At 41.8% G+C, this 60,948-nt stretch overlaps 3 protein-coding genes and 1 non-coding gene across 4 annotated transcripts; 2 read left to right on the forward strand and 2 right to left on the reverse strand.

Annotated features, from left to right (window-relative positions):
• The first annotated feature begins 7,515 nt into the window (after positions 1-7,515).
• Positions 7,516-24,311, forward strand: Rnf122 (ring finger protein 122). Its single transcript, XM_020161662.2, has 6 exons — positions 7,516-7,956; positions 14,285-14,441; positions 20,580-20,625; positions 20,925-20,966; positions 22,885-22,967; positions 23,190-24,311. Exons 1-6 carry the CDS (start codon positions 7,617-7,619, stop codon positions 23,302-23,304), a joined length of 783 nt encoding a protein of 260 aa, XP_020017251.2. The 5' UTR covers positions 7,516-7,616; the 3' UTR covers positions 23,305-24,311.
• A 16,339-nt stretch (positions 24,312-40,650) lies between these two features.
• Positions 40,651-40,754, reverse strand: LOC141417155 (small nucleolar RNA U13). The gene has a single exon (XR_012441758.1). It is a non-coding gene; the product is annotated as a small nucleolar RNA U13 (small nucleolar RNA).
• A 349-nt stretch (positions 40,755-41,103) lies between these two features.
• Tti2 (TELO2 interacting protein 2) lies at positions 41,104-50,164 on the forward strand. Its single transcript, XM_020161663.2, has 7 exons — positions 41,104-41,964; positions 43,035-43,221; positions 43,855-43,947; positions 45,885-46,072; positions 46,151-46,294; positions 48,333-48,495; positions 49,754-50,164. Exons 1-7 carry the CDS (start codon positions 41,330-41,332, stop codon positions 49,856-49,858), a joined length of 1,515 nt encoding a protein of 504 aa, XP_020017252.1. The 5' UTR covers positions 41,104-41,329; the 3' UTR covers positions 49,859-50,164.
• Positions 47,741-59,433, reverse strand: Mak16 (MAK16 homolog). Its single transcript, XM_020161664.2, has 10 exons — positions 59,335-59,433; positions 57,173-57,222; positions 56,972-57,081; positions 56,801-56,865; positions 56,467-56,618; positions 55,676-55,730; positions 52,436-52,510; positions 51,492-51,605; positions 50,718-50,783; positions 47,741-50,575 (listed from the first exon to the last, which is right to left on the reverse strand). Exons 1-10 carry the CDS (start codon positions 59,347-59,349, stop codon positions 50,378-50,380), a joined length of 900 nt encoding a protein of 299 aa, XP_020017253.1. The 5' UTR covers positions 59,350-59,433; the 3' UTR covers positions 47,741-50,377.
• Positions 59,434-60,948: the final 1,515 nt, after the last annotated feature.

The raw sequence follows: 60,948 nt of genomic DNA on the forward strand, positions 1-60,948 counted from the left end.
GAATCCAAAACAATATATGACCCCTAAACCAGCATTTCAGAAGACCTTCCAAGGAATCCTACACACAGAAGATAAAAATAAACATAGCCATGAAAATGGGAATTATTAAATTTCAAGAGAAGAGCAGACAATTAGAGAGTGGCATAGAATTATGAACAGACTGAGAACAAACACAGGAAATAATTCCATTTACAACAGCCTCAGAAAAAATCAAATACCTAGGAATAAATTTAACAAAGGAAGTGAAAGACCTCTACAATGAAAACTATAAACCACTGAAGAAAGAAATTGAAGAAGACTACAGAAGATAGACCAATCTTCCATGCTCATGGATTGGCAGAATCAATATTGCGAAAATGGCTATATTACCAAAACCGATTTACAAGTCCCATCAAAATTCCAATGACATTCATCACAGAGACTGAAATATCAACCCTAAAGTTCATATGGAAGCACAAAAGACCTCGAATAGCCAAGGCAATACTGAGCAAAAAGAGCAACAGCTGGAGGTATTACAATTCCTGACTTCAAACTATACTACAGAGCCAGAGCAATAAAAAGAGCATGGTACTGGCACAAAAACAGACATGAAGACCAATGGAACAGAAGACCCAGATATGAATCCACACAGCTAGGCCTACCTGATTTTTGACAAATGTGCCCAAAACATACAATGGAGAAAAGACAGCCTCTTCAACAAATGTTGCTGAGAAAAACTGGTTGTCTGCATGCAGAAAGCTCAAACTAGATCTATGTCTGTCACCCTGTACAAATATCAACTCAAAGTGGATAAAGGACTTTCCTTTAAACCTGAAACTTTGAAGTTAGTGCAGGAAAGAGCAGGAGAATACACTGGAACATATAGGCATAGGCAATGACTTCCTAAATAGAACTCCAATGACTCAGCAAACAAGAAAAAGGATGAACAAATGGAACTGCATCAAACTAAAAAGTTTCTGCACAGAAAAAGAAAGTCTCTAGACTTAAGAGACTGTCCACAGAATGGGAGAAAATATTTGCCAGACATTCATCTGATAATATCCAGAATATATAGGGAGCTCAAAAAACTCAACCCCCAAAGAATTAACAACCCAATGAAGAAATGGATACATGAGTTAAGTAGGGAAATTTCAAAAGAAGAGACATAAATGGCTAATAAATACATGAAGAAGTGCTCAGATCTCCTGCCCATAAAAGAAATGCAAATCACAACTACACTAAAATTTCATCTCACCCAAGTTAGAATGGCTATCATGAAGAATACAAACAACAACAAATATTGGTGAGGATGCAACAGAACGTGGTTGGTGGGAATGTAAATTAGTACCATTATGGAAAGTAGTATGAGGATTTCTTTAAAGACTAAAAATAGAATTGCCATATGATCCAGTGAAACTTCTCCTGGGCATATACATGAAGGGATGTAAGTCTGTATACAATAGAGACACTTGCACACCAATGTTTATTGCAGCATTGCTCACAATGGCCAAGATTTGGAACAGCCCAGAGGCCCTACAACTAATGAATGGATTAAGAAAAGGTGATTACATATATATATATATATATATATATATATAGTTCATGGGCTTCAAATATATATATATTTTTTTGCGGTATTGGGGCTTGAATTCAGAGTCTTCACCTTGAGCCACTCCACCAGCCCTTTTATGTAATGGGTTTTTTCCGAGGTAGGGCCTCGCGAACTATTTGCCCAGGCTGGCTTGGAACCGCGATACTTCTGATCTCTTCCTATTCAGTACCCAGCTTGATAAAACCTCTTGCTATTGCTTTAAGTGGAGGGTGGGGGGAGACGGTGGAGGAATCTAACCAATGTACAGCCATAAGGCTATTCAGAATTGGCACAATGAATCCCCCCATGCGCATGAACATATGGTAATAAAAAATGAAAAAAAATCGGTGGAAACAACCTTTTCAATGATGCTAAGATCAAAGCCTTACCTCCAGCCTACATCTCTCTATTCAAATCTTTAGCCATACTGGGCAAGGAAGGATGGGGAGAGGGGAGCTTGCATAGGGATACAACAGTTTTCCAAAGCGAACTTTTTTTTTTTCATTTTTCTTTTATTATTCATATGTGCATACAAGGCTTGGGTCATTTCTCCCCCCTGCCCCCACCCCCTCCCTTACCACCCACTCCGCCCCCTCCCTCCCCCCCCAATACCCAGCAGAAACTATTTTGCCCTTATTTCTAATTTTGTTGTAGAGAGAGTATAAGCAATAATAGGAAGGAACAAGGGGTTTTGCTGGTTGAGATAAGGATAGCTATACAGGGCATTGACTCACATTGATTTCCTGTGCGTGGGTGTTACCTTCTAGGTTAATTCTTTTTGATCTAACCTTTTCTCTAGTACCTGTTCCCCTTTTCCTATTGGCCTCAGTTGCTTTAAGGTATCTGCTTTAGTTTCTCTGCGTTAAGGGCAACAAATGCTAGCTAGTTTTTTAGGTGTCTTACCTATCCTCACCCCTCCCTTGTGTGCTCTTGCTTTTATCATGTGCTCATAGTCCAATCCCCTTGTTGTGTTTGCCCTTGATCTAATGTCCACATATGAGGGAGAACATACGATTTTTGGTCTTTTGGGCCAGGCTAACCTCACTCAGAATGATGTTCTCCAATTCCATCCATTTACCAGCGAATGATAACATTTCGTTCTTCTTCATGGCTGCATAAAATTCCATTGTATAGAGATACCACATTTTCTTAATCCATTCGTCAGTGCTGGGGCATCTTGGCTGTTTCCATAACTTGGCTATTGTGAATAGTGCCGCAATAAACATGGATGTGCAGGTGCCTCTGGAGTAACAGTCTTTTGGGTATATCCCCAAGAGTGGTATTGCTGGATCAAATGGTAGATCGATGTCCAGCTTTTTAAGTAGCCTCCAAATTTTTTTCCAGAGTGGTTGTACTAGTCTACATTCCCACCAACAGTGTAAGAGGGTTCCTTTTTCCCTGCATCCTCGCCAACACCTGTTGTTGGTGGTGTTGCTGATGATGGCTATTCTAACAGGGGTGAGGTGGAATCTTAGCGTGGTTTTAATTTGCATTTCCTTTATTGCTAGAGATGGTGAGCATTTTTTCATGTGTTTTCTGGCCATTTGAATTTCTTCTTTTGAGAAAGTTCTGTTTAGTTCACTTGCCCATTTCTTTATTGGTTCATTAGTTTTGGGAGAATTTAGTTTTTTAAGTTCCCTGTATATTCTGGTTATCAGTCCTTTGTCTGATGTATACTTGGCAAATATTTTCTCCCACTCTGTGGGTGTTCTCTTCAGTTTAGAGACCATTTCTTTTGATGAACAGAAGCTTTTTAGTTTTATGAAGTCCCATTTATCTATGCTATCTCTTAGTTGCTGTGCTGCTGGGGTTTCATTGAGAAAGTTCTTACCTATACCTACTAACTCCAGAGTATTTCCTACTCTTTCTTGTATCAACTTAAGAGTTTGGGGTCTGATATTAAGATCCTTGATCCATTTTGAGTTAATCTTGGTATAGGGTGATATACATGGATCTAGTTTCAGTTTTTTGCAGACTACTAACCAGTTTTCCCAGCAGTTTTTGTTGAAGAGGCTGCTATTTCTCCATCGTATATTTTTAGCTTCTTTGTCAAAGATAAGTTGCTTATAGTTGTGTGGCTTCATATCTGGATCCTCTATTCTGTTCCACTGGTCTTCATGTCTGTTTTTGTGCCAGTACCATGCTGTTTTTATTGTTATTGCTTTGTAATATAGTTTGAAGTCAGGTATTGTGATACTTCCTGCATTGTTCTTTTGACTGAGTATTGCCTTGGCTATTCGTGGCCTCTTGTGTTTCCATATAAATTTAACAGTAGATTTTTCAATCTCTTTAATGAATGTCATTGGAATTTTTATGGGAATTGCATTAAACATGTAGATTACTTTGGGGAGTATCGACATTTTTACTATGTTGATTCTACCAATCCATGAGCATGGGAGATCTCTCCACTTTCTATAGTCTTCCTCAATCTCTTTCTTCAGAAGTGTATAGTTTTCCTTGTAGAGGTCTTTCACATCTTTTGTTAGGTTTACACCTAGGTATTTGATTTTTTTTGAGGCTATTGTAAATGGAATTGTTTTCATACATTCTTTTTCCGTTTGCAAAGCGGACTTTTTAAGTGCCTCCGGAGGGTTTACTGGATGCTTGAAATGTCAGGCTTACAATATAACTTGTTATAGAGCATCCTGCCAGATCACTGTATTCATGGTTAATGTTCATGTGACCTGATGTGTTCACTGTGCAACTGACCAGCACTATCTCCATGAGATCTTCCAGTTTCTCCCTTCAAGGTGTTTTCCCACAGAAACTCTGTTTAGTTTGAGAGGAGGACTAGGGAGATCTTCCTCCCTTCCTGTCAATTTTCCTTCAAAGTCTTTTCCTCTTTCACTGTTTTGTGATGATGGCACCCAGCAAGAGAGTCTTAATGAAATTAGGATCACCCTCACACTTTAGCCAGAACATATGAATACAGAGAAGCATCCACATAGTAACCATCATGTACACACATGCTTTTTATAACATTTTTTAAAAGGTTTTTTTAGTGTAGTTTTAGGTTCACTGAAAAATTGAGAGGAAGCTATTACAGAGAATTTCCATACACTTCCTGCCCCCACACTTGCATAGCCTCTGCCATGATCGCCACAGTGGTGTAGTTGTTACAACTGATGAACCTTCACTGACACACCAATATCATCCAAAGTGCATAGTTAACGTTAGAGCTCATTCTTGGTGTTGTACATCTTATGGGTTTGGACAAATGTATAATGACTTATATCCTAGCTAGGAGTTGGTGGCTCACGCCTATAATCCTAGCTACTTGGGGGGCTGAGATTGGGAGGATTTCAGTCTGAGGCCCGGGCAAACAGTTCCTGAGACCCTCATCTCCAAAATAATCAGAGAAAAATGGACTGCAGGTGTGGCCCATGTGGTAGAGCACCTGCTTTGCAAGCTCAAAGTCCTGAGTTCAAATCCCAGTACTGAAAAAATTTTTTTATAAACTTAATTTTATCAAAGTAATTCTTTAATTTTAAAAATAAAATAATATTAGCAAGGCAAAGTGCTAGCTGCTTGGGAATGGAGATCTGGAGGATTGAAATTCAAGGGCAGTTCAAGAAAAAGTTCTCTACACCTCCAGTAGCTGGGCGATGGCATGCACCTGTCATCCCCAGCTTTGTGGGAAAGCAAATAGGAGGATCATAGGCCAGGCTGGCCCACACAGAGTGAGACCTTATCTCAAAAAAATGACCAAACCAAAAATGACTGAAAGAGTGGCTCAAGTGGTAGAGCACCTGCCTAGCTAGCATGAGGCCCTGAGGTCACCCTGCAGTATTGCCCCCCACCAAAAGTCAAATGATCTTTTTCTTTTCTTTGACAGGCAGGTGCTCTACCACTTGAGCCATGCCCTTAAATAATACTAATTCTTCAAATTAAAACATAAAAAACAGTTCTCCTGGGCATGATGGTATACACCTGTATCCAGCACTCAGGAGGCTAAGGCAGGAAAAATCTCAAGTTCTAGGCCAGCTCTGGGCTACATAATGAGACCCTTGTCAAAAAAAAAAAATCACAGTCAAGAAAGAATAAACAGCTGGGCACCAGAGGCTCACACCTTTAATCCTAGCTACTCAGGAGGCAGAGGTCAGGAGGATCGAGATGCAAAGCCAGCCTGGGCAAATAATTTGCAAGACCCTGTCTCAGAAATACCTACCACAAAAAGGGCTGCAGAGTGGCTCAAGTGGTAGAGCGCCTGCCCAATACTACCAAAAAACACAAACCAAAAAAAAGACTACAGTATGTACAAGGAACAAAAGGAACAAAACAGCAACAGAAAGCTTCATGGCTGATGAATAGCACATGGGAAGAGGAGTATCAGGAAGATAGGCAAAAGCTGGACTCAAATGCTTGGCATGCCACACTTTATTTTGTAAACATCAGAGATCAGCAAAGGAAATAAATGGTCAGATTTTTGCTTTAGAAAAATAACTCCAGGGCCAGCAATAAATCAGAGCATTATTTCTCTCAATAACTGCATGAGAATTTTGAGGAACAAAGCATATTAAAATGAAGATTTCTAGGGCCCATATTTTACTGAGTGAGAATATCTGGACTCAAGGCCTGAGAATCTACAGTTGTTACATGGCTACCAGACTGATTCTTGTGGACTCTAAAGTCAGTTCCAGGCCAAACTGGGCTACAGTGAGACCCTGTCTCAAAACAAAACAAGTTAGATCTGTATATGATGAAGCAATTGTTAAGCTACAGTAAAGTGACCCTACATAACTGTGAGTTATGCAAATACTTGCGGCGGGACGACGATTAAAAATACAAGGGAAGTTGTGTATAAATTAAGTAAATACTATAAGCATCTGAAGATTTCCTTGGAAAGTCCTGAACTAATCAGATAGATATGGAAGACTGTATTTATTCCAGCCTGCTCTGTGATGTTCATCAAGATATTCGATACCTTAACTATCATCCTGTAAAATGGCAAAGCACTCACAGGCATAAGCCCATTTTGGGTGTCAGGAATTCCTGAGTTAGATAAAGGATTCATCACCAATTAATGGATTGGATAAGGAGATAAGAGTTTCACAGGAAGTGCAAGACATTCTTATGTATTTGCTGCTTGTTTCTTGTCTATCTCCTCCTGCCATCTAAGTCCTAGGAGAGCAGAATCCTGCTGTCACCCACAGCGCTGATGGGGCTCCTGTGCCATGGATCTTGGCGAACAGTAGACTCGCGGCGAATACTTTAAAAGTGAAAAGTGCAAAGAGAGACAAAAACAGAAAAAAAACGATACAATGCTGTGTCAAAGAAAGACGAAGAATTAAGAGATCCAGTCTTTCTTTTAACCATTGTTCACGCAGTGCTAGAAGACGAAGATCCCTATCCTTACGGCACTGACAATGCCAGTGTCTGATTGTGACTCTGGAACTCGGGAGCGTGGAACCATGACAAGTCATCTGACTTCAGCTTCAGGCCTTAATTCCTTGTTTGTAAAATAAGGCGCTGGTCAGAAGTACGATGACAACGAAAGCCCTGTCCTGATCTCAGTTTTGTAATTCATCTGCTTTGCTCCCTTGCCTCAGTTTCTCCCTTTCGCAGTGAGCGTGAGAACGTGTGCCCAGCAAGTAGAGGCGGAACTATGGTCCAGGACTGGCTTCCTAAGGAGCTATAGAAATGCTAAACAGTAACCGATCTGGAGGCGGAACACAAATGTGGCACTGTTCCTTTTCCTCCCTGGCCGTGGCCCCTGCAGCCTCCGGGCGGCTCCCGGAGCCGCGCGCTCCTCTTTAGGCCGAGTCTCCCCAGGTCTGGGAAGGTGGAGGGGGGCTGGCACCCACTGTAGAAGATGCTCCCCCTTCCAGGGCAAGGGACAGTCCTGCAAATAATACCCGGGGGCAAGAGGAAGGCCCCTATTGGCCGGAAGGCAAGTGACGAACAGGGGGCGGGGCTTCCAGGGGGAGGGGCCGTGAAAAGGAGGGGGTGTGCGCCGCCGGGTGTCAGTTTTCCAAGTCCCAGGGCGCTCGCGTCTGCACTGTGGGATCTGAGCACAGTTTCCCGCTAAGGCTTCTCCCTCTGCTGGATGAGAGCTTCTGCGGGCCGGGCACCCTCGCGCCGCCCGGCATCTCCTCCAGCGCGGCCCTTCGTGCGTTTCCTCGGTGGTGCTCTGCTCCGGAAGACTTTCTGTTTGTTTGATTCCTCCTTCTCCCTCTTTGTTGCTCTGAAAACCGGCCTCGCCGCAGTCCCCCACTCCGGAGGGAGTTGGAATTCTCGAGAAAGGCGGCTGCCGCGCTCTGCACAGCCCCTCCTGCGGACCCGCCAGCCGGTGCGCCCACCCCGCCTGCCTTACCCGCCGCCTGCTTTCGTTCGTCGGAGGAAGCCAACCGAGACTTCATTGATGCACCCATTCCAGTGGTGTAACGGTGAGTCCCGGAGCGGGGAGGCGAGCGGGCTCTGGGATGGCCAGAGATGCCGAGGGGGGCGCACGGTTTGCCATCAGTCTGGGCTGGGTCTTTGCTCTTGAGCTAAGTTTTTCCTGCAGTGGGACGGCCGAGAAGGCGTCCTGGAGCCCAGCTCCGCTCTGCACAGCGCGGAATTTGAAACAATCCGGTTTAAGCTTGGGGACCTGGAAGGGTCTCCGAACGTGTGGCGGGCCAGGGGCGTGGGAGTCAAGGACTCCAGCCTTTGTGTGGCGGTTCGGCTCCTCTGCCTCCTTCCCCTGCCTTTGTGCGCTCAAACTCTTGTTCTTTGTTGTTGTGGTTGGAGGAGAATTAAATCCGCGCTCCGGCTAGGAGCTCCTAGAGGGAGCTCAAGTTCCCGGCCTGAAACTTTGCAGGCTATTTTAAATATGTATACAGTGCAGCGTGCGGGACGGGACGCGCGGGCGGCTTCCTCTCCCTTTGTTGCCTGCTAGGGGAACTTCGTGCCTCCGGAAGACGCTGGATTGAAGACTGTCGCTTTACCGAATTGATGAAGCCTCGCAGATACCTCGGCGTCCAGCTATCCCTAGGGTGCGGGCTGGCCTGGCAGGGTTTTTACTTTCTGGCCCCAAGGCCAGACCATGGAGTCTGCTCCCGATCCTAGGAGGAGTGACTGCACCTCCAGACCCAATCATCTCCATCCCGTGATGCTACTAACTGACTCCATCTCATTTTAGGCTTTGGGGCGGTTCAGGTGATACAGATTAGGCTTGGGTCTGGATTACTCGCCCATGGTACCGGAAGAAGGATCTTTCTGAGCGGGTCACCTCAAAACCTTAGATACGATACACACTCACCCCTCCCTCAGTGGTACTAGAGTCTGACCGCGTTTTTCTAAGATTTGGAGAGTTGCGGGGGAGGGCGGTGTGGGAAGCAGCTGGCCTTATTTTAAGTAAGGCAGGCTGGCTAGTTAGGGGGGAAAAAAATCCAGTCTTGAGAGTATACTTCTGCCAGATCTTGGATTAATTATTTCAAGAGGCTTTTGTTTTAAGGCAGGGTTTGGGCAGCATGTGTATGAGTGTCCCCCATCCCCCTTCTTCCTCCTTTTGCTAGTCGGATCTAATTCCCTGAAAATGAACCAAGCTGTGTAAGATAGGTGGGCCACGCGGGGTGGGGAGGCGCGGGAGGATGGGGGTTGAGGAAAGACCGTGCATCCCAGATGGGAGAGATTCCCGCTGGCTGGAAAAGAGAAGCAGTTTCCAGCTCCGCTGGTCTTTCTTGGCTTGTCCTTCTCTTACGTCATTCCTGCGCTCAGCCTGTCGGCTGAGATGAAACATTCTGATGAGAAGGCTTTCATAGGTTGGCCGAAACAATGGAACAGAGACTTAGGGAGAACTAAGGTCACTGTCACTTACACTAGTCTCTCTTCTGAGCAGCTCCCTTTCATATGAGACCTTAGACCTATGGAAGTCTTTCTCCCCAATTCTCCTGCTGCAGATTGAACCCAGAGCCTTGCTCAAGCTAAGTATATCTCTACCACTGAGCAACATCCCTACTTTCACTTCTTAAAGTGACTGACAGATCCTGGCCTTTAACTTTATTGACTTTTTTTTTTTTTTTTTTTTTAAACCCCTTTTGGAGCCCCTGTTTCCTGGGCCTGTTATTCTCTGACATTGTAAATTTTAGAGAAAAACTCCACTGTCTGCTTTTGGCCGGTGTATTACTTTCCATTTTTCTTTAATAGTACAAGTTGAGCATCCCTAATATGAAAATCTGAAATTCAAAATGCTGCAAAGTCCAAAGCTTTTTGAGTGCCGACATGATACCATGAGTGAAAATTCCACATCATGAAAGTTTCATGCACAAAATTATTTAAAACACTGTCAAAAATACCTTCAGCTGGTGGAGTGGTTCAAGTGGTAGAGTGCCTGCCTAGCAAGCATGAAGCCCTGAGTTCAAATCCTAGTACCACCACCAAAAAAAAAATACCTTCAGGCTATATGTATGTGATGTATATGAAATATAAATGAATTTTATGTTTAGACTTGGGTCCCATTCCCAAGACATCCCATTATGTACATGCAAATATTTGAAAGTCTGAAAGAAAAAAATCCAAAATCAAAAACACTTCTGGGGTCAAGCATTCAGGATGAGGGATACTGAAAACATAATACAAGCAAATGAACTGTCTCCTTGAAGCTCTTCCCACCTGCCTCCTTATTCATTCCATGATGTCCCCAGGGAAAGCCTCCAGGAGATGGAAAAGAGGAGATAAAGTGCTTCAGGATGCTGGGGCCAACACCTGCAGGGTACATGTGACCACTCTGCAATAGCTCTGCAAGTTCCTAGATGAGGAAACAAAGTGAGGTTCTTTAGACCCAGAACTTACCAGGATCCAACTAATGAAAGACACATGGAAGAGCACAGGCAAATGAGGTTGGGGGAGAAGCCCTCTTAAAGCAGCCACATTACTGTCGCATTGCAGCAGCAGTTGGTGTGGAGGCTGCTGGTGTCCGTGGTCCCATTGGCACTGAGTATGAAGTTTTCTGGAAGGGAAGTCCTGAGGCCCTTTACCAGTGTAGAATGAAGGTTGGCCCTCTCTAACATTTCCAAATGATGTCTTCCAGGAAAATTGATCTCTTTTGACCTGTGGAGAGCAAATATTTGAAAAGGACGGGGTAGTGAAAATGACTTTCTTTCTAACCCCTGCTGAAGCCTAGAAGCAAGAGGCTTCCTTTTGGGCAAAGCAAAGTTTAGTGGCTAATTATTTCTTTAATTTCCCCCTAATCAAAATATCCTTCAGAACAAGAACTTCTTTTGCTTTCTGTTTCCCCACAAGGTCTAGGTCAGAGCATAGAGCAGGCCTACAACAAGGCTTGTTGGCTGACTGATGATTTATTAGCTGAGGGCAGTTTCTGGGCAGTTTTCCCAAACATCAGTCTTCTTACTTTGAAGCAGAAGCTTTTGCCAAGAGGACCAGGTTGTTTTGAGAAAGTGGGGAGTTATTTATCTACTAACTAGTTATAGAGACAAGCCAAACACTAGTCTAGGCACTGGAGAATATATAGAAGTCCAAGTTGCTATCCTCAGAGCTTAGAGTATTCAGGCTTCTTAGGAGGACTGAACCTCCTTGGTGGTTCTCATTCTTATTCCCAAGATTATGCACAACCTCTACTACTTATATAGTGAATTTTTTTTTGTTTGTTTTTTTGGTGTGGTACTAAGGGTTGAACTTAACTGCTTATGGGAGTGTGCTAAGGTAGCAAAAACTGTTATATCTCTTCTTTCCTATATGGTAAGATCATCTAATCATTCTGTGCTCTTTTTGTTTGTTTTGTTTTGTCTTTGAGACAGGATCTCATTGTGAAGCCTAGGCTGGCCTCCAACTCGTGATCCCCCTGCCTCGGCTTCTCAGCTGGATCACAGGCTTGTGCCACCACCAGTTCTTCTATACTCTTTCATGCTTAATGTCAATCATAGTGCTTACTAATAATCAATGCATACTACATATTTGAGTCAAATTAAGTTGCTACTAGTGACAACTGGCCAATGTGAGACACTTACGAAGTGAACAAGAGCCAAAGCAAGTGATACAGGTCCCTGATGGTGTGGGAGTTCAACTATGATATATTGTAAGAACTTTTGTAAATGTCACGATGTGCCCCTAGTACAATAATAAAAATGATAATATTTTTAAAAAGGTTAAAAAGTGATACTGGTCCTGAGCACTATAGAATTTAGGCAGAAATGGATCATTGGAATATCACAAAGACCAGACCTGGTAGACTTCAGAGAGGGTGAGAGAGTTCTAGGCAGGGAAATCCCTGTAAACAAAGATATGGAGGAAGATGGGCAGGGTTGGACAAGAAGTATTAAGGAGATTGGCCTGCATGGGATTAATGTTGGAGAACGCTGAGTGGTACCTTGCAAAGATGCAGGGCACATTTTGGAAGGACTTGAATGCAACCAGGAGTTTGGAAAATGATAAATGGCGTGGGAGTAATGTGTAAGGTAATTAGAGAAGGAGTTAGAAATAGTGATGACATCAATTATGAGACAGTACAGGTAATGAGTGCGTGGAATAGGGTGTGGCAATTGAGTGGAACACAGTCAAGGAGATTTGGATGGAGGCTTATGGTCACCACTGTGACAGAATGCCTGATGTAAACAACTTAAGGCGGAAAGATTTATCTGAGCTCATAGTTTCAGTCTAACACATTGGGAAGGGCATGGCTTCACATCGTAGCAGACAGGAAGCAGAGAGCTAGAGAGGGGTCACCCCCAGTGACCTACTTCCTCCAGCTAGTCCCTACATCCCAGTTTCTAGAACCTTTCCAAAATAGCACCACCAAGCCAGGCACTGATGGCTCATGCCTGTAATCCTAGCTACTCAGGAGGCAGACATCAGAAGGATCACAGTTCAAAGTCAGCCCAGGCAAATAGCTTGTGAGACCCTTTCTTGAAAATACCCAACATAAAAAAAAACGGCTGATGGAGTGGCTCAAGTTGTAGAGCACCTGCCTAGTAAGTGTGAAGCCCAGAGTTCAAACCCCAGTCACCACCACCCCCTCCAAAAAAAAAAAAAAAACACCACCAGGGGACAAGTATTCAACACATTTGCCAGGGGCAGGGAAGTTCATATTCAAGCCGTGACACTGTGTCAGCATTGATTCCAGTCTTTTGAACCAGCCGTCTACTGAGTTGTGACAGCCCTGGTAATTACCAGGTTGAATTCTACTGTATAGTAACAGGTCCTGGCTTTTAACCAAGATGCCAGGAGAGTGCCTAGAACCTAAGACCTGAGTGCAGAGAGGCTTTTGGAGCATGACCTCCTTAGCTATTGGACTGTGGGTAGATTACTGAATTATTGAGTCTTTTCTCCATTGGTGTGGAAAGTGGCGCCTTACTGTGGCATGACAGAGATGAAACTGGAATCCTGGCGTGCCCCACAGTCTCAGCTACTCTGGAGGCTGAGGCAGGAAGATCACAGTTCCAGGCCAGCCTGAGCAACATAATGACACCATCTGTTAAATAAATAAATAACAAAAACCAAAGATAAAATTGAAAGCATGAAATGTGGTTGGAATGAGGCAGCAGGCCTCGTTAATCAGAGCCTCTTCCCTTTCTCACTGCCATGTTCAGCCTTTGCCTTTCTGTCAAGTCTGTTCTCTTTCCAGCTACAATATGGACCCTACTCATAGTTGGGGAGGCATAACAAGAAGAAAAATTTTCCTTAAAGGAATTTTTTTTTTTTTTTGATACAGGAGTAGCTCAGACTGGCTTCAAACTCAACACTCTCCTGCCTCTGTGCTGGGATTATAGGCGTGCACTACCAAACCCAGCTAAGAAAATCTTTCCTTATCTATCAGATTTTCTCTTTGTTTCTTGCCCAGAACCTGGTCACATGCCAGCTTCAACACCAAATCCTGGTAAGGGGGAGATGACTACAACAATTGGAGGCCACCAACATCTAGTCATGTGAGAAGGGAAGCCACCGGAGGCTAGCCATTGCCCTCAAACTATATGTGCAGAGGAATTCCTGAGTAGCTCATTGAAATGTCCATTCTGATTTATTTAGTTTGGGATAAGCCTGAGATTCTGCATTTCTCACAAGCTCCTGGTACTACCCACTGCCACTTTGGGACTGCATCTTGGGGCCTTGAGTAGAAAAGGACAGTTGACCCATAAGGGAGGCTGCAACTCCCGTCTCCTGCCCTCCTGTTCCCCTCCCCCATCACCACTTTCTGGAACACTGGCTGGGTCTTGGAGTGAACAATTTCTATTCTAGTCCTGGCACAGCTTGTCTTCTGAAGCAGGTGGTTTAATAATGACAAATGACCTTTGCAATTGCACTTTGCAATTTACAAAGCCTGTTTCTTAAGCCCTCATTTTCATTCCTCTCTATATTTTGCTAGTTTTTCTATGACAAAGTGAAGCCTAAAGAATTAAGATCTTAAAGGTCACAAGACTAGCTGGGGAGAGGTGGGCCAGAACCCAAATAATATGTCTACACACCTAAGGCTTTTCATTTTACTGCTGTACTCTGTGGGCTTCTTCTGCCAGAAGGAACTAAGGTTTACATTTTCTGCCCATTGCCTGAATCTTTGATCCCTTTAAGTACTTTGTATACCATTCCATTTCACAGATTGGTTAAATAATTTACCCAAGATCATGCAGCTGGGAAGGGTTAGACTGGAATATAAGCTCAAGCTACCTAATCAAAGGTGGAGGAGCCCCAGAGCCTGCCATTCCTGCAGGAATGTTAGTGTTCCGTCAGCCCCAGTGGTAAATGACTAACTCCAATAATATTATCTTTCCTCTTCCTTTGCAGGGTGTTTCTGTGGCCTGGGACTTGTTAGCACCAATAAGTCCTGTTCAATGCCACCCATCAGTTTCCAAGACCTTCCCCTCAACATCTATATGGTCATCTTTGGCACGGGCATCTTTGTCTTCATGCTCAGCCTCATCTTCTGCTGCTATTTCATCAGGTAGGTGGGTCCCTGCCTAATCTGGGGAGGGAAGCCAAGAGGGAGGAGGCCAGGGAGTAGAGGAGGCTGAGCAAGGGTCCTTCAGCAGAGCCTTGTGCTGGAGCTGCTGCTGGAAGGCCTTGGCTTAGCCTGCCCTTCTTTGGGCCCCTGAGGCTGGTGTTTCTATTTACATCAGCCTATCAAGTTGTCCCAGAGCAAATAAGGTCATAGAAGGTTGGACTACATCCCATGTCTTGGCCAGTTATTCTAAGCTTGCCTACTATGATTATCTGGCTGGGTAGTATACTTGGTGGTCCCTTAACTGATCTTGCTTCCCCACTCATGCCCCTCAGGTGGCCAGGAACAAGGGGCAACCAGTTACACCATCAGCAGGTTTCTTTGCCCTCTCAGAAAATCCTCTAGATGCTGATTAACAAGCTGATGACTAGAAAGATACTTATTGTTCTGCCTTGTAAGTTTTTATTTTTGAGAGTAGAAAAAGAAAATAGAAGAGAAGAATGATGGGGTAGCCATGCTCCAGGTACTGTTTACTGTCCTCCTGTTTAAGGACATGGGAACTGGTGGCTGTTTTCTACTAAAAATTTGGGTCATGATTGGTATTTAGAGTGGAAATCAAAGTAGTAGTTTTTCTGACAGGGCTGTGCTATTGGTATTGGGTGGGACTGCCTTGTACATTGGAGAGGGCTGACCATCCTTGGTCAGCAGAACATGTTAGTAATTTTTGGAGCTATTATGACAACTAGTCACCTGCCACACCACACACCTTATCAGATGCCAGGATATACATCAGCTGGGAGCTGATCAAATCATTTAAGAAAGTTAAGTGAAAGGAGTCCTTGTGCCCTACTGGGTAAGTGCTGCAGCTGGAATGCAGCTAGAGGGGAGGCAGACACTCATCTGCATTCTCTAAGGTTGGAAGATGAAGGAGATACCCACTCCTGCATTGCTCCCAAGTCCCAGTTGGCTATCGTGGGGCTCTTCTTCTTCAGAACCTTTCAAAACAGGTCCCTGGGACTTGAATTTTCCACTTAAGTCAACGCAGAGAAAATAGTGCTTTCTTTTCTTTCTTGCACAATTGTGTGTAAGATTCATATTTAACTGCTAAGTAGGAGTGAGGGTAAACTTGTGTATCTTTCCTTCCTTTCCTTTCCGCTTTCCTCTTTCTGTACCCTAAATTTACTCCCTCAAACTATTATGACTAGCAAGCTTTCCCCCACAAACCCCATATCAAGCAGTTCACTGACTTTCCCTGATAGCTGAAGGTAGACACATATCAAACAGCAGACTTTTAGGATGAGGCTGGGAGGAACCTGTAAAACCAACCCTGTTTGGTCCCTTTACACACACACACACACACACACACACACTCAAATAGCAAAGGTGGATAACAGAAGAAAATCCAGAGGCCACCACTCTGGCTAGGAAGTAGGTAAGTTAGGTGACCAGGATTCATTTCCTAAGGGTCAGTAATAGACGTGACCATAGATTTTCAGCTGGTCTTTGCCAAGGGCCTTCTTGTTTCCCAGGCATTATAGTCAGCATTTTGTAAATCATTTAACTGGCTTAATTCTCTGAACAGCCCTCAAGTTTAAGTATTTGTATAAATGAAGACATTCATGCTCAGACAGTTAAGGATTTGCCCAAGGTCATATATCCAGCAAGACGCTGAGGTGGGCTAATTTGGGAACAATTAGCTAGTCTTTCAGATTCCTTCCATATTTTTGCCTTTTGCCTAAAGTACTTCCCTTTACTTGCATGGAACTAAAGGAGCCACTGTGGCATCTGTGGCCACCCTCTTAGAGCTGGGCATCGGGATCCTGCAGAAGGCCAGGCTGGGGAGCTGAATATCACTGGTTCATTTCTCCTTGGCTGGAGCAAAATAACAGCAGTAATCACATGATACTAAAAGCTTTCCCCACTGTGGTTCTGTTCGGTGCCACCTGTCTCTTCTGCAGTAATCTGCTCCTTCATCACTCTGTCCTCTTCCTGTAGCTTGCCTGAAGCCCATTGACCCTGGAGTTTCATGGTTCCAGAAGCTCACTGGTATGTGATACGTGTGCCTATATATAGAAAGACACACAAGCACAGAAGCCACTTCCGCTCCCTGTTTCTCCGTTTCCTCCTCAGCCAAAATAGGCTCATGACCACTGCTCCTGACCCAGTGAGCTCATGGGCCAAGGCCAGCCTCCACTCCCAGCTGCCCCTTTCTCTTTCTCCCCCCAACCCTTAGAACTGACCTCTCCCCAACACAGGATGGAGGGGCCAGTGGAGTACAAATAGGCAGGAAAGGAACAATTATTTTCAGGACCTGGCTGCATTGTTTGTTCTAAAAGGGAAGAGAGGAAAGGGAGAGCCCGCTGGCAGTGGCTAGAAATGGTCTCATTGAAATTGGTATTTTTAGTTGCATTGCTCAGCCAACAGCTGAGAAGGCCACCTGTCCAAAGTTGGCTCTACATCCCCAGCTGGGATGGCCCAGGGTCTTTTTTTTCTGCTATGTTTTCCTTGCAACCTTTTCAGCCCATTTCATCATGATCTAATCCTTCCTGAGCTGAAATCTTTATGCAGGACAAAAGTACAGTTCTGAGGCCTTTCTCTATTCAGAGAATGCTGGAGGATTCCTGGGTAAGAGCAGACAGAAAAGACAGGGGAGGGTACCTTAGGCAACTAGAGCCTGGCAAGCAGAGAGGCCCTGCACATCTACACAGGTCTCGCCATGTTGCAGGCGAGGCAGTTGAGCCTCAGAAGCTGTGTGACATTCCCTCAGTCCCCCACACAGCATTCAAAATGGAGTGTAACTTAGTGGTAGAGGGCTTGTTTAGCATACATTCAATCCTCAGAACCAGAGAGAGGAGAGAGAGAGAAACCACACACAGGCCATTCACCACTTCCTTATTTACTCTAACTGTACCTCAGAATGAAGTAACAGTCTTTCTCCCTCAGAAGGCTGCTTTGAGCTTCCTGATAATAGGAACACAGCCTTCCTTCCTCAGCTTACTCAGTGTCACTCATGTAGCAGGTGGCTTGCTTAAGCGTTAGATGCATGCTTCTCTGCCCTCATTTGGAAGTTGAGAAAAAGACATGTGTGTTATATATGGAGATCTTTTCTGAGTCATGCGTAATGATGAACACCTGAAATCACAGTACTCAGGAGGATCTCAAGTTCAAGACCAGCCCAGGCTGCTCTATGAATAGCAAGACCCTATATCCAGAAACAAACAAACAAACAACAACAACAACAACAAAAAAACAACCTTTTCTGAATCAAGGAGTTCTCTACCAAGTTAAGAATGTGACAGTGTCATGCTAATGGGTGAATGCGTACAGGAGTAATGGGGAAAGGGAAGGAAACCCAAAACTTGAAAGTGTTTGATGTCCCCACTGTAGAGTAGCTAATACAGTAACCTTAAAGCACAGAGGTCAATATGGGAAAGTGATCAGGAACTAGTGAAAAGGTCAGGTAAAGATGAATCAATTCAGGTTGTAATACACTTGTGCATGGAAGCAATACAGATATATCTCTCGGTATAGCTATCCTTATCTCAACTAGCAAAAATGCTATGTCTTTCTTATTATTGCTTATGTCTGCGCTTCAACAAAACTGGAGAGAAGGGCCTAGAAGCGAGGGGTGTTGGGGGAGAAGGAGGGGCGGGAGCAGGGGGGAGAAATGGCCCCAACAATGTATGCATATATGAATAAATGAATAAACAATAAAAATTTTTAAAAATTTAAAAAAGAATGTGACAGTGGGAGCCCTACTTGGTCCTTTCACCCAACCCTGCAGTGAGCAGAAAGCACATGGTGCAGAGAAGGGGAAGGGGACAGTGACTGTGTGGCCCCAATTCCAAGTCCCTGGCAGGAATCCAGGTGGACTGGACTTTTCTCCCAGCTCCTGGAACTGAAGACCTTGCCAGGTCACATGACATCCTGTCAGGAAGGATGGAGGAGGCTGGTAGCCTGATCTCATCAGCTCTACACTGTGCCTCAGGCCTGGCCCACCTGCACCTTCTGTCTCTGCCACCACCCAGGGACAAGTTTCAGCCTCTCTTGATTTGAGGTTCTGTTTTTCTAACTCAGGCCAGCAATCGTTTTTTCTCTAGAGGCTTTTGGGGTCATGAGGTCGCTATCACAACCGCTCATCTCTTCTGTTAATGTGCCAAGGCAGCTGACAGAACACATAAACCGAGCACTGCTGTATACCAACATTTAATGGGCACTGAAATTTGATTATTTTTTTTTCCAGTGCTGGCAATGGAACCCAGGCTAAGCAAACACTCTAGCACTGAGATATTGCCCAGTCCTGGATATTTAAGTCATGAGATATAAATATTTTCTATTATTATTACTTTGTTTTTCTAAGACATTATTCTTTATTTGTATTTTTAACCATTGAGCGTGAAAGCCATTTTTAGCCTGAACCCTATAAAAACAGTTAGTGAGCTGGACTTGGCCCTCATTCAGCCCCTGCTCTAATTTAGTACGTTTATAATGGCTCCTTCCAATAACCCATGACTATGTTAGAAATAATTAGTGGGAGCTAGGGGTAGAGCTCAGTGGTACAGCCCATGCTTAGCATGCATGGGAACCTGGGTTCAATTCCTAAAGCTGAAAACAAAAAAAATGCTGAGAGAGAAAGCCCTATTAGGTTCCTTCTTAACTGCCATGTATAGGAGGCCATCTAAAGTTATCAGCAACTGAGCATTGTGGTATACATCTATAATCCCAGCATTCAGGTGGCTGAGGCAGATGGATTGTCAGTTCAAGGATAGCATGGGCTACAAAAAAACAAAAACAAAAGCAAACAACAACTACAAAAAACTGACTGCAGAATTCAGAGTGAAAGTTTCCTCCTAATGGAAATAGAAGGGCACAAAATCTCCACATAATTATGGTCTCAGCCATTTGTACAGTGAACCCATTCAGAGTCAAAATCTTAATGAAATGTAGGGTGTGTCCCAAGATAGATCACTCTTCCACTATGATGCGTACCACCTGATTGGGGGGCAGGTCACTTTCTGTGACGAAGAGGATGGGTTCTGTAATCACACGGAATTTGATTCAAATCCAGGCACTGCTACAATGAAGTTTGGGCAAATTGTTTAGCTTCTTGGGTTTCATTTTCCTCATTTATAAAAGGGCAATTGTCTTCCTCAACTTTCCTGAATTCAAGGAGAATGTATTTGACAGTGTCAGTATGTGAGCCACACAGCATGTACTTGGTGGGCCAGTATACATTGCTATTAGTAACAGCATACTGTGTTTTGGCTATTGAGACTTGAGCCACTGGCTTAAAATGAAAAGAGAAAACAAAGAAGGCGTCGTTTGTGCTGTTGGTCTGGCACTGAAGGCAACAGTGTGCTTTGGTTCCAGAACACTTGTATTCTCTGGGTGGAAAATTCCCCAGGGTCAACAGAAGCTTATTTATCTTGCTACCCTGACTTAATGGAAATACCCCTTTTAAGAATATATGAACCTGGCAACCGTGGATCACAACTGTAATCCTAGCTACTTGGGATGCTGAGATTGGGAGGATCACAGTTCAAGGCCAACCTAGGCAAATAGTTCAAGAGACGCCCCCCCCCCCCATCTCCAAAATCACCAGAGCAAAATGGACCAGAGGTGTGGCTCAAATTGTAGAGCACCTGCTTTGTAAACGTGAAGACCTCAGTTCAAACCGCAGTCTCATCAGGGAAAAAAAAAAAAAGAATATCTGTGTAATCTGGAGGCATGGCTCAAGTGGTAGAGTGCAAGCCCAAGTCCTGCGTTCAAACTCCAATACTGCCCTCTCACTAAGAGAGAATACCTGTATAACTCCCTGTGTATACTCTGTAAGCACATCATTGATATTTGGACACCTGAAGGAGTTTACCTACTTGGAAAGGGCAGCAAGAGTAAATTAACTCTTTGGGGTGCAGTGCTGGAGAATACTCCAGAATGTGTATGGGACCTGGCAGTAAATCAGTAAGAGTTTTAGTCCTTAATCCACTCTGGGTGGTTCCAACCACACCCATGGTATCTGTAGGACGAGCACCCTTCCTCACCTCCAGAAAAATGTCCAAGCATTCAGCCTGCCTGGCTGCTGTGGTCATCCTGTTTATGCAGAAGCAGAGTAACCAGCTTTCTCCCCTTTTTCTTCCTCAGCAAACTCCGGAACCAGGCACAAAGTGAACGATATGGCTACAAGGAGGTAAAATGCTGCCTCTTTCCCTGATCTTTCCTTGGCTACTGCCACTTGTCCTAAGGTGACAGGAAGGCAAGCCCAAGCTCCCCTGGCCTGAGCCCTTTTGGGCTCCCCACTGGGCCTCCCTGAGGCTAGACTACCTTCTGTCACTGTCCTCAAGTCAGGCTTGCCCCCAGGCCATCCAGAGCCCTCTGCCTTCAAGGGAGAGTGGAAGTATGAAGGCTGGGACTCCCTTCATTGGTTGATTCCTACCTGGCCCCTGTGGTTGGTGCTTTCAGACTTCATGCCTCCTTTTTCCTCCCCAGGTGGTGCTTAAAGGTGATGCCAAGAAGTTGCAGCTCTATGGGGTAAGTGTCCTGGGACAGTGTGCAGCAGCACGGCAGGTAAAGCAAACAGTGCTTTCTCCAGCTCTGGACCCTTTCCAGAATCTTTGTAGTCCCTGCTGTCATATCTCCTTTGGCCAAACAAAAGGGACTCATCCCAGCAGGTAATCATAAGGAATGTCTGGAGTTAGCTCAGGCAGCAAACAAAGGGATCACAAAAGGGTTTAGGTAGTGACACATGATCTCAGGAATCCTGCTGTGTTAGTCTCTAAGTGAAGGATGGTCACACCCACTCCATGCCATAGGCAGAGTTAAGCTAACTTCACGTGTTCAGCAACTTTCTCCTGGCTTTCACTGAAGAAAATAAAGTCATTTTGCCCATGTAGGCCCTGCCCTAACAGACTGAATCCACTGCAGTGGCTCTTGCCTTTTTCCTCTCCACCCCCCTCCCCAACACATACATCAATTCCTTGGGCCCTTAACTCTGACTTTTTTAATAGGCCATTTCCTGGTCCTGTCCCATCTATGCCTCTGAGGTCACCTAGCTCATTTCCCAAGTGTCCTGTCCAAAGCTCAGACATTCCTAAACAGAGAGTGTTTGTGGTTGTCTCGGTAGGTAGGATTCCAGCATCACCAAGCACCAGGCTGCCTAGACATGGTCTCGTTTCACTCTTAGTTTTGATGTCCACTATTATACCTCAAATTCATAAGCAAGTTCATGTGTCTCTTAAGCCTTCCTCTGTAAGAATAATTCTGCTAAAATCATGGAGGTTAACATATGGGGAAGTAAGTCTGGGTTTAAAGAATTTAACTGTGAGTGGGACTAAGAAAAAAAAAAAGAATGTAACTGACCACAACTGCCACACCCCCTTCATTACATCTAGCTATTACTGGATGCATTAAGCTAGAAAGGATTTTAAACTATTCCTAGAACGGCACTATTCACTGGAAACCTGTGTGATAATAGGGACGTTCTGTGTTCCAGTATGAAACCATTAGCCATGCATAGCTGATGAACTTGGGACATGTAGATAACTACCACTGGAGTGTGCGGGAGGAGGCCATGAATTCTATATTAAAGCAGCTCTGAGCCCATCAAGTGGGCATGAGCAAAAGTTTACTCTCCCAAACTGACAAAGTTTATAGATGAGAAGTTACCCTTGAAATTAAAAAGTGGCAGCCAAGGCCAAGGTGAACTGTGGGTTTGATCCCTTTATGAGTCTTGTGATAGATGAGTGTGTGAAGATGGCAACTCATGGACAGCAGAACAATATTGGAATAGAGTATCATGTTAGTGGCCTTGGCGTGATTAGAAATAATGGCTATTCACCTGGGTGCCAGTGGTTCATAGCTGTAATCCTAGCTACTCAGGAGGTAGAGATCAGGAGGATAGCGTTTCGAAACCAGCCTGGGCAAATAGTTCTAGAGACCCTATCGCCAAAATAACCACAGCAAAATGGACTGGAGATGTGGTTCAAGTAGTAGAGTGCCTGTTCCCTTACTAAATGGACTGGTTCACTATAATGTGAAACTTGGGTCTTGTACTTTAAAAAAAAAAAAATTGTGGTGCTGGGAATCAAACTCAGGGCTTTGTGGGTTCTAAGCCCACACTCTACCACTGATCTACACTCCTTGCCTGCATTTTTTATATTAAACTTTTTGTTAAATAAGCCTTGTAATAGTCCAAATAAATGAAGCTAGTGCAGCTGGGGAACTAATGTTCTTCTTATTTTTGGTTAATATAAATTTAAGCAGCCATGTGTGGTTAATGGCTAACATACTGTCAATGCAAATTTGTAAAACAAAGCTAAAGTTTCTCTGGCTGGTGGAGGAGCCTGGGCTGGAGCTTGGTTTTCTTGGCTGAGATGACATAATGGACACTTACGATGGTGAGGGAGCTGCTTCTCTGATCTCCTTTCACACACCCCCTTTCTCTCTGCAGCAGACCTGTGCAGTTTGTCTGGAAGACTTCAAGGGGAAGGATGAGCTAGGCGTGCTCCCCTGCCAGCATGCCTTTCACCGCAAGTATGTGGGCATGTGGAAGAGATTAATCAGCATCTTCTAGAACCTCCCAGTCCCCGCCACCTCCCATCGATGGCTTGCCAGTGATGCACTAGGTTCTATCCTGTCTGGACATTTAGCAATCGAGAGGGGTTAGGTTGAGGCAGGCCATAGGGATATTCTTGTTCTGAGAGGCAGCTGGAGCAGTCTGAGGTATCTTAAAGCTAACAGTTCTCTTTTTTTCAGGTGTCTGGTGAAATGGCTGGAAGTACGCTGCGTCTGCCCCATGTGCAACAAGCCCATTGCTGGTCCTACCGAGGCCACTCAGAGCATTGGAATCCTATTGGATGAGCTGGTGTGAATGAAGGCTGCCTCTACACAGAGGCTGGAGAAGACCTCTTGGTGTATGGATGCCTTGTCCCTCTGCACAGCTACAATGAACAAGACTGTTGGGTAGTGATGGTCATGTTCACCTGAAGGAGAGGGTGGTACAGGGCTAGGTTTCCACTAACAGGGAAAGACCCATTGCCAGACTTCCCCTGCCTTTTTGCCTCCCGAAGCCTCCTTCCCTGTTTCTCAGTACCCATTTCCTCACCCAGCCAGACCATTGCTCCCTGGTACTGGACTATCCACCTGCCTTGTTCCTGCTCTGGGAAAGAATCCATCCTTATCTAGCCATGAACATGGAACACCCCTTCAATGTTTCCTTCAAGAGGACAAGGTGCATTCACCTGGAAGGGAAGAGAAGATTCTCCCCCACCTACCAACCTCCCTCCCTGTCCCACTCTTTCCTTCCAGAGGAAGGTTAGAATGGAAAGAAGGAAAAACTAAGGAGCGAAGCACCTTCACAGGAGGCAAGGGAGACTCTGCATAAGTAGGGGAAAGCAGGGACCTACACAAGGAAAAAGTCAATGTTTACACGGGACCTACCAGAACAAAGGCTGGCCAGGGCTGGCTGACTACAGGGTGAGGGGCTGATCCCTTCCCCTGCTAGGATCTGAGGTGCTATCCACTCTCTCCCTCTCCCTCAGTTATTCTCAGTTAATCTCAGAGCTTCCTGTTCTATGTTGGGGCTTTGAGAGTCCCTCTAGAGGAAGGGCTTGTTCTACACGCAACTGATTCCTAGGAGCTTTTTCTAAAGGATCGAAAGGGGCCTGGGGACGGGTGTCTGGAGGTTACAGCAGCAACAGATATCTGCTTCCCCTTTGTAAATAGTATTTTTATACTTCATCCTCACCATCTCAGGCTTTTCACATGGGACCCCCAGAACAGAGCGGGTAGGAGTCTTCTCTTCCTCCCCAGAGTAGGTGAGGGTGGGAGAATGTTACTTATTTAAAGAAAATTAAATTTAATAACAAGTTTCTCTAACCAGATTTTGCCTGTGGTTGTGTCCTGTGCCTGTGAGCTTCTCTGCCAGGAGAGGGAACAAAGCTCACTAACTGCCTCTCCCTACTTCTACCCAAATGAGACATGTACACAGAGAGAAAGTCCTAAGCCTTATGAATAAAAAACAATAATAGATTATTACTTGTAGAACATACACTAGGTCTAACATTAATGTACAGTTAGATCTCATTAATCTTATTTCTAGAATGTTTTTAAAGAAAGTTGCCTCATGGAAGCTATGGGAAGTTTTCTAGATAACCCTGAGTGGAGTCATCAGTATCTGTCTTTATGGGGTCCTCTGCCCAAGGTACACCTGTTCTCACCACCTCATTCTTCACACTAAAGGGCAACCCTTGTTTCTCCTCAAAGTCCCCACCACTGCTTGCTGCTGCCAATGGTATAAAGCCTGATCTTCATCAGGGACACCACTTCCTCCTCTACCCCTGCTGGCTTGCTTTAGTGGGGGAATTAAAAGCATTTCCTAAGCAAAACAGCCTTCCCTCTAGCTCCCATTGCAGCCTTGTGGGTGCATTGCAGAGGTCCCATGGGAAAAAAGGTAACCTTCAGGTTGGCTTCTATTCTTCTCCCTCGCTAGTTCCCCTTAGGAAAACTCTCCAGTGTTGAATTCATCCGTATTTGCATAAACTCTGATGAATATATTTAGCACTAAGATGTGTGTTTCACACATTGTCAAATCAATACCCTGAGGTCAAAATGACAAGGGGAAAAAAGGCCTTGTATTTCTAGTGCTTTCAGTTAGGTAGACCAGTAGGTACTGCAGAGCACTGAGAAGGGAAAACTGGCAGCTACGAATTGGCAGCAGCTAAGCACAAGTTAGATAGTCAGGTTTCCAATTCACAGTCATTAGTGCCATCTTGTTACTTAGCGTTTCTAGAACACCTGCTACCTGGACAAGCACTGACAAATAGGAAAGCCCCTGCCTTCGGGGGAGTGGCATAAGTGCTATCCTTTAGGTGAGCAAGCTTTTATGGCAGAAAGACCCTTGGCTCAGCTGACAGGGAGACAATAGCAGGGGTGCCTGCCCCTATATGATACTGGAGTTTCAAAGGAGTACTGTGACCAAAGTCGCATAAGGATTAACCAGCTTGTTTGGGACCAGAAAGTGCAAACAGTTTTGCATGCATTTGAGGTAGGGGATGGATGGGGGTGAGACAAGTCCTGTGTGGGGCCAAGAACATGTGACTTGGAGTAGTAAGCACCCTAAAATTTATTTAGATACAACTTTTAAAAATCTAGGTACCATTTGGATGCAAAGTCAATTATTTTCTCTGTTCACTAAATATTCATAAGCACAGCTAGTACTATTGAATTGACAAAGAAAAAATTGCACCCTGAATACATTTCAAAGGGAAACAGACTCGGGAAGCTGAGTGATAATCATGTACAGCAGGAATCCAGGTTCAATGATTTCTGTGGCAAACAAATGCCGTTTGGTCAATTGAGAACTTTACCTACCAACCAAGTCTTCCCTGGATATTTCCCTCTGAGTTTTGGATTTGGGAAAAGAACATTGAGAAAAGTAAATGGTTCACCCATAATTACAAAATCAAAGAGATAATAGCATCAGGGTCAAGGCACAAACCCAGGTGGTGTAAATCTAAGTCCAGAGCTTTGTTCGCACAGAGCTTTGAAGCAGACAACTCTCCCATGGAGGCACTCAAGAAAGTGCCAGCTGCTGTTAATTCCTGGACTGGCAGCAGTCAAGGAAGACAAAAGCGCTAGACAATTATCCAATTATTTGTGCTTGCCATTATTTAAGGCTATGAGATGGCATTGGTTTTTCTTGTTTGTTTTCTTAACTCCATGATAGATGACTTCCTTTAGAGAGATCTTATGTGAAACTGTCATTTACAAAATGGGTAATTGGAGTGGGGATGAGAAATTCAAGCTTCTATTGGACGGAATTTGAAAACCACTGACTGCAATAGATTGGGACAATGGGTGCCTTGAAGAATTGTACTCTCCCTTTCCTCCTCCTGCCAGTTCTTACTCTTGACACCCACCCGTACCAGAGCTCATTTTCAGTAGGGCCTTTCATCCCTCCCCAATTTTGTCGTGTTTTCCCCTCTGTGTTAGCTACTTTGAGTAACTATGACCAAAATACTTGAAAGAACAACTTAAAAGAGGACAGATTATTTTGACTTATAGCTTCAGAAGTTTCAGTCCATGGTTACTTGGCCCTTGTAGCAGGGCATCATGGTAGCAGGAGTGTATAGCAGAATAGGTTCTTTACCTCATGGTGGACAGGACACAGGGGGAAGAAAGGACTGGGGACCAAGAGTAACCTTCAAAGGCATGTCCCCCAGTGATCTAGGGCCTACCTCCTAATGTTTCCACTACCTCCCAAAATAGCACCAGCAGCTGGGTACTAAGTATTCAATACCTGAGCCTATGAAGGACATTTCACATTCAAACTGTAGCATCCCCCAACAGCCATTCTCTGCCTTCTATTCTACCACCTTTTGTCTCTCTGTACGTCAGCCTAACATCTTTCATGTCCCTGACTGTACTACTCACAGGTTAATCTGTTGCAACCATATGTGCAGGTTTGGAGGGACAGATGTGATCAAATTGAAGACAAGGACAAATTGACCATTATGCAAGCTTGTATGAATTCATGAAAAACATTAAGCTGTTTGCCATACCAGGCAATAACATTGGATTCCTATTGCTCCTATTAAAAAATAAAAACCATGCTCATTTAAGTCCTTTTCTGATAAACTAGCAGACTATGCAGCCAAGGAGGTCTCCAAAGTCACTTGTGTGCTTTGGCATGACTTCTGATTCTTTCCATATGTGACGATCTCAACGGGAAACCTGGAAATGTGCTCTATAGAGGAAAGAGCAACAAAGAACCACATCAGAGCACCAAGGGCCATTGGAAGATGATGTGGGTGGCTACTGGGTGTTCCTCCCCATCTCCACCTCACCATTACCGCTGTACAGTAGCACATTTCTCTCACCCATTTTCTCTTCTCTCCCATTCCTTTTTTCTCCTCCTTCCTTTCTTCATTGCAGTCTATTCTCTAATATTACTGAGAGTACAAAGCTGTTGTAGACTCTTCTGGATGGGCTACTATTATCATGAATGGTTCAAATACACAAATTACTAAGGGTTTACACCCAAATGATGGTATAAGCCCCAACAAGGATCAGCTCTGAGTTTCTAGATGTTTAATATGATGTGTGTGTGTGTGCGTGTGTGTGTGTGTGTGTGTGTGTGTATGAAGAAAGTGTTACTTTTGGGGCTGGTGGTGTAGCTCAGTGGTAGAACACTTGCCTAGTATGTGCAAGGCACTGGGTTTAATCCCCAGTGCTGAATAATAATAATAATTATAACATAATGATGACAGGCATGGTGACACATACCTATAATCCAAGCATCAGGAGGCTGAGGCAGGAGGATGGTAATTTTGAGGCCAGCCCAAGCTACATAGTTCCAGGCCAGCCTGGGCTATATGGCAAGACCTTGTCTCAAAAAAAAAAAAAGAAAGTGGCTAATATCTTCAAAGACATGAATAGAACATGTGGTGCCTTTAATACTTTAAAGAAATGATGAAACCTGGCACCAGTAGCATCCTAGCTACTCAGGAGGCAGAGATCAGGAGGATCACAGTTTGAAGTCAACCAGTGCAAATAGTTCATGAGCCCTTATCTCGAAAAACCCATCACAAAAGACTGGTGAAGCGGCTCAAAGTGTGGGTCCTGAGTTCAAAACCCAGTACCAAAAAAAAAAATTACCCAACACAAAAGAAGGCTGGTGGAGTGGCCCAAGTGGTAGAATGCCTGCCTAGCAAGTGTGAGGTCCTGAGTTCAAGTCACAGTACCACCAAAAAGAAAAAGAAAGAAGGAAATGGAGAAAGATACACAGATTGACAGGTTGGGATAAGTCAGAAGAAATCAAAGCAAATCCAAAATATAGTAGCATAGTCACAATATACTGGGGAATCATTTTCTCTTCCTCCTTCAATATTTAATTCTCTATTGGATTATTTTACTTAGATTTTATGTCTGCAGAAAAACAGAGAAAGTACAACCCCCTGAGGGGTTGAGGGTGTATTCAGTTGTGTAGAGTGCTTGCTTACCTTTATTAGTGTAGGTGACCAGAAGCAGTCCATCTCCAGCACCATAAAAGAATTTTTTTTAAAGGAACAAGCATCTCTCTGGTGTTATCAGTACTATGTGTAAGTATGACTCTCATAAACCTAGACATTCTAGAAGTTATTTTTTCCTCTTTAAATTGCTTTAAACTCTGAGTTACCAACCTTCTTAGATACCATATCTGCACTGTTATATTTTCCTCCACAAATATTCTTGGGTCTCAATATTATACAGATCAACACTCCATCCTTTTGGGTTCACTGTTTAAACCTGAACTGTCTGTATTTTTGGTTCCAAAGACAACAACCCTCCTACTGCATCCTGATCATCTTTGATGCTGGGTAGATAGAAAGCTTTTGGAAGTATCCAGGGTCCAGAACATCCAGACCCACACAGCTGGTACCACTTCTGTGGCACAGCTTGAGAGCTAAGCTTCTGATCCCCACTAACACGGGATCTGTGACCTGTATCCTTTTCAAGCAGAAGGGCTGTAGAGTGAACCATCTGAATTCTACCAGAATTTTTCTGTATTTACTTTAGCACTATCTACAATCCTTTTGGGTTTTATTTTAATGCATTTCAAAGCAAGCTTCAGGTATCAGTACACGTCTCATATGAATTTCTAAGAAGCTTTTATTTGTTTTTGTTTGTTTGCAGTGCTGGAAATTGAACCCAGGCCTTTCACATGCTAAGTTGACCCCCTTGTTTAATATTTAAAATGCAGTTATGGTGGTAAAGAGTGCTTCACTGACTCTGTTAACTTTTTTTTTTTTGGTTAACTTTTAAACTTGCTAAATTATATGTTGGACATCAGGCAGAAATAAAGAGAGGGGATATATGGAGAGTGTAACACACCCTCCTCTTATTGCATATATTAGCATCTCTTGCACAATTACCCTTGGAATATTCTCATTTTGGACTTTTTCCATATCCTAAATTTAGTAAGCTAGAATTATCTTTTAAGCACCACTTTAAGCAACCTTTTCTAAAAGGAAGAATTCCGACATGGGGAAATCTGTGTTTCCTCATGGTTAGACTACAATGTCCCCTACTAATCATAGTCTTATTATGCTGACAGTACAGCAAAGACAGTCATCCAGCAAATTCGTTACAGGTTTGTTAAGAGTAAAAACTTACACCCTCAGCCTGAGAAACATGAGAAACACAGGCTCTGCTGCCGGGCAATGAATCACAGGCATCGCTGCTTTGTGTGTTTGGGAATTGTGCACACTGAATTGAACAATTGCCTCCAATGTGCCAGGGAGATTTCATTATTTAGAGGAATTCTGTGTTGAATCTTTTTATGGCTAAAAGCAAGCACACTACTTTTGAGCTACACACCCAGTCCTAAAAGCATTCTTTAAATGTGGGACTTACAGACTTTTCTACTTTTTAAGTTATACTCCTTGAAATACTAAAGTTTAGTGCATATAAATAATAAGGGTTTGTTGTTTGCTTTTTTTTTTTTTTTTTTTTGAGACATAGTCTTGTTTACTTTGTCCAGACTCTCCTCAAACTCGGGATCCTCCTGCCTCAGCCTTCAGAGTGCTGGGATTACAGGCATGAACACACACCCAGTTTAATAAGTTTATTTATTTATTTATTTATTTTGCTGTTCTAGGGTTTGAACTCAGGGCCTCATGTTTGCTAGGCAGGTGTTCTACCACTTGAATCACTCCAGTCATTTTTTGTATTGGGTATTTTTGAGATAGGGTCTCAAGAACTATTTTCCTGGGCTGGCTTTGAACCCTGATTCTCCTGGTCTCTTTCTCCGGAGTAGCTGGAATTACAGGAGTGAGCAACCAGTACACTACTAGTAATAAGTTTATTCTAATATGAAGCATGCCTATAGAATAAAACAATTAGAAGTAACTTCTTTAAGGTCATGTATTTACAAAGAGAAATGCATGAAGCTAGCACAGGTGAAGTAAGAACAGTTCTGAATGAATTAGTTTTGCTCGGTGATTAGTTTTAAAAGGGGAAGAGCTCCCAGCCATGTTGAGAAACCTCCCCAGAGGTGCTGCTCATCCCTTGCTCTCACAGCAAGGCTGACCCTTTGAGCTTACTCCTTAAACATGACAAGCCCTCTGATGCTCACAGCATGGGCATTGTCATCTTGTCCCCACCCTCCCCCCACCCCGCCCCCACAGATCCATTGCTGGCCATGAGCCGGTGAAATCCTCTCTCCAGCCCACTTCCTGTTCTGACTCCAACTCCCTGAGGGGAGAGGACCATCAGAAAGTAGTCCAACCTGTGCTGCCTGGTCTCTTCCTGACCATACTAGAAGTTGTAGGTAGAAATCAGCCTTTACTTGTTTGTTTGTTTGTTTGTTTATAGGCAGGGGCCCAGGCTGGCCTCAAACTCTTGAACCTCCTGCCTCAGCCTCCTAAGTACTGGGATTATAGGTATGTGCCACCAAGTCAGGTTTGTGTTTCTCTTTTTATAGATCATTAAAAAGATCCAACCAATACCAACAACTAAAAAAGGTAGAAAGTGCTCAGTATTTAACAAACAAAAAGTTCACTGCCAAGAATCAGTGATAACATATGGCTGTGTTTTAGGAAAATATGGGTACTTTCCCTTTTCCTCATTATGAGATTAATTGATGTAGTAGATGAAACAAAGCTAGTGTTGGAATCCAAAGAATGTGTTTTAAGCCCAGCTCTGCCTATAATTATCTGGGAGACCCAGGCCTAGTTCCTCAATCTCTCAGCCTCATTTTCCCCCTCTGTAAAATGAAGATTAGTGTAACTGCTTCAGAGGGTGGTGAAGGAGAGCACATAAAAGAAAGTATATGAAACAAAGTTATACTAATTATGAGCTATTCTTGCCTCTTAAGTTTAAGAAGTTATATCACCAAATGGAGGCTAAATGAAAAATCTATAACAAATACCATAGTCTGCACATTCCCCTAACCACCCCAATGACCACAGCTGTCCTTTACTGAGCATGTGCTAATGGCACAGGTACTGCATTCAGAATTTACTTCATGGGGCATAGATGACATCTATTGAATATGCTGTCTCTTGAGAAGTCTGAGGTAGGTAATCATACTTATCGAGTCAAACTTTTCAAGTTTATTCAACAGTCAACACATATTGAGTGCCTACTATGTGCCAATGAGCAAGACTAAAGTGGTTCCTACTCCCAAAAGATTTACGGGCTGCTGGGAGAGACAGATACTAAACATACAAATATACATGCACCAACATTGTAAGGTATATGGTGCCCACTTAAACTGAACTGACGGGTGAGAAGGGAAGGTCTTTCTGAGCAAGAGGCTGAGATCAGAAGAATGACAGGAGGTGAAGGGCCAGACAGAAAAGCAAACATAAGAACTTTGAGGCAGAATAGAGCTTGGCCCCGGGGGTTACAAATCTTGTGCAACTGGAGCCAGTGAGAGAGGGGGGATGGAGGTACAAGGAGAGATCTGAGGGACACAGGGGCAGATCATGTAGGGCCTAGTAGCTATAGTAGTATAGGAGTTTTAATTTATGAGACTTAAGATAATGAGATGTAACATTATCTTAGTTTTTAGCAGAAATGAAATTATGAACAGGAATGGAAGAGACCAATTAGAAGGTTATTGGGGGGTTCAGGTGAGTTGGGCTTGGAGTCAGATTGTGATAGCAGCAGTAGCAAAAAAAAAGTGGGGCTAGAGCTATAACTCAGTGGTAGGTAGAGCACTTGTCTACATGCATGAAACAATGGGTTCCATCCCCAGCTTTGCAAAAGAAAAAGAGGAGGAGAATGAGGAATTCCACAATATTTTGGAGCTATAATCAATAGGTAATATGCAAGGATGACAGCAGGTTTCTGGCTAAGGTGAATAGAAGGATTGGTGAATAGGTGTGAGAAGCTTAGAGAAGAAAAAGTTTCACAGGGAAGATTCAAATTCTAACTTAGAGATGTTGAATTTATCCCTGAGGTGTACAGGAGCTCCCAGGTAGGACCAAAATGTCTGAAGCTGAGGCTCAGCCATCAGCATGGTCTACAGGTCTGCAGTGGGGGCTAAACACACAGATGGCCTTTTTCCCAATCATTTTTATTAGTATATTAATTATACAAAATAATGGGTTTAATTATGACATTTCATATGTTTATATAATGTACTTTGATCATATTCACACACCATACCACACACACACACACACACACACACACACACACACACACACACTGCTTTGAAGGCTGTGGAAAGTGTATGATCACCTCAGGACAGAAGGCTGGCTGTGAGAACAGGAGCTGGGACAAGGTCCTGAGAAACTGCCCCATGAAGACCAGGAGAAAGCAGAGGACCTGGGAGAGCAGGAGTGACAGAGGGCACAGGATAACCAGGGGCCATCTACTCCCTATGAGCAGGAGAAGACAAGGTTAGAGGAAAGAGGGTCAAGAGTCAAATGTTCCTTGGTGGCTAGGGATATAGCCCAGTGGTAGAGCATACTTGCCTGGCAGACACAGGGAACAAGGTTCAATCCTAGAACTGCAAAAAATAAAACAAGCAAACAACAAAATGTTTCTTGGAGCTCAAATATGAGGGCTGTGAAAAGCCAGGCACCAGGCTAGCCTTGAACTCGCAATCCTCTGGCCTCCATCTCCCATGTAACCCTCACTACTTAGGGGACAGAAATCAGGAGGATTGAGATCCAAACTAGCCTGGGCAAGTAGTTTACGAGACTCTATCTCCAAAAAATCCTTCACATAAAAGGGCTGGTTGAGTGGCTCAAGGTGTAAGCTCTGTGTTCAAACCCCAGTACTGCAAACACACAAACAAAAAGGGCTGTGAAATTTTCAGCAGAGTTTGGCAATGATGAGGCTATTGGTAGCCAAAGTGAGTGGCCTGGTGGGTGCAAAGTGAGTTGCTGAAAATGAAATAGGGAGAAGCCATTCTTTAAAAATGAAAAGAAGCAAAAATAAGTGAATGTAAATGTATATCAAGATGGTCATACAACCATTGTATTAGGGCTCTCCAGAGAAAATGGAAGTAATAAGGTATATAGTGTTAAATAAAGTTATGGGAAGTCAGACACGGTAGCACATGTCACTAAGGTAAAGAAACTTTCTGTATGGTACCCAACAATTGTCAAAATGTTGACAGTCTTTTTCATCTATCTCTAGACTATGCCTTCACCAGCACCCCTTTAAAGTGAATCCCACATATTTTATTATTTGTTTGTTTATCTATCTCTGTCTCTCCTCTTTTTTTTTTCTGCCCCTCTATTTATGTTTTATTAAATAGGGTCTCACTTTGTATCCCAGGCTAGCCTTGAATTCGCAATCCTCTGGCCTCCATCTCCCATGTACTGGGATTACAGTTGTGCATGCAGTACTACATCTGGTTCCCTGCATGTATTTCTAAGGCACTTCACAAGGTATGGTCTGGAGGCCAGTAGGGATTACCAAGACCCTTTCAGAGGTCAAAGCTTTTCTTATAATAGTATTAACATATTGTTTGTCCTTTTCATTCTCATACTCTCATGAGTATGCAGCTACAGACCCGAGAGTCCTGCTGGCTCCTATTAAGACAGATGTGAAAAAGCGTTGCAAATTTTTACAAGTCTGTTTACAAAAATGTAAAATAATGCCAGTCATAATTATTTTGTTTGAAAAACCATTACCTTTACAAAATAAGTCCTTAACATGTAATGAGATTATTATTTCTATATTTAAAAAAAGTTATATTGATTTTCTTTTGCTTTGTTTTTTGGCAGTACTGGGGTTTGAACTCAGGGCCTTGTACTTTCTAGGTAAGTGCTCAAACACTTGAACCATGCCCCCTGGGCAAATGGATGTTTTAAAGCTTTGTCACTTTTAATTTCTAATCTAGAAAAAACCTAATTATCTAATTAGCATAAAGAAAAGTTCTTTGAAGTTCTCAATACTTTTTTTTTTTTTTTTTTTTGGTGGTACTGGAGTTGGAACTCAAGGCTTTGTGCTTGCGAAGCAGGTGTTCTACTGCTTGAGCCACACCTCCAGCCCACTTTCCTCTGGTTATTGTGGAGATGGGGGATCTCACAAACTATTTGCCCAGGCTAGCCTTGAACTGTGATTACAAGTACACAGATTACACGTACCTAGGATTACAGGTGTGAGCCACTGGTGCCCAACTTTACTTTTTCTTTTTTGAGACAGCGTCTTACCATGTAGCCCAGGCTGGCCCTGAACTCACAATTCTCCTGCCGCAGCCTTCCAAGTGCTGGATGGCAGGGTGTGCTACTGTGCCTGGCTCTCTACACATTTTTAAAATGATATTTTAGTTGAGATTTAATTCACAAACTGTAAGACCCCTCTCAGTAGACTTTAGTATGTTTGCAAGGCTGAGCAGTCACCTCCACTAGCTAATTCTAGAACATTTTAGCATCCTAAAGGGAAACCCCGAACCTGTTAGCAACCACTTCCCATTTTCCCTTCTCATCCCCTGACAACACTAATCTACCTTCTGATGATACTGATTTACCTATTCTGGACATTTCATATGAAAGGAATCATACAATATATGCCTTTGTCTCTGGCTTATTTCACTTGGTTTTATGTTTTAAAGGTTCATCCAGTTTGTAGCTTGTATCAGAATCTCACTCCTAGCTGAAGCCATAGCTCAGTGATAGAGCATGTACAAGGATCATAGATTCATCTCCCAAAACAAATAACAACATAAACCCTGACCACTCCTTTTTATGGCAAAATAATAGTCCATTGTATGCATATACTACATTTTATTTATTGTATTAGTCTGCTTTCTGTCCCTATAACAAAATATCTGAGATAATTAACTTACAAAGAAGAGGGATTATTTCAACTCATAGTTTTGGAAATTTTATTACATGATCCATTGTCCCTGTTGTTTTGGGCCCATGACAACACAGCACAACGTGGGGGCAGCTCATGTTAGAGAAAAAGTGCTCAACTCATGATCAGGAAGAAAAGAGAGGAAGAGAGAGAGTCTTGAGTCCTACAGTCCCCCTCAAGTTCATTCCCCCAATAACCTAAGGCCTTCCCATTAGGCCTGCTATAGTTTGGATATGAAATGTCCTCCAAAGGCCCATGTGTTAAAGACTTGGTCCCCAGCATTGCTGGAAAGTGGTGAAAAACTTTAAGTGGCAAGGCCTAGTAGAAGCAAAATATATCATCAGGGTGTCTCCCTTGAGGAGATTTTGGGAACTGGCCCCATTTTGTCTCTCTCTTTTGTTTCCCAGATGCCATGAGGTGAGCAGCTTCTTCTGCCACATGCTCCCCCATGATTTACTCCCTTGCCACAGGCCCAAAGACAACAGGGCCAAGTAACCATTGACCAAAACCTCTGAAACCATGAGCCAAAATAAACCTTTCCTCCTTATAAATTGATTGTCTCTGGTATTTTGTTATGGTAATGCAAAGTTGGTTGACCTAAGACCCCATCTCCAGAGGGCTCTACCAACTCTCAATAACCCCACCTTGGCAACAAAGCCATTAATGTATGGGCCTTCAGGGGACATTCAACATCAAAACTACAGCATTTATTCATTCTCCAGCTGATGAACTTAAGATTGTTTCACTGGCTATTAAGAATAATGCAGCCATGAACATTCATGTTCAAGTTTCTGCATAAATACTAGTTTTTAGTTCTCTTGGCTATATAAGAATAGAATAGAATTGTTGAATAACGTTCAACTTTGTGGCAACTCTGTTTAACTTTCTGAGAAACTGTCAAGGTGTTTTCTACAGCAGCTGCACCATTGTACTTTTCTATCAGCTGTGTCTGACCATTTCAACTCTTCTCCAGTTTTTCCACAACCTCACCAAATTTTTCATTGTTTTTGATTCTAGGCATCCTAATGAGTGTGACTGTATAACTTTTAAGAGTGTATAAAGAGTCCCAAGATTTTGAAGTTTGAGGACTACTTTTCTAATAATACCTTAAAAATACAAATATAATTATCAATCTGAAAATTAATGATTCTACAAAATTATATAGTATCAGATAATCACATTTCCTTGGGACAGATATAATTTACACTTTTCTACCAGCACAATTGTTGATCATGCCACTTGACCTCTTGGCATTTCTTTTTTAAATGGTGCTGGGGATTGAACCCAGGGCCTTATTCATGCTAGGCAAGCACTCCACTTCTGAGTTATATCTCCAGCCCAACATGTTGTGTTTAAATGACAAAATTATACAAATACCCTGATAATGGATCTATGTGCAAATTTCCACACTGGTCTTAGGTACATCTTTCTATAATTTGCTTTTTGGAGAAAAGATCCAAGATTGCATTTGGTGGAGACGTATTTGATTTCACTTTAATTTTATTAGTTTTTGTAGTGGTAGAGATCAAAGCCAGTGTTTGCACATGTTAGGCAAGCGCTCTAGCACTGAGCTTCAGCCCAGCAGGGAGATATTTCAAGACTTAGAATCTTTATTGCTTCGCCTTCTACTCCATTTCGTTCATGATGGTTACTTACTGAAAAAACTGGAAACTTTGTAGAATTTCCCATATGCTTATCTTGATTGATGATCCCTTATGGTCATGGTGTCTTATTCTTTGTCCTCTGTATTTCTTCTCATTTGATAGTAGATTTGGTAGTAATTTAATTAGATTCAGAGTCTTTTCATAGGCCTGAGTACTTCCTAGTCATTACATTGGGAGGCACATGGTACCTGGTGATCTTTTAGTGATGTTAGCACTCATCAGAGGATTCAGATGTCAGTTAGCTTAATGAAGCCATTAGGAAGTTTGTGATCATCTTTTACCTTGAAATTGTGAGTGATTGTTGTGCATCCCAAAGCTTCATTAGGAGGTATGAATCATGACTTTCTCATTCTACCACTTCTGTTCCATTTGTCATTCTTGCAAACTAATTAGGGCCCTGAAATACACAGCAGAACAAATGCTTAATTTCTTCATTTTATTCACTAGTTTTCAACATAAAGAGCTGGTGCCTTAAGGAGTTGAAAAGAGAATGATGAGAGATTTTCTTTTTAGTATCACTGAACTCATTGATGTGTATGTTTCAGTTGTGACAGTTACCATTGTTTTCATGCTTAAATTTGTCCAGTGGGTGCACTTTTACCTTGGCTCTTGGGTCCTTTTAGCATAGCTTCTGGTATATTTGATGGCCATCTTACTTCTTTCTTTCTTTCTTTTTTTATGGTACTGGGGCTTGAACTTGGGGCATACACCTTGAGCCACTCCACCAGCCCTTTTTTTTGTGTTGTGTATTTTTGAGATAAGGTCTCACAAAATATTTGCCTAGGCTGGCTTCAAACCATGATCCTCCTGATCTCTGCCTCCTGAGTTGCTAGGATTACAGGCTTCAGCCACTAGGGCCCAGCATAACAAAATGCCACAGGCCCATCCTGTACTGTTTCTGCCCCAGTTCAGAAATTAGTCATTTCCTGAACAATGACTGGTTCGTTTTAGACCATGAATTTGGAGTAGGTGTGCTCACAGCTATGACTACTAATACTATTTTACTGCTTCCTGGTCTTTTTAGTGGACACAACTTGGATATAGTATTTTGTAGAATGAGAAAATCATTAACTCATATGGACAATGATCGTTCAAATGCCAGATTGTAGAATTTATATCTAATTTCATTCACTTGATAAGTGTACCTTTGTTATCTTTCACTGAAAATTGTGGATTCCAACAATATTAAGGTATTTACTTATTTGCTATTTTATACACACATATATGTAAATTATATAATATATATGCTATCTAAATAACAATACAAGTATTATTACAGGGCACCTAGCTAGTAACTGGGAGGCCCTTAGTTCAAACTCCAGTACGACCACCACCAGAAAAAAAAGCATTTTGAAAAACAACATTATTACTAAATGCAGTTAATTTCCTTGCCATTTTTTTTTTTTTTTTGTCCTTAGGATATGTGACACTCAAAGATATGGAGTCAAATTAGTGAACTTTAAAGTCACTGTCTTATTTTTCTATGTGGTTATGCTAGTGACTTAATGTACTCTCATTTTTTTTTCTTTTAGAACCTGTTTTATTATCTTAAACATAAATATGTAGGATTGCAGTTTGAAGCCAGCCTGGGCAAAACAGTAGGGAGACCTTATCTCAAAGAACAAACCAGGCATGGTGGAGCACATTACTTGGGAGGAGAATCGGGTCTGAGGCTGGACCTGGACAAAACTGTGAGACCCTATGTGAAAAATAACTAAAACAAAAAAGGCTGTGGCATGACTGAAGTGAGAGAGGGCCTGAGGCCCTGAGTTCAAATGCCAGTATCGCCACAAATAAATAGAACTATGCAAAACATTTACATGGTTCCTAAGTCATAACTGTAAAACACAATTTATACAGAGAAGTCTACCTTCCATGCCCATTCCCTTCACCCTGTGCTTTTCTTAGATGTAATGTCTTAAGTTTATAACTTACACTCCATTGCTTTTTCTTTAACATGTGAAGAAATGCACCTGTGTATCCTTGTTCCAAGTTCCCATCTTTCTCATAAGAACAGCAACATATCCATGGCCTCCACCTCACTCTTTTCACTTAACAATATACCCTGGTGTCCATAGAGATAGTTCTTTCTTCTCTGTGCAGCTGCACAGAGCTGCATTGTGTGGATGTATCGTGTTTTATCCAGCCAGGCCTCTGTGGATGGACATGTGGATTCAATAAACGTTTATTGCATGACTAAACGGTGCCAGGCACTAGGAATAATGATGTGATCGCTGGCTTCAGGAAACACAGTGCAGAGGGGATCTCTACAATACTACAATACAGCTACTTTCGTCAAGTTGAAACTTGGATCCACTTGGCACAAGGGGGACTTGGAACAGGGAAGAAACGCTCACACATAGGAGAGGTACAATAACTCCCTCTTGATTGGCATCTTGCTCCACTTGGGCCTTTGTTCAGGAAGATCCCCTTGGGAGGAAATGTTATCAGTGGTTGGAACTGCTAAGAGAATCATGAGTGCCACCAATTGGTCAGAGGAGGGAAGGCCAAAAGTAAGAGGTTGAGAGGGCAGGTCTCAACAAGTTTTCCTGGAAAGAGGAAATGTAAGTTAACACAGAAGCTCTTATTGCCCTTAACAGTACAGGCTAACACCTGTATAGAACTTTCTGCTGAACACTGTTCCAAGCTTCATACATATTTAACTGTTATTTCTCATAACAGTACAAACAGGTGGGGACTACTATTACCTACATTTTTTTTCCAATAAAAAAATTAAGGTGGACTGGTGGTGGAGTGGCTCAAGTGGTAGAGCAGTGCCTGCCTAGCAAGCTTAAGGCCAAGATCCACCCCCAGTACCGCAAAAAATAAATAAAATAAAAGTAAGACACAGAAATATGGGTTCCTTAACTTTTGCCAAAGGTTCTAAAGCAAAAGCAAAAAAAAAAAAAAAAAAGGCAAAGCAGACAGGAAGACAGACATCACAGATAGCTAGTTCCAAGTAGTGAACTAAGAAGTGCGAGCCAAGAAGCATCACCTCGGTGGATGAAAACACAGTACATGGGCTGGGGCTGGCTCTAGCGGTAGAGCGTTTGCAAAGACCCTGAGTTCAAAACCCAGTACGGCTAAACAAAACACTGTACGTCTCCCGGCGCCACGACCACTTCCCGGAGGACCCCTGACACGTCACCCCTTCCCACACACTCCTAGATCCGCACACCCCACCGGGCTTTCCCGGGACCCTTGCGGATGCCTGGCAGACAGCTGGCCGGAGCAGCAGCGGGGAGGAGCGCGGCTTCCCCACAGGGTCCCCGGCGGCGAAGTGGCGACCCTTCCCGGTGCCTAAGGTTCGTCCTTCTCCGCTCCTACCCACATCTTGGCACAAATGAAGTTTGCGTCCTCCGGCTCCTAGGACACCGTGACCTCCCACGGTGACCACCAGCCCTGGGGGAACTGAGGATCGAAGAGAGGGAGGCCGCAGGGAGGGAGAAAGCAATGCCCACGTGGCATAAAAATGGCTAATGACTCCGCCGCAGGAAGGCGGGTTCCTGGCGGCCCCCGGTCCTGCGCCCACGTGGCGGACACAGCCGGGATCCACTCAGACCCCGGCTTCCTGCTCGTGTATGGATTTCTAGTCACTTACAAAAACTCTTCCCCAAAGCCGTCCAGAGCTTGTGCAGAACTACAAACGCACGTAAGAAAGCTCCCGCGAACACCAGTAAGCACAACAAGCCAAACTAACATTCCACGCGGGAAAACAGAACAAAAACCTATCGGACCCTCTAAGTTCACGTCAGAAGGGTAATGTGCCCACGTCGTAACAAGATTTGAGGGCGGCACACGTCACGCAGAGGCGTGAACACCCAATCATCATGCTCATGAACCAAAAAAGGATCAGCCGGCTGTGTCCATTAGGAATTCCCAAGTATGTTCTACCAATTTTACAAAAAGGGTGACTACCATAGACCACATGGATCGTTTTGCTATATAAAATCCCGCAGAGTTAAAACATACCACTGATATTTTGTGATATTCTTTTGTTTCTATCTCAAGAATTAAATACAGGAGCAAAATTAGCGAGCGGATGCTTATCCATGCAAATATTTTCGCCATAGCTCCACCTTTTTTGTCTTTGACTCGCCGCTGTTTGGCTCTTAATTGCTTTACGTCTATAAGTTGTGAAATGAAACGTTGCGGCACTCCTGGCGGAAGTTAGCCTTGTGCTTTACGGCAACGATGTCAGCTAGGGCCGGAAGCGGCTAGGTACACATGATGGGCGGGAAAAGGTGCGGGTTCTGCTCAGCGGTTTATTTCTTAAGCTTCTTTTTCGAGTCTTCAAAAAGAGTAGTTTATCCGCTTCGCTGTTTCTGATAGTGCCGGAAAGGCCCCTTTCTCTTACACCCACTTTATTACTGTGGTCGGCGTCCTAGTCCCTGGGGAGACCAGCCCTTCCGCGGTGCAGAGTTCGGAATGGAGCTGGACCGTGCCGAGCTCTCGCCGGGAGGCGCTTCCTCGCCGACACAGTGGTCTCCCTCGGCCCTCGGACAGGCCTGCTCCGAGGTCTTGCACCGTCTTACCGGCCATGAGGCTCGGCGGGCCAGCGCGAGACGAGTCGCTCTTAAAGACTTCAGCGCGCTGATAGAAACTACAGAATGGGACAGGTTGTTGGAGGGGAGCGGCCAGCCGCTCCGCCGGGCGGCCGAGACCCTGGGGCAGGTCACAAAGGCCCTAGAGAAGTACGCAGCCCCTCCCAAAGAGGAGGCCTGTGCGGGCTCTGCTCACTCCGAAGTCCCCGAGAAAGCTGTAGAAGTCGGTGTGCTGTTTCTTAGGTTGTTGGAGAAAGTTGAGGCTGGCAAGAATTGTTTGGTCTGCCCTGCGTGGAAGACGGTCCTAGGTCACTTGGCAGGACCCATCTATATTTTTGCCATCACACACCTCTTGGAGCAGCCATGGACCAGCCCAAGATCTCGGGAGGTGGCTGGAGAGGTGCGTTCCTCGCTGCTTAAAGTCACTCAGTGCAGTTCTGTCGCAGGATTCCTGCGCGGAGAAAATGAAGACGAAAGATTTCCTGTGATCATGGGGCTTCTCAAGCCCTACTTGAATAAGTGAGTGCTGTCCTTTTCACTGACTCGAGTTTCAGCTTCACAGTTTAGTGCTAGAACTCAAATGAACCCGAGTTTCTTCCTCAGAAAAATAAGGGTGTTGAAATAGCAGTTGTCTTAAAGGCCCGGAGAGGTTGTGGTTTGCTGTAAGTGAGGTAACTAGCTAAAAGCAAATCCGAGGTGCTTTAGAATCGAGTCTTGACTCGATTTTCCAGTGCTCTTTCCAGCACTGAACTGCCTTGGACATTCTGTCCCATTAAGTTTCTTAAGTTAGATGAATATGGGGATTTAGAGAGGATTTAAACTTCCGGAATCTTTAAACCCATGGCTTGTTTTTAGAGAAGCAATATTTGGGATGGAAAAACAGAAACCCTAGATTGCTGTTAGCTAAAGTACTTTCTGTGAGTTCCCGCTTGTTACTTTTTTAGTATTTGTAGCACGAGAGTGATGAGGGAAAAATGTCCATCATGTTATTTTACCAAGAACTTGGGGTTAAAAGGCTTGGTTTTGAAACTAGAGCTTTTTTTAATGTTCTGAGCAGGACAAGGTTAAATAATATCTCTGGATCTGTTTTATTATTTTCAGTATAAAGATAACATACCTATTGAACAGCTATTATTTTGAGGATTGCTTGAGTCGTGTGTGAACTCACTATAAGCTACCAGTTGGTGCTCATGTATTGATTCATCTGTTCCCTTAGAATAATAATGCTAAGGTATCTCTTCAGTGCATTTTTCTGTCTCCCTTCTCAGTGCGTTTCACTCTTAACCACAACCATCATGACCACAGGTCCTTTAATGTAGCAGTGGTTATAAATGGCTGCTAGTCATTGGATAAGCTAATTTAGACCTACAGCCCTAAGTGATTGTTAAACCTGCATTAGTGCAGGTTTTGTAAATTGTTTTCATTCAATTCATAAAATGTATTTTATAAAATTAAGAGTTATGTAGGATGTTCTTTATTCCCCCCACCCCAGAACAAGAAAATACTCTGTTCAGCTTGAGCCAGTTAATTTTCTTTGCTAGTTATCATCACATCACTTTACTTAAATGTGGTTTCATGTTTCTTTTTAGGGAATCCTGGAAGAACAACCCTGCAGTCAAACATGTTTTCTCATGGACCCTGCAGCAGGTCACTCGACCCTGGCTGACCCAGCATCTGGAAAGGATACTTCCCCCATCTCTGCTCATCTCAGATGATTATCAAACTGAGAACAAAGTCCTGGGTGTGCACTGCCTCCATCATATTGTGCTTAACGTGGTAAGCCACCTTTGTTCTGTCACCTCAGTTGATGGTGCAGCCTGACTCATCATGGCTGTTCATTATCACCATTTTTGCTTATGTTTATCTTTTGTTAACTAGCTTCCTATGAAAAGTAAGTCATTAAATTCACTTATTTACGTTTTTTTTCTCCTTATATGTTTTCTCTGTCAACCTGGTAGAAATTATATCTCATCATTATAAAACTGAATAACCAGACCTCAAGTGATTAACAGGTGACTTTCAGAAAGTAAAAACTAAAAAGAAAGGGCTGGGGGCATGGCTCAAGTGATAAAGTGCTTGCCTAGCAAACTTGAGGCCTTGAGTTCAAACCCAGTACTAAAAAAATAATCGGAACCTGAAAGAGAGTGTACTCAAATGTGTAAGCTAGTTCTGAAACTGTTTTATCCTTGTATTACGGAGCTTTTAAAATATATAAAGAAGTAGAAACAGTGGTAAAATGAATCTCCATGTACCCATAATTCAGTTTCAAAAATTATCAATTTCACCTGTGTGAGGCTTGGGCTAGCTCCCCAGCATTGCAAAATAAATAAATAAATAATAAACAATATATAGATAAATAATGTCAGTCTCAGGAAACTCCTTTTATTTGGATAATTTGTCTGATTGCAGCCAGCTGCTGATTTGCTCCAGTATAATAGAGCCCAGGTTGTGTACCATGCTATTTTCAATCACCTGTACATGCCAGAGCACCACCTCATTCAGGTAATTATGAAGATTTATTTATAATTGTCTGGGTTCTAATTTGAACAAAAGATGGCAATATGTAAGTAAAAATAAGAGAGACAGTTTCCTGTCTTGTAAAATGAGGATGCTAAAAGTCATTGCCAAGTTGAAAGTCTCACAACATTGGCAAGCATCAACATTCCTGAGTCTTCAGAAAAGCCAGAGTTATCTTTATATAGGTGAACTAAATATCACTTGGAGGCAACTTTGTGTCTGAAAAAGTTCTGTTTTTATTAATTTAAATGTTCTTCCTTCTGTGCTACTTTTTATCAACACATGCACTTGGAACTCCTTGTATGTAGATAGATATTTTAGTCTCATTGTTTTATCCAATAGATATTGATACTTACTGTGTGCCAGTACCTACTGTAGGTGCTAAGAGTAAATGAACATATGTTATGTAAATGTATGACTATGTACACATACATCTACAAACATACACAGCATAGAGTAGTAACTATATTAGGAGGTTTGTATAAAGTACAGTGGGTATCCAGTAATAGACAACTAACCAGATTTGGGGTGGTGTTGGGTGGTTTTAGGAAGCTTTGGGAACAAAGTGATACTTGCTTATTAAGGATATATTCACTCCTATTGGAGTTTCTTAGAAGGGAGAACATTCTAAAGACAGAAGAAAGAAGTTAGTTTTTATTTTTGTGCTGGGAATCAAACCCAGGTCCTTGAACATGGCAAGCAAATACTCTACCACTGAGGTACATTCCCCCACAATCCTTCCATGTTTCTTCTTTGTATCTTCCCTACCTCTCCCTTACCACCACCACCACTTTTTTTCCCTTTCACTTAGTTATTTTTCCTTTTTAAAAAGTATTTTGGCTATTGAGAATCCAGTTACTGATAGTTAAAAAGTTTAAGCCTCTTAACATGAAGAAAAGAAAAATTTTAAAACCTAAAACAATTAAAAAAAAAAAAAAAGGCCAAAGATTCCATGAGCGATAACAAGGAGTGTGCCTAGACACTGAAACTTCAGGTACAGAAGTCAAATTCGTACCACCTTAGATTATAAGTAGAAATGGTTTCATTGAAAGTATCATGTATTGCTAAGACACTTAGACTTGTGACTTAGTGATAAAAGACTGAGATTCCTAAAATCTGGGTTAAAGTCCAAGCTCTGCCATTCTTCCCACCTCACAAATTGGTTAAGAACACTCTTGCCAGGCGCTGGTGGCTCACACCTATAATCCTAGCTACTCAAGAAGCAGAGATCAGGAGGATCTCAGTTTGAAGCCAGCCCCGGCAAATAGTTCACAAGACCCTATCTTGAAAAACCCTTCACAAAAATAGGGCAGGTGGAGTGGCTCAAGGTGAAGGCCCTGAGTTCAAGCCCCAATACTGCCAAAAAAAAAAAAAAAAATTCTTGAGAAAATATTAACTTGTGATTGTGAGATAAAGAATATGAAGAGAAGTGGGGTGCCGGTGGCTCAAACCTGTAATCCTAGCTAGTCAGGAGGCAGCGATCAGGAGGATCTCAGTTTGAAGCCAGCCTGGACAAATAGTTCACAAGACCCTATCTTGAAAAACCCTTCACAAAAAAAAAAAAAAAGGGCTGGTGAAGTGCCCTGAGTTCAGACCTGGAACCACAAAAAAAAAAGCAAGTCAGGTGTGGTGGTGCACATCTATAATCTTAGCCAGAGGATTACAAGAGTGAGACAGGCCTGGGCCACTTGCTTAGACATAGCAAGACCCAGTCTCAAAAAAATAAAAACAGAAACAATAAAAAAATGTGAAGAGAGTTTGAAAATGTGAAGTCTCATACACCTAAGGTATCATTACTGGTATCTTCAGAATTCTATGATGTATACCCCAGGAGCAGTAGATTAATTAAGGTCCTAGAAAAACCAGCAGTGTTGTGAATACAAATGGGTAAAACATGGTTTTTCTCCCTACTTCCCTTCTAGGCAGTGCTCCTGTGTCTGCTGGATTTGTTCCCCATCCTGGAGAAAGCCCAGAACTGGAAGGGAGATGCATCTCGCCCCACCACACACTGTGATGAGGTGCTGCAGCTGGTCCTGACCCACATGGAGCCAGAGCATCGCCTTCTCTTACGCAGGACCTATGCCAGAAACCTACCAGCTTTTGTGAACAGGTCAGTGCCTAGGCTCCTGCTCTGGCCACCCACCTCCAGTTCATCTCTTCAGCATCATATTTTCTCTTTCATTTTTAGGTTGGGAATCCTAACTGTGCGGCACATGAAGAGGCTGGAGCGAGTCATCGTTGGTTATTTGGAAGTTTATGATGGACCAGAAGAGGAGGCTAGATTAAAGATACTGGAAACCTTAAAACTTCTCATGCAGTATACTTGGCCCAGGTATAGAATCCAAACAGACAAGTGTGCTAAAAGGAGTACCCCTCAGCTAATTTTCTCTATCAAGATGTATATTGAGTCAAAGCATTTAGGACATGCAATGCATTTAAATGCCTTTCATTTTCACATACCGATAAGATTTTGAACTGAAGAAAATGGTATTAGAAGGATAAAAGAGTTACTTCACATGCTTCTCAGGCATCAGTTCCAGATTGCCATAATTAAATCACTCTTTTAAACTCAAGTATATCCTAAATGATTTAGATTGTGTTCTGAAGAATGTTCACACAGATGCTTTTTGATGTCCCACAGGTTGAACAATTTATAGATGAGACACCTCTCCAGATTTATAATGTATATTAGAGTTTTTTCTTTCTTTTTTGTTTTTTTTTTTTGTAGTGTTGGGGTTTGAACTCAGGCCTACCCTTGAGTCACTCCACCATCCTTTTTTTGTGATGTTTTTTTTTTGAGGTATTTGCCCAGGCTGGCTTTGAACCATGATCCTTCTGAGCAGCTAGGATTACTGCCTTGAGCCACCTGTACCCAGCCATTTAAAATTTACTCTCTTAGCAGTTTTCAACTGTCATTTTTTGGTGGTACTGGGGTTTAAACTCAGGGCCTCACACTTGCTAGGCAGGCTCTCTACCACTTGAGCCACATCTCCAGCACTATAGTAGAATATTAAAGGCCATTTAGAAGTGCTGCAATAGACATGTTTAACTTTGTTCATTCTAAAGGTCCTTAAATCTAATTGAGAATGAAGTGTGTCATAGTATATCATGTAACATCTACAGAGCAGTGATCAGAGTGCTCATTTAGGATATGCTTGCTTAGAAGGCATTCCAAATGTGGCTTGAAGATGTCATTAGTAAATTGGAGCCCAAATTGTTGAGTTTCTTGCATGAATTAACTGAATATTTAATTCAACCAGAGAATACAGTGCCCTAAACAAGGTACAGTACCTGTTCTAGTCCATGTATAAGGAATAGAGTAACTTTCCTCCATGACAGTCTTTCCTTTAGTCAGATTTGTAATGAGATTGCATTTGCTTACTTACTTTCCCCCACTAAACTCCAGGAGAATGGAAGACCACATCTGTTATATACTCCCAAACTACCCAGTACTTGGGATTGGGTACACAGTACTTATAGAACAAATGGACTACAGTAGAATGAATAGATGGATGCATGAAACTGAATCAGTATGTCAGTCCTTTAAAGAGCAGACACCAAGATTCTAAGTAGAAGGAAGAGGTAAATGAATGGAGGGAGGTTAGAGAAGGAATGCATCCATGTATAAACAGGTAATACATGAAAAGTGGTGAGCAGACAGAGCAATTTATACACTGAAAGAGGAAAATGCTGAATGTTTTTAAGACAAAGGGATGAAATTTTTTCCAGTCATAATTCTCTGCAGAAATAAAATTTATGGTAATTTTCACACTGTAAGTTATTTTCCAGCTTTCATTAAGGTGGTTTTTTATTGTAAAAAAAATACATAAAAGTTACCATGTTAAAAGAGTACAATTCAGTGGCATTAAGTACAATGAAAATGTTTTTTAACCATCACCCCTATCCATTTCTAGAACGTTTGCCTCTTGAGTGCAGGGATTACAGTGGTGAACCACCACAACTGGCACCCTCACTTTAATGCTCAGAACTAAGAAGGCATGAAGTTAAAGAACTGTGGGCCATCTCCTGTTCTCTGGCCAAAAGTACAGAACCTTGATTGGAGATCTTGCTTTCCTTTCTTAGCCAATGAGGGGTGGGGTTCCCTTAAAGTACAACCAGATTCTGGAAGGAACCAAGGTATGCTTGAGCAGGCTAGAGTATGTTGTATACAGAAATAGCAGGAAGCTTGAGGTTAAGAAATCTGGAGTCTAGTCTCTGGTTCCATTTCCAGCTGTTGGTCTTTTTTGTCATTTAACTTTTAGTTTTTCTACTTAGGAAATGAGGGTTTCCCACCAGAAATTTTTGAAGTCTTATTTTAGTTTTATTATCTCAATTTAGAAGATAAACATTGTTTTTCTTCCTGATTCCAGAATTTCTTGCAGAGTAGTAGTCTTATTGAGGGCTCTCTTGAAACTGATATGTGATGTAGCACGGGACACAAACCTAACACCAGACCCTGTTAAGAATGCCCTGCTACAGGAGGCCACAGACTGCCTGATTCTCCTGGACCACTGCTCTCAAGGACGGGTAAAGGTAAGGCATTCTGTTCTGTCCCTCAACTTCAGTTGGGTCTCATTGTCCTTACATAATGTTTATAATTGGTTGTCATTTACTATTTGTGTACCTGGCCAAGTTTAAAAATGAACTTCAGGGTTTTAGGGCCTCACATCTGTGCCTCTAGTCTTTCAATAATTACTTGGTTTTTTTGGGGGGGAGGGGTGATGGTGGGGGGAGGACTGGGGTTTGAACTTTGCACTTGCAAAGCAGGCATGCTACCATGTGAGCCATGCCTCCAGTCCATTTTGTTCTGGTTGTTTTTTTGGGGGGTGGAGTCTTGCAAAATATTTGTCCTGGCTGGCCTTGAACTGCAATCCTCAGATCTCAGCCTCCCAAGTAGCTAGGATTGCAGGTATGAGCTTACTGGCACCTGGTTTTTGTAATTTTGGGGGTGTGGGAGGGAGAGAGGTTTGGGTGCTGGGGATCAAACCCAGGATCTTGCACATGTGAAGCACATATTCTACCACTAAGCCCCCAGCCTGTTACTGTTTTATAAAGCTATTCATAACCATTTAGAGCCAAAGGTAAGAGATTCAGTTATCAATCACTAGGGTTAAAGATGAGAGAATAAGGAAAACCCTTAGAATCAAAAAGTTTATAAAATTTAAGTTCTGTTTTAGTATTTTGAATTAAAAAAAAAAAAAGGAAACAAAGGGCTATCAGCCACCAATAAGTAATAATGTACAGTAATTCAGCACCCAGTGGTGCTGGGAGAGAACTACCTCTTAGGTGGATGTTTTCCATACTTACTTACTCACATGGGAATTCTTCCTTTGGTTCTATTGTCCACAAAGTTAACTTCTCAAGACCATAGCTATGTGTGCATTTGTATGTATTTAATAGACTAATGTCTCATTTCTTGCCCCATTTAGAAATTTTCAATTGAAAGACTGAAGGCAGCATAAAAGAAATTCATGTAGTATGTTCTTTTTTTTGTTTGTTTATCCAAACTATTTCATTTTAGCCCTTTAATCTTGGGCAGTTTTTGAGCTTTAGCTCCAACCTAATATGCTTCAGATAGAATTAATTGGCTTCTTTGCGGGTCAGCAAGGACACTTGTAAGCATTTTAACAGTTTTAAAGTAACACAGCTGTTCTGACTGGTGAACTCCCAACTTCCCCCAGTGTCATCTACTCTTTCCTCCTTTTGAGCTTGATACAAAGAAAAGAAGGTATAAAAGAGAAATACAATAATTTTTTTTAAAAGACAATGCCTGTTTGCTTTCATGTTTCAGGGTCTTCTGGCCAAAATTGTCCTAAGCTGTGATGACAGCACAGTGGTGAGCTGTATTAGAAAAGTACAGTGGGTGTCTGCAGATGCTTCCTACCATGGCACTTAAGGTTACTTTCCAAAAAGAAAGGATTTTCTTCCTATCCCAGACTGTATGGAGTTACGGCAAAAGGTATTTTTACACTAAACATTGCGAGTTTTTTTTTTTCTCCCTTTCTTATCTTTTACCCCCATAGGAGTAGGGAAAGGAGAGTAAGAAAAATTTGAAGTCCTACCGTTTCTTTAAAAAAAAAAAAAAAAAAATTGGGAGAAAAAAAGAAAAAGACATCAAGGAATTTAGTGCTTAAAATTTAGAAATATTTACACCCACAATCTCATTCCAGCTTTAGGAACTCATCTGTTAAAGACTCTTGGGCTCAAGCTGTTACTTCAACACATATGCTGTAAAAATACTCTTCACAAGTTAAGTCTCTCCTCCACTCCAGATTTCTTGTTCCAATGAAGTGGCATAAATGTTAAGAACACAAATATTGTGTGAAATGCAACACAAAAAAGCAAAACTTGGATATGTGGTTGTGTTTAAGATAGAAGTTCAAAATGCCCAGTCCTGAAAATAAACAAATGGAAATCATGTGGTTTTGGCCTTGGCAATGGGCTCTGTCTCCTGCTCATACTCTATTTCTACATAGGCTCGTTTTCTCTGCAGAGTTCCTTTCAAGGGTGCTTTGCCTTTGTGTTTCAAATTTCGGGCCTTTTCTTCTTCCTCCTCACTGGAGGATTTATCATCCTGGTCGTCTTCACTGCTGGCATCCAGTTTATCCATATCCTAATACAGAGAAAGAAAAGGTCAAATGGGGAAAGTGGTGATTTCTCCCAGCTCCTTTCATTGATTTCAATTTAGAACTAACCAATTTATTTATTTTATTTTGTTACAGGGCAAAGAAAAATTTTTTACCCGCAGAGCTTACCTCAAAATCACTTAGATCACTCTCATCCACCTCATCATCTTCCACAAATTCTCTTTTCCCTACATCCTGAAATTAGGTTCAAAATACATAATGAAGAACCAGTTTAGACATCTAGCTTAACTCTTTGATAAATAAGTGCATAAATAATATAATCAGAGTCTACATATTAGAGCAATCAAAATTTATTCCCAACTTTAATATTTATGAATTTAAAAAATTTAAGGACATCACACAACTCCTATGGCCTGATTTAAGTCATTAGAAGTAGCTGGGCACATGCCTATAATCCTAGCTACTTGGGAGTCTGAGATTGGGAGGATAGCCATTCCAGGTGATAGAAAAAAAAGTTGGGTGTAGTGGTGCATGCCATGCTTCCTGGCAAGAAGCATAAAATAGGATTGTAGTCAGGCCAGCCAGGGCCAAGAGCAAGACCCCATCTCCAAAATAACCAGAGCAAAAAGAGCTGGAGGCATGGCTTAAGCGGTAGAGCACCTGCAAAGCTAAAAGTTCAAACCATAGTACCACCAAAAAGCTGATAATAAAAATCATTAGAGGTAAAACATCTTCAATAAGAGTAAAATTGATAATTTATAAACAGTTTGTTGGCTGAGCCTGGAAAACAAAGGAACTACTGCTAAAGCAAAATTAGTCTCACAACAGAAAAGAGGTAATGAAGTTATTTTTGGTTAGGGGTCTGCAGATGTTACTGTTCTCAATTACATAAAAATTATCTAGTTCTATAGACTATTGTTGGCGGGGGGTAGCCATACTTACTTCATCATCTTCCTCATCATCTTTTTCCTCAGCATCTGAAGAGTCACTCTCTGCCTCCTGTTGCTCCAGAGCCTTGTCAAAGGCATGAATGGGGAAGTTGTAGATGTCGCCATACTGAAGAACAGACACAGACTGCCTTTAACTACATTTGGGTATTACACTTGAAGTTCTACTGTTTACAAGCATATTATTTTTTTCTGAGGGACTTAAATGACAATACTTAACTTTGATGATATTCCTATGTTATTTCCAAGCCTATAGCCCATACTGTAGCCAATTTTTGACATTTAAATAACCAGTGGTTAATATCAAATAGATAATTTCCAGGGAGGATGAAACCAGGTCATTTAAAACTTCTGTAATCCTAGCTACTCGGGAGGCTGAGATCCAGAGGATCTTGATTCAAGGCCAGGCAAACAGTTTGGGAGACCCTCATCTCCAAAATAACCAGAGCAAAATGGACTGGCTCAAGCAGTAGAGTAACTGCCTTGCAAATGCAAAGCCCTAAGTTTAAAACCAACCAGGCCTACCAACAAAAAGGTAATAGTTTGAAATCTACACATTAGGACAAATGTAATTTTAAAAAGCATATTTTACTTATGTCTGTATACATAAATGATGTCAATTATTTAAAAAAAAAAGATTTTAAGAACCTTAAAAGACAAAGGTAGTTTGTAAGAGTAGAAAAATGCTAAGGTTTTTATACAGAGATCTGGATGTTGAGTTTGAGAATGGTAGTTGGAAATAATGGCAAATAGGGAAAGGTAACCAGAGCATGTGCTTGCATCGTGGAACTAAAATGATGAAGTGAGGCCTACATCAATTTATTTTGTTCCAAGGATAAGATCAGAATAGCATCTTTAAAAATAAAATACACTTCCCAGTATTTCCTTGCATGATACTACTACTTACAACTTGTACCACCAAGCCACTAGCTTTCTCACCGTGTCTTGTTTCAGTCTCTCCAGTAATTCTTTTTCAATGGCATTGTCCAGCTGAGCAGCAATTAATGCTTTTTCCTGTAACAAAAAGAACATATCTATTTACTTCATTAGTACTCATTTTCAGCCTACAGAAGTGTAAATACCAAGATTTTAATAAGAAAGATGATGTAATTATTTCCCACCCCGTGTCATTTGTCCCTCCAGCCAGATATATTTCTTTTGTTCTCAAACCCTCTTACGGCTTAAATTTGCATAAAACAAAAGAAAAAGATTTCCAAGTAAAGAAAACAATTTTATTAACAGTCTAATTTAATTTCTAACAAAGCTCTTGATATAAATTAAATACATGTCTATATAGGCTTCAGAATCTCGGAAAATGAGCAGCTTTAAAGCCAAACTTTGTAAAAGCTAGGAAAAGGAAACATAGACCTTCAATTGTATTTTCTAAAACTATATTAGATTGTGTACAGTAAGAAAATAGTTAAGAAATCTTATTGTCCAATGTTTCTGTCAAAAGGGATGATATATGCCACCAACCTGTACCACCCATAACCAAAAAGAAAAGAAAACCTAACTTCTAAACTTCTATTACCTCTCTAGGCTAAACATTTGCATTAATTTCACAGTAAAAGTCTTACAGGATTTTAGAGTGTTTTACCCATAGAAGCTGTGTTAGAATAATAAACACTGTGCTGGATAAATTATAAGCCTGAAGAGTGGAACATGTGAATCAACTAAAAAGCTACATTTTTGTTACACATTATCCTCTAAAGTGAGGTGCTCACATCTCAAGGGAGATCCACTGAAATACATAAAGAAACTATTCAAACACCTATACATTACTTTTTCTTTTGAAAACTTCAACATCACTAATATTTTTCATATATACTAACAGTGGTGCATTGTTCACAAAGCAAATAATTGTGTCAGATAGAGTGAGCAAGCTATCTCTAGAAAAGATTGTAGCATAGTGTTTGAAATGGCCTTATTCATTTGTTCAGACTACTAAAGCATACAGCATATCACTGTTTATGTTTGGTTTGTTAAGAGGATTTGTAGGATTCAAAAAAAAAAAAAGCATTTGTAGGTAACTTTGACTATTTTACAAAAGATAGAGAGCAGCTGTAAAGCTGTACTGGTTATTTAATGGCTCATGTAATACTTTATTTGCCAGTGTTCTCTAAGATTATCAAACAGCTGTTTGGTGCATAACTTAGTAGAAATTTTTTTAAAATGCATTTAAAACAAAGGCAACATTTTAATAGTGAGTTTGAGGAAGAAATTTTAAAAACACAAAAACCTTCATCCAGTGAACATTTTAAAAACAAAAACGGGTCTAGGAATGCTCAATGGTAGAACACCTTCTTAGTCTATGTTAGCCACTGGATTCAATCCCACAATCATAAAACTAGAAAAGTGAGGCTGTGGGGTGTTCAGTGAGCGTTTGCCTAGCATCTGAGGCCCTGAGTTCGATCCAGAGCACCTCAAAAAGAAAAAAAAAAAAAGTGATCACATCTATATGTAGTATTGCTTTAAAAAAAAAAACTGTCTCCTGTAAAAATGGCAATCATACACTTTAAAATTTTGGAAACAATTTTCCAATCCATTTAAAAATCTTCCAAATCAACACTTTTCAGAAAGCTCCAAATTAATTTGGCAAAACTATGAAAATTTAATTTATTCTGAAAGACTTGCAAGAATAGCTATTTGACAATTGGGAAATATGAAAACTCACTAGCTGTACTTGGACAAAAACTTATGCATAATTGGTGGAGAATTAAAAATTAAGTACTTAATACAAATTAGCAATAAATTTCTCTTATGTATCTCTGAGATATCTATCACTTGTGATAGCTATTACAGACATACTTATAAGTCAGCTAAGAAAAAAGACTCACTTTGCTGTATCATAAACTGTTATTTGTTCTTTTACAAGTACGATTGGGCATTACATATCCAAAAATTTTATTGGAGTCACCAGTCAAAAAAGTTTAGAGCTTGATATGGTGGTGAGTACCTACAACTCCTAGCACTTCATGAATTTGAAGGCAGCCTGGGCTACATAGTGAGATACTGGGGCTGGCAGAGTGGCTCAAGTGGTAGAGCACCTGCCTAGCAATCATGGGGCTCTAAGTTCAAATCCCCAGTACCACACAAAACAAAACACAGACCCTATATCAAAAAAATAAAAAAATTTGGAGACCAACGATATGATAGATTTGAGATATGGGTACAAAAGAAAAGACTATTAAAGCTGTTTCTTGAAAGGACATGACAGAGGATATAAGGGAAGGGTGTAGGAGGGTGAATATGGTGAAAATACTATGTACTCATGTATGTAAATGGAAAAATGAAACCTGTTGAAACTATCCCAGGAATGGGGGGAAGGGTAATAAAGGAGAATGATGGAGGGGGTGAATTCAACTATGATAATAACAACTTTTTGTAAATGTCAGTGTGCCTGCAGTACAATATGATAATAAAAATAAAAGGACATGACAAATGCCATGTAAACAAGTGTCTGTTAGTGAAAAGCAGGTAAACAAAGCAAATACCAAGAATAACTAAAAATTTGAACTTGTCAGGATAGCCAATTCCTTGGACTAGGTCTTGAAGCCTAAGGAAATTAATCTTGGATAAGGTATCTGAGACGGAAAGGCAGAATGTCATCTGGACAAAGGTTGGAGATTCCTGACTAGAGTGCTTTTTCCACAGATAGGGAAATATTACCATCAATCTTCATTATTTTAATAATAGAACTGCCCAGTTTACTTCAAAGAAGCAAATACTCTCAGATCAAAGCAGTTTTTAAATCTTTACAGAAATCTCAAAAAAAGAAAAAAAACCCACAAAAACCTCAATTTAACAACCAAATACAATCAAAACAGACATGAGGCTACTTATAAACTACACTCAAACTTTGCTGAGGATAATCTAATATACAAGACAGGTAACATCAAAATTCTAAACTCTGGAACATCTGACCTCAAGAATTTTAGATAAAGAGGTATGGGTCTCTAAGATATTCTTTCTGTCCTCCATCATATAGATCCCCAAAGTACCCCTATTAGCCTGCAGTGAAAATCATAATCTGAAGATAAGAAGAATTAGATGTCACAGGCATTTAATGCTGTTATCCATTAGTGAACCATTATCCAGGGCTGAATCTTTCTCATGCACCCCACCTAAGTCTTGCCACAATAAAAATATAAAAGCTATGAAAATACAAGAATAAGTTACCTCTCTTCTTTTCTCCCTTCGTTCCACTTTTTTACTCAAAGGAACAAGTTTCCTCCTAGGAAAAATAAGAAAATTTATGTGCTCTTTCTAAAAAAATTAAAGAGCAAGATTGGAATTGGTTTTGCAAGGCTTAGCTTAAAATAGCAAGATATACAAAGTAAGAGTTTCTAGAAATTTGGACTGAGGATATAGCTTACTGGTAGAGCATTTGCCTTTCAAATGTGAGGACCTAGGTTTAATTCCCAGCAACCCCCCCCCCAAAAAAAAAGTTCTAGAAATTTAACACTGTAAGTCAGCTATTTAAACATGTATTTTAATGTGATGGGGGTTTTTTGTTTAGACATTTACTATACTAAGATAAATGCTTCAGTTAACTAAGAAAAAGGAATTTTCTGTAGAAGGCTAAAGTCAAAGCAGTTAGCTGAAAGTGTTCTATTTTGTAGATTCCATATCACTTTTTCAAGTAGTGTTCAATGACTCCAGAGTAAAGTTCTTACAGCATTCCTGTTCATCACATTTTTTTACATAATTTTAAATCTTCCATAGTAGGGAGGTATAAAGCAAATTTCCTGAAGCACATTTTCAGGCAAAGAGGAGAACAATCAAACTGTGTTCTGTTTTTAAAACTCCTACAAAATCAAAGGGCACACCTTTAAAATTTCTTCTTGACATAACATAGAAGATTAGAAGTTGAATTTAGTAGAAAGCATCATTAGAGACTTCACAACCTGAGCTTCATAAGGTCCATGGAAAGAAAGAGTTAAAAATAAACGAGTGATCCAGATACTTACTGTCGCTTTAGCGTAAGCTTTCTAATTCGAATTAGGTATTGGGTTATCTTGGTAAATCTCTGCTTACATTTATGTCGAATGAAACGGGGCCAGTAAATTAAATTTTCGTCTATTTGCTCCAATGCTTTCTCATAGTTTTTACTAAGCCGGACCTAACAAACAGAAAAAGAAAGCTTGAGGGGTAAGAGTAAATGATTAGTTCTTCACTGTCAACAACATTGATTGTCCTAAGAAGAATGGCTTCAGAAGTTCAGAGCTCGTCAAGGGAGAGGGGAAAGCATGGGCATTTTTGCTCTTGATCAGTGGTCACTGAAGCTATGTCATTAAGTCTTACCCGTTCCCAGAGACGCCTAGGAAAAGCTGCTCGTTCTATAACCTTCATATACAAGAAGCACTGTCCTGAAGTATAAAATAAAATACCTTTAATATTATTTAGAGAGACCAAGATCATCCTTGTAAAAGCTTCCACGAGTAGTTCTCATAGAAGTTAGAACTGGACAGTTACCTTTCTCTTCTTTGATAGTAGCATACTGACTATTTGCCAGGGGACAGGATGACCGATTACACAGTCCAGTCAGGCTATATTCATTTCTGCAAAAGCCCTGAGTCTTGGTTCTAAAGTGGAAGAAAAGAAACAAAGATTGTAAGATGGTTACCAAGAGGGCAACTAAAGGAATTTTACTCCAGGTCACAAATCTAAACTCACCTTATTTTGAATGAACAAAATTGCCTGTTTCCTAGTGTATCCCAGATAACCTGCAAGACAAAGTAAAGATCCTTTCAATTGCTGTGGTCCAAAAGATGTGATATTAATTTTAATAGACAATGCCAGAAGGACTGTAAATGTAGTTCAGTGGTATATGCAAGGCTTTGAGTTCCATCCCTACCACCACCACCACAAAAAACAAAAGCAAACAAAAACAAAAGACAGTGCCATAATGCAGTGCTTACTTTACTGAGGAAAGGAATCTAAGGAATGAAAGGAAGAAAAGATTTTTTTAAAAAGTCCCAACTTTTCTTCTCTTTGCATAAATAAACAGATTCTTGTAGAAAGACTAAATACAAATTAGCAATAACCATAAGATATAATATTCTGTATTTTCCAGAATTTTTTCTACACATGTATACGTTGTACCAACTGTAGTGTGCCCATGTGTATATTTTTAACAAAAAATGAGATCATGTTACATATACTTTGTAGTTTTTGTTTTACATGTTCATTATCCACTGTTAAAGGGTACACAGTACTCAACTTTTAGATATACATACCACTTTAACTCATTACCTACTGCTATCCTCCACTAACTAATGCGTTCTCCCCCCCGTTTTTTGGGGTTTTTTTTTTTCTATTTTGTTTTTTGAGACGGAGTCTGGCTATATAGCCCAGGCTGGCCTTAAACGCCTGATCCTCTTGCCTCAACCTTCCTAGTGTTGTGATCACAGGTATGTGCTACCATGCCCAGCTATTAGTGTGCTCTTTATTAATTTAGCATTTATTAAACAATTTACGTAAAAACACTGATACCTGCAAGCCCTAACACAGTAGTCACAAATATTTGTTGAATGAAAGTAGCATCCCAAATTAGCAGTCGGTCAGAGTCACATAGAGGTATATGAAAGTGTAAGAGCCCTTGAGTCAGCTGCCTTGAGGAACTGAAAAAGCTTTATAGTAGTTAAAACAAAAAACGGGAAGGGTCAAATAGAACACACTTTGGGAATTTGTGGTGTATGTGGTGAAGGATGGTAGGAAACAGGTAAAAGGAAATGAAACTGAAAAGTAGGGAGCTCATTCAAGCTTATAGCTTTAAATATTATCCCCTCGTTAGACTTCTTTCCTGAGCACCAGACTTGCCTATGCATCCAGCTGCCCACTTGACATCTCAATTTGAATGCCTTAAAAAAAAAATTAAAAAGCATGATTAAAAAAAATAAAAAAGCATGATAAAAAATAAAAAGCATGATAGTACCATATTCAAATGGAACTCTCAGTTACAAACCTCTGGAGAATATGACATCCCTCCCTAGTGCTCCCCTTTTCAAATAAATATTGCCATGGAACTATTTTTTTAAGTTCAAAATTTCCTGACTTCTCCTTTCTTCACTTAATCCATCACCAAGTCACATTGGCGCCGTTTATGGTATGTTCCTCCTCTCCTATCTCCAGATCTTTAACCTTTACTGTTCCTGCCACCTCAGTGCATGGCTCATTTTCAACTTTTAGGTCTCAGCTCAAACGTCCGTTCTAAGAAACCTTGCCTGACAAGCCCTACCAGAAGTGGTCTCTCCTAATTACACTCCGTTACTCCTGATCTTTCTTTCACAGTACTATTTTAGAGTGCAACTGTCTTATTCCTTCACTTTACTGATTCCCCCACCCAGTACTCGGGAGAGCAAAGGCAGCTCTGGTAATTACCACAGTGCCTGACACGTTGGAAAACACTGAATGAACCTAGCATGCTTCTGAAATGACTTGGGCAGACAGTAGAAAAAAACTAGTAAAGAAAAACCTAACACAGGAAAAGCAGTGCAAAGTAACATGAATATGAATAAGATGGATCCTTCCAAGTCCCGAAAGATAAAGTTGACAGCATGGCACAAAGTCCGTTTTTGTTAGGCACGAAGGACTAAATACGTCGACCCTATGGATTGAGGAGGCGCTGTCCTGGCTCTGAACCCGACTGGGGCTGCAAGCTGCAGATTTAGGACTCTAACGCGTGTGAACCCACTTTGGAAAGTCGGGTTCTAGAAGCTCCGCATCCGGAAGCGTACGACGCAAATGGACCAGCTGAGTATGTGGTTTCTGCGTCCTAAAATGAGCACATGCCCCGCGTAAAGCCCGGTGTGTGACCGCAAAGATAGAGGACTCACATCATCTGACTGCATGGCGACAGCGGCTGAGCACGCAGCGTTTGGCCGGATCAGGAAAGCAGCTACGCTCCTTCCGGGGAGTCACTTCCGGAATGCTGGGTTCACCTATCGCGAGAAACTCTGACACCCGGAAGTACGCGAGTTCGGCGGCCTCACGTTCGCGCCCTCGACTGACCCTGATCGCGTCTGTGACTACGCGGTGGTACCTCGCGCGGGCGGCGGCACTGCATCCTGGGGCACCGAAGCATGGGGTTCTGGTGCGCCGTTGTCTTTTCCGCATATACAAGAGGGCTGGCGCCTGTCGGACCGTTGAGCGCTGTGCTTCTTGCGCTCTTTGATCAAGTTCGGAGCCCAAGCTCAGACACACGTTTGGCTTCTCGAACAACTGCGTCCTAGAATTCAAAAACAAATCTGGAGTAAGAAGGGCAGTCTTAAGAATAAGGCTGGGCATGTCACATTGTAAAGTGATTCGGCACGTCATAAATAATGTACTTTTGCCGCGTGCTAGTGAACGATAGGATTTAGAACCATTAATTTAACACCAGTTTTGGTTATGAAAACCTTCGGCCGCGAGCCCGATGGCTCACGTCTGTAATCCCAGCACTAGGGAGGCCAAGAGGGGGATTGTGAGTTCCTGCCAGCCAGAACTACATAGAGACGCTCCCTCCAAAAATTGCCATTTTCAGGTGTCTTTGGGGAGGTCACTTTAAAACCCCTTGTCCGGTTTCAAATGCGGCTGTGTGAGGACTAGAGGTATGTTAAATGTATGCTTTAAATTGCATCACAAAAAGTAGTTGTAATTCTCACAACTGCTCTATACAAAGCTGGTTTAGAGACCTAGAGGAAAGTCCTATTACATACACACATACCCTTTTGTACTAGTAAAATCTAGTTTAAAACAATGTGGGGAAAAAAATCAGAAGGTTGCTCTGTACTCACCACCTGCACATAGCACACTGTGAACAGTTTGGGTTAGTATACCACTTATCCCCTACCCCACCACCTCCCATAGTACTGGCGAGTAATTTGCTAGCACATCTAAGAGATACCTGTTAGCAAACTTTTTCCCCCAAAAGCAAGAACTTTACATTGAAATGTATAATGTAGAACCATCCTCCAAGTGAGAAAAAATATTTTTAAAAATTACAAGTAATATTTGAAATAGGCTACTTTGTTAAAAAGTATAAAGTGAGATTCCACTTTGGAAAATCGGGTTTTCTTTCATCGTCTCTCAAAAAGCCTTTAAGTAATTCAAATAATTTTGGAGCAAGTGTCAGGTACCAGATTCAGTCCTGAGGAACTGGGATAAACAGTAAAGGAAAAAATAATATTCTATGACCTCAGAGAGCTTAATTAGTAATAGGAATTTAGTAGGAAATATTTTATAATGTAAGGTTAAATAGTGATAAGTGTTACATAAATAATTGTGGGCATGGTGGTCCACACCTTTATCCCAGGACTTGGGAGGCTGAGGCAGGAGGAGTGCTTGAGCTCAAGGGTTCCAGATCAGTATAGTAAAGCTGCATCCCAATTATAAATATAATAATGATAAAGCAAGGTTGTTGCAGAAAGTTGCCAGCTGAAATACGAGACACTGAGGCAATTAGCAGGAAG

This window comes from Castor canadensis, chromosome 14 (genome assembly GCF_047511655.1).
Source record: "Castor canadensis chromosome 14, mCasCan1.hap1v2, whole genome shotgun sequence".
Classification (NCBI taxonomy): Eukaryota; Metazoa; Chordata; class Mammalia; order Rodentia; family Castoridae; genus Castor; species Castor canadensis.

Bases quoted from the DNA above. Each gene is read 5' to 3' on its own strand.
- Rnf122 (XM_020161662.2), top strand. From the start codon at position 7,617: ATGAGAGCTTCTGCGGGCCGGGCACCCTCGCGCCGCCCGGCATCTCCT. The intron at 14,442-20,579 runs GTAGGTGGGTCC...TTTCTTCCTCAG, and splicing joins TTCTGCTGCTATTTCATCAG to CAAACTCCGGAACCAGGCAC. The intron at 22,968-23,189 runs GTATGTGGGCAT...TCTTTTTTTCAG, and splicing joins CAGCATGCCTTTCACCGCAA to GTGTCTGGTGAAATGGCTGG.
- Tti2 (XM_020161663.2), top strand. From the start codon at position 41,330: ATGGAGCTGGACCGTGCCGAGCTCTCGCCGGGAGGCGCTTCCTCGCCG. The intron at 41,965-43,034 runs GTGAGTGCTGTC...GTTTCTTTTTAG, and splicing joins CTCAAGCCCTACTTGAATAA to GGAATCCTGGAAGAACAACC. The intron at 43,948-45,884 runs GTAATTATGAAG...CTTCCCTTCTAG, and splicing joins CAGAGCACCACCTCATTCAG to GCAGTGCTCCTGTGTCTGCT.
- Mak16 (XM_020161664.2), bottom strand. The intron at 56,866-56,971 runs GTAACTGTCCAG...TTTATACTTCAG, and splicing joins TACTATCAAAGAAGAGAAAG to GACAGTGCTTCTTGTATATG. The intron at 55,731-56,466 runs GTAAGTATCTGG...TATTTTTCCTAG, and splicing joins AAGCTTACGCTAAAGCGACA to GAGGAAACTTGTTCCTTTGA.